The 72,089-nt window shown below is 40.9% G+C and overlaps 3 long non-coding RNA genes across 4 annotated transcripts in view; all 3 read right to left on the bottom strand.

Moving 5' to 3' along the window:
• The window catches only part of LOC121034380 (uncharacterized), a 23,435-nt gene extending 9,315 nt beyond the window's left edge, over positions 1–14,120 (bottom strand). Inside the window, exons 1-2 of one of the 2 annotated variants that reach the window (XR_005792398.1) lie at positions 13,897–14,120; positions 9,229–9,323 (exon numbers count right to left, since the gene is read on the bottom strand). This is a non-coding gene — a long non-coding RNA (uncharacterized LOC121034380). Of the gene's footprint in view, positions 1–9,228; positions 9,971–13,896 lie in introns of those variants that run through there. The other variant, XR_005792397.1, reaches the window with a different exon arrangement.
• Positions 14,121–24,842: 10,722 nt separating this feature from the next.
• On the bottom strand, positions 24,843–30,463 carry LOC121034381 (uncharacterized). The gene is made up of 2 exons (XR_005792399.1): positions 30,091–30,463; positions 24,843–25,371 (listed from the first exon to the last, which is right to left on the bottom strand). It is a non-coding gene; the product is annotated as an uncharacterized LOC121034381 (long non-coding RNA).
• A 5,946-nt stretch (positions 30,464–36,409) lies between these two features.
• LOC121034382 (uncharacterized) lies at positions 36,410–54,558 on the bottom strand. Its single transcript, XR_005792400.1, has 3 exons — positions 54,426–54,558; positions 44,984–45,180; positions 36,410–36,763 (listed from the first exon to the last, which is right to left on the bottom strand). It is a non-coding gene; the product is annotated as an uncharacterized LOC121034382 (long non-coding RNA).
• Between the last annotated feature and the right edge of the window lie 17,531 nt (positions 54,559–72,089).

Here is a 72,089-nt window from a genome sequence, read left to right on the forward strand (position 1 = left end):
GTTTTGTGTAGTGGATTAAACATTCCAATTATTCTAGCAACTTTCTTGGAAGACACTGAGAAGCTGATTCTAAACTATACATGGAAGGACAAAAGACATAGAATGGGCAAAATCATTTTCAAAAGAACAAAACTGTTTTCATTATACTATCTGATTGTAGAACTTACTATAAAGCTACACTAATAAAGGCAGTATGGTATTGGCCTAAGGATAAATCTATAGGTCAGTTGGACAGAATTCAAAAGTAAACTCAGGAACAAAAGGAACAAACTACTGGGATGCCTGGGTGTCTCAGTCAGTTAAGCATCTGACTCTTGATATCGGCTCAGGTCATGATCTCATGGTTCACAGGATTGAGCCACATGTCAGGCTCCACACTAACAGAATGGAGCCCACTTGGGATTCTCTCTCTCTCTCTCTCTCTCTCTGCCTCTCCCCTGCTCTCTCTTTCTATATCTCTCTCTCTCTCTCTTTCTCTCTCAAATCAATAAATATTTTTTTTTAATTTTTTTTCGACATTTATTTATTTTTGGGACACAGAGACAGAGAGCATGAACGGGGGAGGGGCAGAGAGAGGGAGACACAGAATCGGAAACAGGCTCCAGGCTCTGAGCCATCAGCCCAGAGCCTGACGCGGGGCTCGAACTCCCGGACCGCGAGATCGTGACCTGGCTGAAGTCGGACGCTTAACCGACTGCGCCACCCAGGCGCCCCAATAAATATTTTTTAAAGAAAAGAACAAACAACCAATACATGCACCAACATGGATGAATCATGCTACAAATTAATTTTAGCAACTTTAATTATAATTAATTATAGCAAAATTAATAAATTAAAGGCATTAAACTGAGTGAAAGAAGCCAGAGCTGAATGTGGTAAGAGTGGAGATCAGTGTGGCCACCTGACTGAGGTGGTGAGAGAGAATATTTTGAAGTAATGGAAGATACTTGACTATGACATTGGTTGCACTGTGTACAATGGCCAATATCTTCAGACTGTGCACTTAAAGATGGGCAGTTTATTATATACAAATTATACCTCAAAAAAACATACACAGAAAATACATATGGGAAAAATGTGTTAAATAAGACAATATCAACACGAAAATCCTCTAATCCGGAAACTATTTTTGTTCTTGTGTCGGAAGAGAGAAAAAAATCATGAATGCATGAATTAGCACGAGCCCTACCCATTCCTCTTCCACTAGAAATAAATGAATTAGTCTGGATGAGGTGTTCATAAAAAATGATTCCATGCTAAAATGGAGCCTAAGTGGAGAACAAATTAAAGTGATTTATGACTAAAAGTTCCTTTCAAAGTTTCAAACGATTCAGAGCGAAACAGAAAGTTGACATGATCATGTGAAATTCAAGAGGTTTTTCGTCCTCGTCTCTCCACTTTGATTCCTTTTTATTTTGGGACTTTGTGAGGCACTTTGTCATCAACTCAGCCATCTTCTCATGCACCACACAGTCCTCTCCCCATGTGTCACCTTGACCTGTATTTAAAAGGAAAGTCACGGGGCGCCTGGGTGGCTCAGTCGGTTAAGCATCCGACTTTGGCTCCGGTCATGATCTCGCGGTTTGTGAGTTCAAGCACTGAATTGGGCTTTGTGCTGACAGCTCAGAGCCTCGAACCTGCTTCGGATTCTGTGTCTCCCTCTCTCTCTCTGCCCCTCCCCTGCTCATGCTCTGTCTCTCTCTCTCCTTCAAATATAAATAAAAATTTTAAAAAGGAAAGTCATCAATGGCAAATGTCAATATAACTCTTCATGATTATTATGTCTTTGCCTCACTCTTCTGAAAAAAAAAAATTAGTGCTTGAGCATCAGGGACAACATGAGGAAAGATAAGGCTGCTGGGAATTATCCTTGTGAGCAGACAAATGTGAACTTATGTGTGTCCATGGTGGCGGGGGTGTGTGTACATATACTTACTGTATAAAGTATTTCCCATATATGCATGTTTATTGCACACTATCTGTGGGACACCATTATATCTGCTTCATAGGAATTTCACTTAATGCTCTAAACAACCCAAGAAGATAGATTTATATCTTTTTCCCCTTCTTACAGATGAGCATATATGAAGGCTCAAGGAAAGCAAGAAACTTGTTGAAGCCATGCATAAATTCCAAACCTTCTGCTAGGCCACGTGTTACCTACCCTGTGTATTATGGAAATTATAGCAAAATTAATTACAAATTAATTATAGCAATTTTAATTATAATAAATAAATGAAAACAAGAGGTGTTGTTCCTGCCTTTCAGCAGCTCATGCTCTTACGGTCTAGGAACACAAACCAGGCACTGTGAACGGCTTCGAGAATGAGCCCCACACTGAGTATACGTGTATGAGTATATGCACTGGTGTGTAACAAGTAGGTGCACTGACAGCCTTGTCTAAAGAGAGAGGAACAGCACCATTTTAAACACAATGGTCACAATTCAAAACTAGAGGTTTGGGGTCCCTGGGTGGCTCAGTCAGTTGAGCCTCAGACTCTTGATTTTGGCTCAGGTCATGATCTTGTGGTTTGTGGGTTCAAGCCCCGTGTTGGGCTCCATGCTGACAGTGCAGAGCCTGCTTGGGTTTCTCTCACTCTCTCTCTCTCTAAAAATAAATAAACCAAAAATAAAATAAAATAAAATAAAATAAGCAAGAGGTCCAAACTAAATCACTTTCCCCCTCTAAGAATCTTTCTCAGTTGCCAAATATGTAGCAAAATTCTGATTGGAAAGAGCTTTGCCTTATTTACAAATTTTTTTCCTATAACTTCTTCTATTAGAAACTCCTTAAGGATCAGTACCGTGCAATGTAACGACTTTGAAGTCCCCACAATGTCTCATTAAAGCTAATGTGGAAATATTTTTAAATGCTAATTGAGTACACAGGCACATTTTTAAGAAACAAAATGCATGACCATTTGGGTTCTGATTCTTAGTAACCCCTGTTCGTTTTACTCTAATTTCAGTGTCCCCTGTTCCCTAACACCTATATTCTAATTAAATTCATGCTAAAGTTTCAAATTCATAAGACAGAGTATAGAAAACATATGGTGTGCTTGTTACACAAGTGGCTTCAGGGAGAATCACTGCAATCTAAACACCAAGAGATTGGTCTGGGGCCCAGAAGGAAAAAAATAAAATAAAAAAGTATTCCACTTTTCCAGACTCTGCTGTTTTTAGGGCGGTACCTCCAACCAGAGGTTTGTTTCTCCACCATCCATCACGTCTGTACTTTGTCTTGACAGTGAACTCTTAGTCAAGTCATTAACCTGTCCCGGTCAAGTCATTAACCCCTCAATTGCAAATTGTAGATAATTGCAATAATCCTAATTTTTTTCTGGGCTGTTGCACGGCTTATCTGTGACGAATGTGTGAAAGCAATTGAAAACCTCTGAAACATCCTACAAATATTCACCTATTACGAGAACGTGTGTTTAAACAGCGTGGCTACCCTTGAGTTCATGGGGAATGAGAGGGGATTTTGATCTCAGGTGAAACTTACCTTTCCCTAGTCCCCCCTCTAAGAAGACTGAAAGTGGGGTGATCTAGCGGGAAAGGAAAGTGACCCTCAGAATGAGGATCAAGTGAGATGGCAGCGGTAGAAGAAGAGCGGGAACAGGGGGAGCTTGGGAGAGAGACTGTTTAATGTTTGAAACCAGTGCCAAGTTAAATTAGAAACATGAGTCTGCGTACCTGTACCTTACCTCATCGGTATATAATCTGTAACCCGAGATCCCCTTGCAGAGAAGTAAAAATAGCAAGGCTCTCCAGCAGCCTAGGGTTCTGCTGACGGGGGATGGGGGGGGGGGGGGACCAACCTGCCGCAGGAGAAAGGGACCAGGCAAGAATGCCCATCACGCGGTCCTGGTGAGAACTCCTCCTCCCCCAACCCCAGGGAATGTAGCCCAGAGAGGTAGGTAGGTGGCATCGAGGGCATAACAAGAAAACCTTTTCCGGGAGGGAGGAGGACGGGCTGCCTGGTTTTGTCACAGAGGCAGCGACATTTCCTCACAGTGAGACATCAGTGGGGTTCTCAGTCTGCGGGCTCCTGCCACGATCATGGCAGGTAAACTCATCTATGGGAGGCAAGCGCTCATTCCGGTGCGGAGCAGTGAGGCTGCTTTTCCAGGCAGTCAGCTGGCCCCTAGCAAGGGTGCAAACAATGATTTGCTAACTGGTTGCCCCACTCCTGGTGAAAACATTTTCCCCGAGTGAGCTGGTGAGTCCCTAAAACGGTGTGTTCCCTCCTTCAGCTTGGATTCTCGTCCCTCCCTCATAGTTCTGTGCTTGTCATGGATGGGTCCCCAGGTATACAAATGATGGAGGGAGGCTTTGTCCCGGTTGGCTCCTATTATAGGGAGAAAGTGATCAAGGAGAAGGGGGATGAAGTTGATTTTTAACTGATCACATCAAAAATTAGTGCCTGGGAATGCCTTTTCACGTTCTTTGAGGTGATCATATATTGGGTGCCATTAATATAATGAACCCAATTTTGAGAATTCCTAGTGTTGAATCAACACTGTGTTTGATAAATAAGCCTTACTTGCATGAAAAAAAAAATAATAAATTAGTATCAAAGATGATGATTGGTTTTAGGCTGGTCCCTCAAATTTCAAATCCCCTTAAAAAATAAAATAAATGAAATGAAATGAAATGAAATGAAATAGATGAAACAAAATGAAATGAAATAAAATAAAATAAATGAAATAAAATAAATCAAATCAAATCAAATAATCCAGGCCGTTTAGCTAAGCAAATTTCACTCTGATGTTTCAAGTAGGTTTTAAACTTCCTTGGTGAGACTCCATTTATTCATGCAAATGGGCTTTTTTGCTCGTTCACTTTGCAAGAACTCAAATATTCTTCCTGTTGCCACATGAAAAGAAGGTAGAAGTTTTGTTTCCATCTGCCTCTTGTCCACAAATAGGGTTATCAATGTTTTATTTACTATGACTAATCAAGAGAGAAAGCCTGTGAGCTCTTCTGGTTTCCCTAGAAGAAATAACTGGAACAGCTCAAGAGAATGGAAGCAGGAAAAGGGGGAGCCATACAGACCCAAACTGGAATCCTGGCTCTCCCGCGCAAGCTCTGTAACCCCCAGGAGATTTATTTTATTTTATTTTTTTTACATTTATTTATTTTTGAGAGACAGAGAGACAAAGCACAAGTGGGGAGGGGCAGAGAGAGACGGAGACACAGAATCCGAAGCAGGCTCCAGGCTCCGAGCTGTCAGCACAGAGCCTGACGCAGGGCTCGAACTCACAAACTGTGAGATCATGACCTGAGCTGAAGTCGGACGCTCAACAAACTGAGCCACCCAGGCACCCCAACCCCCAGGAGATTTAAGTCATGTCTCAGGTTCATTCAACTGTCTTTTCTCTAAAAGTTGGAAGGGTCCACGCCTACCTCATTGGGTGATTTTAATGATTTAGTAAATGGCATATGAAGAAGCCCCTAGAGTCCTACCATCTAATAGAAATATAACACAAGCCAGCAATGTGATTTTAAATTTTCCAGTAGCCTCATTAGAAAAGTGGAAACTGTTTATTACAATAACTTATTTCATTTTCCAGTATGTTCAAAATATTATCTCAAGACCTAATCAGTGGGAAAAGCTTATGTCAAAATATTTTATTCTTTTTTTTTCTAGTAAGTCTTCAAAAGTCAATTTGTATTTTTCACTTCTGACACACTTCAATGCAGACACTGAATTCTCAGAGAAAATGCTTGATCTATATTTAAATTTCTTAAAATTTATGTTTGAAAAGTAGATTCGTATACCCACATTGCCCCAAAAATACTTAAAAGTTTTCCCAAACTGAATCAAGTATCCATCTTTTAAATTTAAAATAATTAAAATTTGGGGTGCCTCCATGGCTCAGTCCCTTAAACTCCAACTTCAGGTCAGGTTATGATTTCACAGTTCGTGGGTTCAAGCCCCACATCAGGCTCTGTGCTGACAGCTCAGAGCCCGGAGTCAGCTTCAGATTCTGTGTCTCCCTCTCTCTCTATCCCTCCCCAATCATGCTCTCTCTCTCTTAAAAATTAACAGTAAAAAAATTTGAAAAATGTAATTAAAATTAAATTAAATTAAATTACATTAAATTAAATTAAAAAGTCAATTCCTCAGTCATACTAGCCCCCTTCCAGTGCTACACATGGCCAGTAGCTACTGCCTTGGACCGAGTCTTAGAACAATGCTGGGCACGTAGTAGGTACTCACTGAATGAAATAACATTCTTCTGTCACCACTATCTTATCTGAATCTCAAAGTTGTTTTGAACACTGAAACTTTGAGAGCAGTTTAAATAACACCTACAGTATGTCTACCCTCAGTTGAGAAGCAAGGATTGAGACAGCACAGTTTCTCTGTGCTGGTACACATACTACTCAAAATTGTCTTCTGGAACGGTAGCCATCAGGCTGCTCTAGGTTTTGAGTGCCTTTCAGTTAACCTAACTGCTCACATGACACCCTCCTGGCTTCCCCTGTCTCAAGTGGTAAATAATAACACAATGTCTCCATTGGATGGAAAATACGAACTTACGAGAGAGAGACTCCACTTCCCCAGTCAAAACCCACTGCTTTGGAAATTCATGAACTCAGGATAAACAAAAATGTCCATGTGCCACTGAAATCCATAACTCATCTTTTTAAAAAATCCCATAGTTCTTTACAAAGAACTTTTGAATGCCACAGCTGCTAGTCTGAAGCTATCGATCCTGTGAATAATATGACCTACTTTTAAGAATACATGGTGCAGAGGCGCCTGGATGGCTCAGTCGATTAAGCATCAGACTCTTGATTTCAGCTCAGATCATGATCTCATGGTTCTTGAGATCAAGCCCTGCATCAGGCTCTGTGTTTACAGCATGGAGCTTGCTTGGGATTCTCTCCCTGTTCCTCTGCCCCTCCCCTGCTTGTGCGTGTGCACACACACACACATGTTCTCTCTCTCTCTCTCTTTCTCACTCTCTCTCTCAAAATAAATAAACATTAAAAAAAAAAAGAAGGCAGAGTGCTAACAGGACTTAAGTCCATCTGCTTTTTTATTCCTCAAGGATGTAGAAATATGAGAAACAGAAGAAACAGAAGATTCAACAATTTGGCCAGGTCACTGTAATCAGTTTGTGGTCTTGGCAAGGGCTTTGTTCTTCAAGCCTTGAGGACCATGGCACTTTTCCCAGATCTCATGAAGAGACACAGAACTATCAGATGTTCCCAAATGCATGGTACCATGGTTAAAATGTTCTTAGGTATTATGAATAACTATTGATGTTTGCCCAGCCTCTTTTCCCCATACCTCTGGTAACCTCCCTGACAGCCCTTTGGAAGAATGAACTTCCCATTGGATGTAGCCTTGTGGGACTCTCAAATTGTTCTGTCCTACCTGCCAACATTATATCTTTGATCCAAACTAAACCAATCAGGTTCTTTCTCCTCGAAATTTGAATCTTGAGCACAGTGTTACAAGGATTCAAAATGTCGAGAGGTCTTTCATTCCCACAACTGGACATCCTGACATTTTGAAGAGACTGTCTATGAGTTCTGCCACCAGATCCCAAGAGCGTCTCTGCTTCTCTTTTCCAAGGACTGGTCTTAGCGTAGGCCTTTTTCTTTAATCTCACAGTTCTATAGCCTTCATAAATTTCTTTCTTTTCTTTCTTTCTTTCTTTCTTTCTTTTGTTCTTTCTTTCTTTCTCTTTCTTTCTTTCTTTTGTTCTTTCTTTCTCTTTCTTTCTTTCTTTCTTTCTTTCTTTCTTTCTTTCTTCTTTCTTTCTTCTTTCTTTCTTTCTTGTGTCTCTGAAATGGCCCACAGTCTGTTGCTTGAACCCAATCATTCCTAACTGCAATAATAGGTAATGTTCTGTTATCAAATATTAAGTCTCTCAGGCCCGGGCCTGTTTGGCCAAAATGAACTTGCTGCTGTTTCTCCAATCATGCAGACAAAGATGTCCATTAATGAGCTCACGAAGTTGAGTAACAGGCTCAGACAATTGCTTTTCAGTCTCCCTAGAGCCCTAATTAGAATCCTTTATTTGTCTCCAACTCAGGCAAACTTTGCTGAGGAGGTGAGGATCCTTGAAGGACATGCAGAGAACCTTCAGATTATTTTGGTCTGAGAAAAACCCTTCAGAGCGATTCTAGCTGACAACATTGTCAAACACAGCCGTGTTGCAAACTCACGTGAAAGCAAGCTAGACCCCCAAGCAAATACATCTTCATTTTCAGGGAAGACAGTCCTTATCTGGAACTGCTCACTCAGGTTTTGCTTTTTTTTGGGGGGGGCCCGGGGGGGAATCTTCATTTTTTCACTGTCTCCAGTGGTGTGGACTCTTGGACCTTAAGGGTCCCTTTGGCAAGTTGTAGAAGGTTTGGGCTGTCTCTGGTACCAGAAACAAAGACAAATGCACAATGAAATCAAAATATTGTTGACGGGCAAAATATTGACAAGTACTGGCTCCTCCACATAGAAGTCGGTGTGACTGTTAATGATGGAAAGACATTTGTGTACTTAGAGAGATACAGGCCTAATTGTTCCGCACGGCATGAAAGATAAACTACTGCCAAAAGTCACACATGGTGCAGGGCGCAAGCTGAGTTTTTGGCAGTCCGTGTTACCAAAGATCATTTTTTAAATTAAGCCTCCTAATCCTATAGCTATCTCCTGCTTCCATTCCCATTCCTTGAGGAATGTTTTCTTTTCCTCTGCGGCATCATTACCAACTCCCGTATTTCAAGTACCTATGTTGATCTTGAGACAGAGCCACAGATCCACCTCCTTCCTCATTAGCAAAACAGTTGCTTGGGATAAACTACGTGGCGCCACATTCCCCCCGTATGTCATCTATGCCTTGATGGTAAGAAATACACACTTGCAAGTTCCATCATTTCTTTCAGGTTGTTCAAGTCCCATTTGAAATCCTCATGCAACAGTTTGCCGAGCTGCAGCCCAGGAACCTGCCAAAGTGAGTAGAGCCTTACAGAGTCTTCCCTGGGGATTAACAGCTGTACAGAGCCGGTTGAGGCAAGAAGACAATCGTGCCTGTTAGGTGTCCCATTACCTTTGTGCATTAGTCCCTTCGTGGGGATTAACGTGGAATGACATTTTTATATTGGAAAAAAAAAAAAAAAACATTGTGGAATAGTCTATCTAAAGCACTTTGTATAAAGAACACGATACTTAGGTGCTCACCTTGAGAAAAGAGGTTGCTTGATTCTTACCTGTCAAAAATGGAAGAGTCTGAGATTTTACTCTTCTTGCAAACTAACAAATCAGCCTGCCGCAGTTATGGATGCTGGCAGAAGGCACAAGACTCCTGAGTCAGAGACAAAGGGTTTTATCACGAGTAGCAGAGATCAAGAAGCAAGAATAATATATTTGCTATAGTTCTCCTTGCCTCCAAGTATCACCGAAGAGACACAGATAGGCTCAGTGGGCCGCTGTTAGAGCAGGAGGACCCTGGGCTTAGGGTAGCCACACCTTTTACAATGGGCAATAAGCCTGCCTGCCCTCCAGGGTCTGGAGGGAACACCGTCTTTATTATACCCAACTGTAAGGAAACACACCCTTCACTCAGCAGGGAGATACCCTATCTTCCAAGGCTCTTCACTATCCAACCATCTTTAAAGAGACAATTCAGAAGAAAAGCAATCAGTGCTTCTGCATGGAAGACAGGCAGAAACACCAGGTTACACAGAAGAGGACAGTCTCCTCACATCACTGACCTATGCCCAATCTCGTGTGAAACTGTACAGACTGTTTTTACATAAACTGTGACTAAAAGTAGGCAATAACTACTTAAGCTTAGTTCTTAAAGAGAGACCCATTACTTAGCCTTCCCGCTCGGACCATCACGATATGAGATGTAAGCGTCAGGATCAACCTAGGTCACAAATCTCTCTTTCAGGATAATGGCATAGACTTTGTTTGTTTTAAGTCAAGACTTAAATATATTCTTATGAATGACTGAGCCTACCCTAGGGAATGGAAAAAAATATATATATATATATACACACACGATTTACTAAAAATGTAGGTGTATTTGCCATTTATTGTGGGCATAGCATGGCATTCATTGTGATGAGTACTTTTTATACCTTATTTCATTAAATCTTCATGAAAATGTCTTAGTATAAATTATCTCCATTGTTGATATATATAAAAAAAAGGCTCAAGGAATAAATTAGCCAATATTACTAACTAGTAAAAGGCAATATTGGGATTAAACAGAGGTCTAGCCAACCCAAATTCAGGTGCTTTTCTGCTACACTGCCTCTCCAGATAGCTACTTCATGATTAAATGTATGTGGGCACATAAGAATAAGAAATCATAAAGGCATCAATACAATGACAGTCTACTATTAACTATCAACCCCATCTTTCTAAGGCACCAGTAAAACCCTTAATTGGAACCAGTCAGTGTCCTATTTTAGTTCTTCAACTCAGGGCTAAGCTTTAATTAAAGATCCTCACCTTAACCCTATTTCTATACCCTTAGGGGTGCAATGAGATAACGATTTGCCCAAACAGAAGTGCTACATCATATATTATACTCCAGAGAGTAAAAATTAGGTTCCCATGGATGTTAGCCAAAAATCAACTTACTGATTTTTCTTGGTAGTGCAGATATAATAATCCAATGGTAGAAGTAAATTACCTGGGTTCTATGTCATATGTTAATCACCTTTGACCTACAAATCTACATCCCTTTCTGACCTACACTGGCCCCTTGGAACTAACCAACCTTTGTCTAAGAGGTTATATATCCAATGCGAAAGTCAACATTGTATTGGAAATTGAGAGTGGGGTGGGATCAAACGTCACAGGACAATTTTCATCAAAAGAACTTAATAGAAACTGGGGCCATGTCTTGGTTAACAGGGAGAGTGGCCATTAAGCTATATTATTATAAAACTAGACCACTCAAGGTCAACAGGGACAAACACCCCTTCAGGCAAAAAAATATTGAGGAATGCTGTTTCAAATAGGACCCATACTTGCGTAAGATAAGAAATATTCTGGGGCTCCTGGGTGGCGCAGTCGGTTAAGCGTCCGACTTCAGCCAGGTCACGATCTCGCGGTCCGTGAGTTCGAGCCCCGCTTCAGGCTCTGGCCTGATGGCTCAGAGCCTGGAGCCTGTTTCCGATTCTGTGTCTCCCTCTCTCTCTGCCCCTCCCCCATTCATGCTCTGTCTCTCTCTGTCCCCAAAATAAATAAAAAACGTTGAAAAAAAATTAAAAAAAAAAAAGAAATATTCTTTCACCAACATGGTTCAATGGTCTTGTCTTCAAGCAAAATGTTTCATAATGTTTACCTTTGAGAAAATATCTAATATCTAACTAGTAAAGAAACTAGCACGTCACTGTTGGAAAGGTTGAAAAGAAACTTCAATTTGTATCCAGGTTTACCCTCACTCATGGGACTCTATCCTTCTTCTCTGACTTGCTCCCACCTTGGGGGCAGCAAAATGTAATGCCTTCCTGGCTAAATTTGAAGGTATTCAGAAAGGAGCAAGACTCTGGGCAGTGGAAGAGGTGGTGATATATCCTGGGAATTGTTAGAGTTGTCAGAGAGAAAGAAGGACTTGAAAAAGGAGACCCATGGGGTTTGAGTGCCTCAAGTCTGGAGGGCCTGGTTGGGAATGTAGGGGACCCTACAGAGGGTCATCTTCTTGCAAAGAGCTAAGGCAGAGGGAGTCTTTCCTTTGAGATGGAAGAGACAATGGAGTTAGCTAGAGTTATAGTCTTTGTTTCTCCTATATTAGAATACTTCTCTGAAATTATCCTATCCCTTTGGTAAATGTCTTTGCATATGCCTGTGAATTCTGACAGGTAAGATTTTTGAAGATTGAAATAACAGGGCTCTACCCCCATTTCCTCCCTGATAGAAGTAGAAAGAGATTGTACCCCTCAGATGGTTCAGAGTGCCAGTCATCAGTGATAACCCTGACTCCTACAGTTGTATACTGCAGGGAACATGCTGGGACCCTTCCCAAGCCTGGCAAAGGCAGCTTTTGCTGCCTGACCTCTAGATTGCATTTCCAAACACCCCAAATCCAACTTTGAAACTACACAGTGTATTCTTCTTGCTGTAAATCTCTCTGTTTGCCATTGCGTTCATTTGTGCCAATGATGGACCTTCAAAGTGGAGAAAACCAGAAATGATGGGGAAAGAATGCCCCTTTTTCCAATAGAAGATATTCTATAGACCCAGTTGCCCTTTGCCAGGAAGAAAACGGCTTCCCAAAAGAGGTCTTGGTTCCCTGAAGTATTTTATTTAATTGCCTCGTGTTAACTTGTGTGTGTATGCGTGTGTGTGTGTGTGTGTGTGCATGAATGCACATTTTCCAAAACTAGTATGAATGGAGGAAGAAAGGAAATCACTAGGGAAAAGATGACAAGGAGCTAATATTTAATATTTCTTGTTGGATGCCTTCTTTATATTAAATAATTTAATAGTTCAACCACACATTAGCACATCAGTTGGAAACAAGACAACTGAGGCTCAGAAATATTTGATAATGTACTCAAGTTCATATAACTACTTAGGGCAGACCTAGGATTTAAACTGAGGCCTGAATCCAAAGCCCCATGGTATTTCCACAACTGCATAAGTGCATTTTGTAGACCATAGACATAAAATGTCCCATGAAGGTGGGGTCTCATGAGTATGTCTCTGGAGAGTTTTCCAGGAAACAGAGAAGAGAGATTTGGAACTGGCTGGGGGAATAAAATGATTTCTGGCAGATAAATAGCTATCCCAGCCTTCCCACAGATGAGGGTATTCACTACAGAGTTCAAGTATGCCCTTAACAAAAACATTCCACACGATGGCCAGCTTTTCCCTCAAGCAAACGACCCCTAACTGAAAGAACTGAAAGAAATGTCCAATGACCTGACATTTCTAACGCAGGATGGTATAAAGTCAGCAAAATCTAGGGCCAGAGACAGGTGCGAGTGTCTGGAACAGTGCTGTTTCCAGAAATCTCCATCAGACACCTAAGGTGTTGCAGAGCCCTACAGTTAACAGTATTTAATTACTATCTACCAGAATTCTGGGGATCATTAACATATGAATAATTGTTCAGATTCTGGAGTCCAGACCAAAGTGGTGAAAACCAGAAATGATGGGAAACAAGAAAACAATGAAGGAGGTTTCTAAATAAAAGCATTGCAGGGAGAGTGGGATGGAGTGGGCGGCCGGCAGTTGAAGGGAGAAGATGCACCACTATTTTCTCTTTTTCCCAGTGTGCAACTTAAGATGTCAGTGGAACACCACCCATTATCCCCAGGACCTCTGCTCTATTCACTGCGGACTTGCCACAGGCTAAGCCTGAGATCGAGGAGGTTAATTAAGGAAAGCAATGGTTATGAGCCATGGCTCCATGCCAATCTGGAAAACAATTCAGGAGATTTTGTTTATTGTCTCCAATGGTTCCACCAAAAATCTTAACTTTCTCAAAAAAAAAAAAAAATGGTGAGGGGATCATGAAATGATTCACCTGATCTCAAGGCTCTAATTAATTATGCTATTTATTGATCACTTACCACATGTCAGGCATTCTGCTGGGTGATCCTTGTGCTGCATAAAACTAGCTTCTCCTCGCCAAAAACGAGCAAGCAAAAAACTCAAGAAGGTATGACTATTGTTATTTTCTACATAAGGAAACGGAGTCCGCGAGAGATTAAACGAGAAAAAGAACCAGTCAGTAGCGTGACTACGTTTCAAATCCAAGTTCGTTTCGTCCCAAAGCCAGTACACTTCCCATTAAACCAACCATTTCTTGCTAGTTGAGGGTGGGGTGTGGGGTGCAAGGTGTTGGGATTATCTTTAATTTTAGTTTTAAAACTCTTTAAACCAAAGAGATTAATAACTGCATCTGTACTTACGCAATTTCAAGCATCAGTGGGCAGATCAGAAAGTATTTTCTAAGAACAGCAAGCAATCTTCTTAATAACTCTGGGTGCGAAGCCAGCCAGGTCTGAGGGCTGAATCTCTGGTATGTATCTGCCGCACCCAAAAGGCAAAGCGCTATGGGCCAAGCATTTGCACACAGAGCGAGGTATAGCTTTTCCTTTAAAAGTCTCTGTCCAGACACCAATCAGGAAATGGACACCAGCCCTCTCCTCGAGGAGGGCAGCAAGGACTCACTCCAAGGATCTTTAAGCCTCCTCAACCCAGCTGCTTGGAGCCTCCCTTGTTGGGGCAGTCCTCCTGCCCAACCTGTTTCCTCTCAAGAGCCAGTGGAGTTCATGGTCATGGTTGGGCTCAGGGGATCCAGCCACTGGGCTTCTTATTCTGAATGTAACTGCATTCCAAGCACATCCCAGAAGAAGTGCCCTGAGGAGCGTTCGTTTTTGTCTCCTTTGTGTTGCCAATGTCACAAGTTGTCAGAAGTCCCTTCAGAAGTGACCTTGGCCTTATCGTCCATTTGTTCCAGTCACACCAGACTTATTTCCCAGTCCCAAAGGTACCTTAGTTTTAAAATTCCTCAGCCTTTGTACACTGTTTCTTTCCACCCAGTGCCCAGAGTCTCTGTCTCTACTGAATGAAAGGCAAACACGCACTTTTTCTTTTCTTTTTCTTTTAAAGTTTATTTATTTTGATAAAGAGTGAGCAAGATTGGGGGAAGGGAAGAGAGAGAGAGAGAGAGAGAGAGAGAGAGAGAGAGAGAATCTCAAGTAGGCCCTGTGCTGTCAGTGCAGAATCCTGTGTGGGACTCAAACTCACAAAGCTGTGAGGTCATGACCTGAATTGAAATCGAGAGTCAGACACTTAACTGACTGAGCTACCCAGGCGCCCTAACACATGCATTTTCCTTTTAAGCATCAAGCCATCAGTCTTATTACTGCAAACACGCTCGATTGGAAAACTTGGTCTGGAAACCGTGATTCAAGCCTATCCCTTGGGATCCACCCAAGGGGAGAGTCAGATAAGACTGCCATCAAACTGGATGAAAAATGCAAAACATGACTATTTATCATTATACTCTGTGGTGGGGAGAAATAAGATGATTTAATTTTGGAATTGAATTTTCTCTGATAACCAGGGACTGGGAATCATTTCCAAGCTGGCCTCGTGAATGTGTCACGAACTTAGAAATATGGCAGTTTTAAGTCTGCTCATTAATTTATATTTAAGTTTTTACTAGGAAATTTATGACTTTAACCTATTGCTTTATAGCCTTACATTTTTTAAGCATAATATCTGGAAAAATGTATAAGTGTTATGGGTAAATATTAACACAGAATGCCATACTCAAAAGTTTAAAATAACAATAACTAGCATTTATTTAGCATTTACTACAAGCCAGACACTGTTTTATGCACTTCAAAGTGAGTAATTCATGTATTCCTCCCAACAACCTGTGAGGTTAGTACTGTAGTTAGCCCCACGTTATAGCTTAGGAAACTGAGGCACCGAGAGGTCAAATGATTTGCCCAAAGACATGCACAGCGGGGATTCAGAGTCTGACATCCAAGCCTCAGGAGTTCTTATTCTCAACAATACATCACACAATACATCTGCATTTGTCACATCTTCCAGCACTGAACTATGGTAAATTTTATTTATTTATTTTTTTAAGTAGGCTTCGTGCCCAGCAGAGTCCTACGGGAGGCTTGAACTCACGACCCTGAGATGACCTGAGTTACCCAGGTGCTCCTAATTTTACTTCTGGTCACATGACATGAAATCCGAATGGACCCAAGTATCAGTCACAAGAAGTACGTATGAAGCGAGGTTTACTTGTTTGCCCATTCTGTAAATCAGTTAACATTGACCTACTAAACTGCTAAGGCTGGGCAGTTCTGTGTCAGCTACACAACAAACAAAAAATGAGTAAGCCACAACTCTGGCTTCAAGTGATGAAGGTATAAGAAGTAGGGAGGGTTTTTTTTATTCTTTTATTTGAGAGAGAGAGAGAGCGTGAGTGGAGGAGGGGCAAAGAGAGGGGGATTGAGGATCTGTGCTGACCCCAGAGGCCGATGTGGGGCTCGAACTCATGGACCACGAGATCATGACCTGAGCCGAAGTCAGCCACTCACCTAACCGAGCCACCCAGGCGCCCCAGGAAGTCAGAAGTTTTAAAACCAATTGCTTCCCTCCGCTGGCTCACTTCTTAAATCTTCCGGCCCCTCACCTTCACGTTAACAGTTTTCCAGTAATTTAATATTGCCGGCAATGCTGGAAAAAACATAATAGAAAAGGGACCCAGTTGCTCTTACACTATCAACTTTAATGCGCGCTGTCGTCCAAGCACACAGTCAGTCACATGCCACGCTCCTCAGTCCTGGATTTGCGATGATTATTCCACCCAGGATACCTTGTAAGAGAGGGATCCTTAGCTACCACTTTTCCGAGGCGGAAACCCAGTGAAGCTCAGCGAAGTTATGTGGCTTACCCGAGGCCACAGTAATCTGCAGGGCAGGAGTAATCTGTAAACCCCAAACTCTTTCCACTAGGGGGTCATGCATCTTCATTGCATCATCTGTGTGTGACTAGTCTTTGCTCCCAAATATGGCTTTGAATTTCTGCTTCCTTTTCTCCCTTGGTAAGACTGCACCCCCCCCCCCCCCCCCGCCCCCGATACAGTATATATCACACTAGACTCAATTGACCTGGAAGGAAACTGGAAAGTTTCTTCGGCCGGCCTTCCCGTGGGGACCGGAGCCAACCTGAAGCAGCCCGCATCCCTGCTTCTCTCGTCTGAGGCCCACCCTGGCCCCCTTGGAGATATCTAGAGCCAAACGCACCTCCCAAGCAGCAGGCAGCCTCAGCCAAAACCCGAGTCTGTGCGTGTGAGGAGGGGGGAAGGGTCCTCTGCCCCCCGGCACAGGGTTTGGTCCCACATCCTCTCAAGCCTTGAGTTCGGGACCATTTACACAGCACGGGCTGGCTCTCTGAGCATCCTGTCCTCCCTCCTCACAGGATGGACTTGTGGCCACCAGATCCCTCCTTGAGGGGGCTGGGGCCCAGGAAAATGGTGTGGGGCCAACCCACCACACCCACTTCCTCTCTCAGGTACAGTAATACAGTCTGGTTTTCCTTTTCTGGCTGCTCCCTGCAAATTTCCATGTCATTTCCTATTTCAACAGCTTTTATCCGACCCTGGAATGCAGTCAGAAAATGTTATCCTTGTTCAAACTTCCCACTTCAATATGAAAGGATTGGGCTGTAACCTTCTTTGGCCTGAAATTCTGTCTTTCAGTGACGTTCTTAACAGCATTTAGCCTAATAACAAAGATGAAATCATCAGTCTAGCTCTGGGTATTCCAAATGAATGACTGCCTCTATGAAGGGAAAAGGGAGAGGCCACTCATTGCAAAGTGAGGAATGACCCTTTTATGCCGTATCTTGGACTTGGATCCCGAAGACTGAGTTCTGCTTTTCACCATTCAGAGACGTACTGAAGTACCGTTTGTCTTTGTGAGTTTGTGCTTTTCCACACACACACACACACACACACACGCACACACCCCACAAATTCGCACCCTGATTTCTTCTCCCTGAGTTAACGAATACATGTAATAATGAGTCCTGACATTTCTTAAGTGCATGCGATTTTGTTAGGTTCTTTAAATACATGATGTCAAGTCCTCAGAGTGACTCTAATTATCCCCATATTAAAAGTGAGGAATCTGCACCTCAGCGAGGTCATATAACCTGCCAGTGTAGCAAACACACGTGCCCAAAACAAGTCAGGACTGGGGGCTCAAATAATAGCCGGTGGTTCTGACCACCGCAGTGTACTGCCAGCCAAGCTACAAAGAGAATTACTTGCTCGAAGTGGAAAGTGGAGTGGAAAATTACAAGGGAGTTGACCTTGTTGGAGACTTACCCTGCACCTGGCGCTCTCTCCCACATTTTATATGCTTCAAATCATTTAAGCTCGCAGGATAAGGTGTTACTGTAGCCAGGTGGCTGATGCCTGTGAGGTTTTGTGGGATGCCAGCAAGGGGAAGATGGAGGTTCAAACCAGGTCTGACTCCCAGGTCCGTGCCTCATGATGAACAACGCTGTGACTAATTTTGGAGCAGACTCGGGGCTGAGCTGAGACAGTTGATCAAGTGAACAACCCTACCCGTTCCTATATGTCTTCCGAAGTGACCTCTGGGATCCAGTCAGGGGAGATAGGCCTCGCCTTATTATTTCCATGACTGGTAACTCAATCGTGAATTTCCTAGAGTATGCACATCTCATCAACAATTCCCAGTCTAGTCTGACACTAAAATGAGCTCAAGCAAGCATGGGAATGGATGAATGAATGACTGAATGTGTTTCTGGAGGTACTGACATTTTTAATTCCCATACCTTTATGGGAGTTTTCATTAAATGACTCTCTTGATTACCTCTATCAAGTTCATCTCACATATTTGTTAAAATCAGTTCATCGGCACATCCCAGTCCTCGTGGATCAGAATCTCTGAAGTGAATCTGCTGGAGGTCTGCATTTTAAGAAGACGGGGATTCTAAAGTATATAAAGTTTGTGACCTCTGCTGGGGCCTCCACACCTTGAATGGATCTACGGCAACATCTAACCTGTGCCAAACCGATCAATAGGCTGGAAATCAGTGAATCGCCTTCAGCTCTTCTCAAATCTGTTTCAACCCTAATTGATATTTGGTTTTTAAGTCGTGATTTTCTTTTTTTATTTAAAAAAAATTTTTAACATTTATTCATTTTTGAAAGTGAGAGAGACAGAGCATGAGCGGGGGAGGGGCAGAGAGAGAGGGAGACACAGGATCTGAAGCAGGTTTCAGGCTCTGAGCGGTCAGCACAGAGCCCGACGCGGGACTCGAACTCACGGACTACAAGATCATGACCTGAGCCGAGGTCGGACGCTCAACCGACTGAGCCACCCAGGGGCCCCTAAATTGTGATTTTCTTAATGATAAGAATATATATAATTTTAAAGGTCAGATTATGCTAGTAGGCTTGTAAAAAAAAAAAAAAAAGTCCCCTCTACTTCCTTTCTCCCATTTGCTCCTCACCAGAGGTAACCATTTTTAACTTTTAAAAATTCTTTAAAAATTATCTCAATTTTCCTGGAACCACATGCATTTACTCACATATCTTGGATCATCACATTTAGACTTTATTAGCCATATTTTAATAAATGAGAATTTTAGCTTTCTTATACTGTCCCCTCCCCACCCCATATAGCTGACCACAGTTTTTTTTTTTTCTTTTCATTATTAGATATTGAGATTATTGTTCAGTGCTCAGTCAAGTAGTAGACTATGACTACACATCTTTTCTTGTACTAGCTCCTTGTTTCCCCTGGGGTTAACAAGTGCCTCATTTTAAAAAAAATTCTATTTATTTATCCCTCGTTAAGTCTCCCCTTAGCTACCACAATCTGTAGAATACCTAAATTTTGCACATGATCAAGTCCATTAGATAATTTATAGTTTTTACCTTTTTTTTTTTTTTTAAATATACGTAATCCTACTTGGATTCTCCATCTCTCTGCTCCGATCTCTTTAGATTTCCACTTCATTTATTTTGAAACTCTCCTTTGCCAGTTTCCTTTCCTTATACTCTGTACTAGATCCTAGTTAGCTTTTTCTTTCTTTACTTCTTTTGTTTTAGTGGAAAATACCCTCGGGTAACTTACCGAGAAAGAGCAGGTTAAAGTGAAAATTCTGAGGCTTTCTGGGCTTGAAAATATCATTCATCTTCCATTACCTTTGATTTGTAGTTTTTAAGGATAGAAAATTATAGATTGAAGATCACTTCCTTTAAAGTTTTGAAGGCACCATTTTCTTTCTATCTGCCAAAAGAGATGTTGGGAAGGCTACCGGTAGTCTGATATCTGACCCATTTTATGTGTGAATCTGTTTTAATTCTCTATTTGGAAATTTTTAGGTGTTTTTTTGTTTCAAATATATATTGGCATGGGTACTCCAGGGACCCTTGCAATCTGAAGATATTTGCCCTTTGGTTTTGTTTGTGTTCCTTGATCACTTTTCTCTTTCATATTTTTTTGCTCTTTCTTCATATTTTCTATTAGATTTATTCTATAATTATTTTACTCTTTTTTTCTTGTAGTCCATCTCTTTGTTTTCTTTTATTTATGGATAACATTATACAAATATTTTAGTGGGTTTATTAATTGAAGCTATTATATTTTAATTCCCACATAGTTATTAAGGTACTCTTTTATTTTTAATTCCCAAGAGCTCCATATCATTCTCAGGTTATCTTTTTTCAAAACCCCTTGTTCCATATTGCAGATATTGCCTGTCTAGTTTTCTCTAAAATAGACTATGTATTTCTTTTTCTTCTTCTTCTTCTTCTTCTTCTTCTTCTTCTTCTTCTTCTTCCTATTATTTTGGTGTGTTGGGAGATTTTTAAGAGACGGAGCAGATAGAAACATCTTCAAAGTTTGGAAACTAATCTCTTAATTCTATAGGTAGAAGAGGAGTTAAAAAGTTACACTTTCACGTGACCAATTTTTCACATCTATGATACTTGGAGCTTTACAAAATGCCCTAAAAGGAAAAGAACCCCATTACCATGGAAAGCTGAATTGTTTCTAATTGGGCAAATCTGGCAGGAGATACCAGGTATCCTGACTCCTAGTTTTAGAGACTTCACCTTAATTAGAAAATCGGTTCTCAAAGTTTATTTATTATTACAGTCAAACAGCTTAATGAAATCATGGGCCCCCCATCCGATCTATCAAATCACGAATCCCTTAGTGTGAGACCAAGAAATTATATACGTATATGTATAATTTTTTTTTTCAAGAAGTTTCCCCGGATGGCTACAAGACTAAGCTGGGAAATTATTGCATGGATGCATGCTTGTGCCTTTAACTCTTCTCAGGTGATGGTGACTAAACCTTTTTGTTTCTCACACTAATATTCCCTCAAGACTAACTCATTTGCAATTTGGAACAGAAGGGAAAGATTGCAGCTATGTCAAAAGACGGTTGCATCATTTTGTTATTGGATGTGCCCATGAAAGTACACCAGTCTCCTTTGCCTTATATTGTGCTTGTCACGGGCCAAGAGTAAAGGTCTTCATCTGCCACGGCTCTATTTTATTTTTCCTTGCCCAGCCTCATCTGATGCCACTGGTTTCCATTTTTTTTTCCCCATAAGGCCCTTCCTGATACAAATGAAGACTATAATATGTATTCTATACTCTGGCACAGTGGTCTTATCGCCTCCACCTTCTTGCCTTGCTATCACATCTCCGTGTCTCACCACACTTTGCAATGATAAATGGCCTTATTGCTTGTGCTCTCACTTTCTGAAAGAATTCAGAATAGGGGCGCCTGGGTGGCTCAGTCGGTTGAGAGACCGCCTTCGGCTCAGGTCATGATCTCACGGTTTGTGAGTTCGAGCCCTGCGTCGGGCGGGGGGGGGGGGTGCTCTGCGCTGACAGCTCAGAGCCTGGAGCCTGCTTCTGATTCTGTGTCTCCCTCTCTCTCTGCCCCTCCCTCACTCATGCTCTGTCTCTCTCTGTCTCAGAAATAAATAAACATTAAATAAATAAAATGAAATAAGATCTTTAAAAAAAAAGAATTCAGAATAATAGGGGGGGGTTAGATCCATATAAGGAGATCCAACGCAACACACAATTTGATCTCAAGCACCCATTTTCTGCTTGTTGTATCCCCTCACCTCACACACAAAGATCCCCAGCCATTTGTACAGAGTTCTAGCCTAACCCTCACCAAGAATGTCCCTGCCTCCTTTATTATACCCGTTCCATTCCCTCAGCCTTGCGGATGCCAAAAGAAATTAAGACCTTACGGTTACTAGCCTAATCTTGAACTTCCATTATAAATAAAACGTGACAGCAGATTTAATTGTTGAGAATCAGATCCTTAGTTACTTAGAACAATACTCGACTGGGGAATTTGCTGGGAAAAAAAGGGGGGGCTTTTATCGAACAGATCTATCCTGCCTCTCTTCCCATCACGGAGTCCAATGTACATGTAACCTAATGTCAGCCCCTCACCAGGCAACATTCCAAGGTTAGGGAGTCAAAGTTGTCATCATATGATACACAACAGAAGTACACTTTCCTTTGCCACCCATAAAAGGGGGCAAAGGTGGAAAATAGGCTGGGCTTCGGAATAAAAAGGGACACGGTCACACTGTAGGGAGTTTGAATTAGAATAGGGTCATCATAAAATGGCATTTTGAATGACTAATTTAGAGTCAGTAAAAAAGCAGATAGTATTTGTACCACGTCCTCTCAAAAGGCATTCTAAAAAAAATTACCTAGTCTAAAGAAATTGTCTATCTGTGTGCATAATTGCTTATTCTCAGAAATGCAGGCCAATCCTTTCTACACACACCCAGGAATCCCTGTGCACAGGAACACTCAGGCTTGAGGGTAGCTGAAAACAAAACATTCGGTTGTCTTTGCAGGTCAAATTGCAAAGTTAAGAAGCCTCAGGAACATGTCTAAACGTTCTTGCCCCTGAGAATAGAGGCTTTAGGAAGACACGAACTTATTACCTGAAGATCACATACAGAAACACCTTACGAGCCTAGAGGAGTAACAGACGCTTGCCTATAAGTGCCTTTACAGACCAAAGCCCCATGAATGAATGAGTCATTATTTTGGAAGACATCAGAATGCTGAGAGATGAGTCAACCTTCAGGCCACAAGCGTGAGTAAGGGGATGAAGAATTATAAGGAAGTGACCACCAGACTTGGCTCGTCTTCGTGGTGTCCCCACCTCTGGTACACACATAATTACTAAAGCCTAGTTCAGGCATGTGTAAGTGTGAACACCTAGTTCCGTCCAGGACAGCTGTGAATTCCTGATGAGCTAAATTCCCACTGGCCGGGAACCAGAAGTCATATGGGAATGTGAGTGGGAGCTGTCACCGAGAACCGCAGAAAGGGCATATGAGATCCAACCACTATTAGATGTGCATTTGCGTATCTAAACCCCCAAATAACAATAGGTCCTATTTGCACCACAGTTTATAACCACCTGATTGATCCTCACTTCCATGTGGTCTGGGCAGGAGTTGTTCCGTTTCCTGGATAGGCAGACTGAGGCCCGGGAAAGCCAAAGGAATTATCCCAGGTCACACAGCCGCGATCCCAACTTTAGTTTTCTGACCTCAGAATCAAAGTGTTGTTTCTCTCCAATCAATAAAGAAAATTTTGATTTGAACCAATTCTACATTTGTCCGTGCCTTCTCTCACTAACATCTCCACCCCATATCCCTTCTCATAATGCTTCACATAACCGGTTAATAATCTGAATACTTAAGGCTGGAGGAGGCCAGCCACTCACCTGAACGCCAGCACCACTAACACTGCATTAGAGTCCTGTGTAAAAATGGCCAGCCTCGTGGACTGGCTGAGGCCTCCCTTTTTACTGCGTGGATGTTAAACTCCAGGAGAGGGGACCTCTGCAGAACGCAGAGCAGTTGGAAGTTCTGCCCTCATGAGCTCCAAGCCCCACCCTCTGGCTACATTATACAGAAAGCAAACACAGGGCTGACCTCTTTTAATGTGAAATCCCCGGTCCAACCATCTCTGACAGAAAGTGGCCTTTGGGTGCCCTGTCTGAAATAAATGGGGTTGGATCAACGCAATGGCCTTTTCTGGCACCCCAGAAACCAGAGACATTCCTCCCCAGTAATTCGTGTGCAGCACTGAGAGCATGAATCTTGGATGCCGTTGCAGAAGGAACCACGAGCCATTTATTCTTAGTCTAAAATTGGCAGCCTTGACGTTCTGGGGAATTTTTAATAGGACTAGCAGAGGAACCAACATTAGGGATTATTTTCTCAGTGTGGGGTTAGATGTGTAATGCATATGTTTGCCCTGAGGACCCTAAACCACATACTATAAAACTTTGTTAAAATGCCTTTCTCCTCCTCGACTATTAACATTTTCCTGTGCGTATTGTTCATTTCTTACAGTCCCGGCCAAAAGTTTAGAAAGCTACGTTCCCCCACAGACCATTATTTTTGTGCTAATTAATTAGCGAAACCAATATCTCAGATATGAAATTCCAAGCTCCGGTTACTCAGTTTGGCTGAAAATCTGTTTTTCTAATTATTGACTACTTTCTGCTACTTTAAGTCCACCACCTAAGTTCTTGGACAGAGCCAGCTCCTGGGAGCTGGGGAGGTCTCCAACGGCCACACAGTTCCACATCCAACGGGGGAGTGGAAGGAAGAGATTGCAGCTGTCCGAGTCACTGAGGATTTGGGAGGAAGTAAGAGGAACAGAAAGAGGAGATTTGCAGGAGAAACGTACAAAGGAAAAAGAACTTTTGACAAAATTTCAGTGAGGGGTAATCCTCTAAAATTGCTAATGCCCTGACACTCTTAGAGACAACACAGTCCCGGAAAGGTACAGGTCAAGGGAATAATGATTGAGACTTGTCTGGAATGAAATCTGCGTACATACTGTTGTGTTCTTATGCCCTGGTTTTATTTCTGAAATCCTGGAGCGGACGAACTTTTTGTTTCTCATCTGATAGGAATTTAGGCCAACTGTTTTCTCACTACTCTCGGTGTTTACACCTGGCGTACCTGGTGGGTGCATCTGGGGATACCTACACGCACACATATACATATAGACACATGTGTGCACACACACATACACACACACGTACACAAGAGATTTTGAAATCTGCCTAAAATGTGATCCGGTAATCTGCAGGATTGGGAGATTGGACAGAACACAAGGAGCAGTGATTCGTGAAAAATAAAATACTGTGGCACATATTCACCCCGCCGAGCTGAAACAATGCAATAAACCACTTAGCCATCACCTAAAAATCAGACAAAAGCAAATGGATAGATCAGGAAAAGAATAGGAGTCAATACGAAAAGCAAACATGGGAGAGAAACATATACGTTTATTGTAAGTATACAGTTACGGTGATAGCTATAGTGGTGATGTCAGGTATACAGATTGTTTTTCTCTCCTGTATTTCTTTTCTAATTATAATGGTTTTTACAAAGGTAACAGGGAAGGTGACAATGTTCCTGGAGCGGAAACGTGTTGCAAGCACCGGGAAGGCTGTTCTGTGCACCCTGTCGCGCTGTAACTCGTGACTCCCAAAGGGGCAGCAATCTAACCAGGTGAGTACGCTGCAGCTCGGAGGTTACATACTGTGAGGTCGACCTTCTAGCGTGTGAGACACGGAAGACTTGAACTCAGCTCTGTCTGGAAGAAAACCCAGGCTCTCTCTCCAAACGTATTTCTTGGGAAAACAGTTGCACGGCACACCTCAGCATGCAGAGGTGGGTTTTTTTTTGTTTGTTTGCTTGTTTCGGGGGGCTTTTTTTTTTTTTGTCTTCAAATTAAAATTGTACTCTTGAACTCTTGTGTCTTTTGCCTTCCAACTCCCAAAGACCGGGCCCTGAGCGTATACAAAAGCATCACTGCCGCAGGCATTTTTACACCGGTCGGAGGGGGGAGGCCCTTCCTGACCTGCAGCCAGCTCGAAGTCGGGGCTTTAAAAGGAGACGAGAAGGACTTTCTAGCGGTGTGAGGGGCTATAAAGAAGGGGAAGGAGAGACAGAAATGACAGCCTGAGCAAGAACAGTCAGAGACAAAAGGCTTGCAAGTGTTTTGGTAAGGACATTTTTTTCTCCACAGTCCCCCTCACCCGTCAATGTCTGGGGCCCTCCCTGGCACACATCGTTAACTCCCCACTTGCCGGGCAGGGCCTCCAGCTCCAGAGATTTCCTGAACTCACACCACAACTCCACAACAACCCATTCTCCGATGCTCTGATGCACGGATCCGTTAGTGAGAATAACTAGCAACGAGCTAAAGGCAAACTCCCCGTCTCCCTCAGTCCCAGACGATCTCTCTCCTTTCAGCAGAACTTTGAAAGTGTTCACTCACAGAAAATAACTCAGGTGGCATGTTAGGCATCATGGGAGAAATGCGCTCGTTAGTTGAATTTTAAGCGTTTCCCACATTTTAATTATCCTTGTACCGCCAGTATGATTTTGTCATATTCCACCCCAGGCTCAGTGTTTTTCTTTGACTTCTTTAGACGGGCCCCCATTTTTTTTCCCCGATGTGTATTTCATCGTGTTTGTTTCTAGGTGCTAGCTAATTGGTTTATTAAATGGCCTCAGCCCGGGTGGGGTAAACACATGCTCCGGTTTCATTTTTCCCCACTTTCTCCCCAACCGGTAGCGATGAGAAGGACACATCACAGAATTTTATCTGCATCCTGGGTATCTGCTCAGAGAAAGAGGTGTGAGGAAGAGAAGTCGGACGGCAATGTTCTATGTCGTCAAGACTAACGGACAAGTTAGGTGTTACACAAATTAAGCGATACTGTCCTTCATCTTTCATGACGCCTATTACTTCTCCGATGGATCCATACAGGAAGCACAACTGCACACATTAACCCTCACCACAACCAGAGTATCATCTTCGTTTCACAGATGAGGAAACTGAAGCTCCGAGAGGGTAAGTAAACCTGCATGAACCTTCCCCCCAAGCCGATAAAGAGAAGAGCCAGCCTGCGTACCCAGCCATTCTGATTCCAGAGTCCGTGCCCTTGGGCTTCAGCGTACAGCGTCCCCGCGTAAAACAGAAGAGTGAATGCGTAAGCACCTAAGAGATACAGGATAAAATGTGATTTTGTGAAGGAAGTGAATTCACATTTTCTAAGTTACTTCCTTCAGATGAGTCTAGCTCTCTCCCATGGTGTTCTGACAGTTTGGTGGCCGTAGCAAAATCGAAGATTATTGGGCAGGTGTCAGTTCTGAGATGCTTGACACTCTACCAGGAAGTGGGCAGCAGTTTACTTTTAATGATATACTTATTATTAGCTCCGTGTTACACCGCTTAGAAGGCATGTTATTCATAAGAGGCCACGGGGGCGGCAAATGGAACTCTCCAGGGGCCGGTTCTCTGCCTGACACTTTTCATCATTTTTTAAGAAGTAGTAATGTAAATGATAGAACATTTTCCTTGTATTGCCGGTGATACTAACCGGGAAACAGGAAATGTATTTGACTCTCAAAATGACAAATACAGAAGAATGGACAGTCATAAGGCAAAGGCTTGGGAACTGAGCTGTTGAAGTAAATGCATTTGCTCAGCCATAGCCCGCTGCAGAGGAAAGGGATATGGCTACAATCGCTGAGACAATGTTTCCTAGTAATTCAGGGGAAGAAACACAGCCTTAGTGTCTTTTCCCATTAGGGAGAAGGAGTTCACCTTGAAGTATACCTTACTCTTCCCATCAAAGGAGCCAAGTACACATCTCCTTTCATTGCTAGAGCATGGGGCAGGACTCTCTCCTTTGGCCAGAACCAAAAAAGGAGAGCAGAGCACTTGCATTAGGAAGAGACAAATAACTTCAGGCTTTGCAGATAGAAAAGGTAGCCACACATTTTACAGACTGATACAGTTGACTATTCATAGCCAATATCATTACAGAGAGCCACGTAGGTCCATGCACAGTTCTGAGTGCTTGAAACTTACTAACCCATTCAACCTTCTCAACAATAGGAGGTGTTAAGGAGAATTTCTATCCCCATTTTGCAGAAAAGCTAAGTAAGTTGCCCAAAATCACAGAACCAAGATTTGGATCTAGACAAGCTGTGCTCATCACCACAATATTATGCTGCTTGTCAGGATAAAAGAAAAAAAAAAAAAAGGGAGAGAGTTTCTATTTTAAGTGAAATTTGAACTACATATAAAAGCACAGTGGACATAAGCAGAGAACATGAACCAGGTAAAGCACTTGGAAGATCACCATATCCTAAAAGAAGGAGTGAGATCTGGACGAGAGAGAACAAAGCTATCCCCTTACCTTGTGTAAAAGTTTTGAAAAACAAACAAACAAACAAAACTCCTAGTTCCGAGGTGATAAAGCAGAAATGGGCAGAGAGCGGGGGATGTTTACAGGGGAAAACATTAAAAATAAAAATCAAAAGTTCACAGAATAGAATTTGCAATGCACTCCATAGAATTGTATGTCAGTAAGCCACGTTTTGTGCCACCCATAATTCTATTCTTCGGGATAAATCCTTTTGTTTTCCGAATGCAATGTTGAGCTATATGATTCCATTATTTCAGGAGATAGATATTTAGGCTGGGCAGACCCACTTGACTATTGGCAGTGGTAACTGGAGAGCTTATGCAGCACCCATTAGGCAACGTGGCCTTAACAGGGCCATTTCTCTCTGGTTGTGCTCTGTACTTGAGAAAGTGACTCAAAGATCTCATGTCATAATAGCTAAAGCTTATTACAAGCCAACAACCAAAGCCTGGGGGTTGGGGCAGGATAATCATTTTATTCACTGTAAAGCTAGATATGATAATTAAGTTACAAGGAACTCGGGGGTGCCAGGACAGAACTATCAAAACCATAAACAATGATTAAAACAGAGCCTAAAAAGAAGCAAAAACAATCAGGCTTTCTAAACAGAACAGTAGGCCTCAGAGAAACAGTCTTCAAACGCGAGAGCAAACATCAGGCGTTGACTGGGGACATTCAACTTCAGGGTGAATTCCTGCGTCCAGATTTTGTAAAACACTCAAACGCGTTCCAGAAATAGGTAACCGAATCTCCAAGTCCGTGACTTTTTATTTGTAATCTTTTGAAGGAAAGAATACACTGGCCTGGGGTGATTTCAACACAGCCTAAATTTGCAGCCGGGACTTGCTTGGCTGGCGTTGCAGGGTCCAGTGAAGGTGGACCACGGGGCTGGGGGGAGGGGGAGGGGAGGGGGGACCAACTCCCACAAGAGCCCCTCAAGTGTCAGGGCGCCCCTGACCCCGGCCCTGCTGCCCCACACGTCCTTGGGCGTCATTGGAACCCCGGAACCCCGAGGGGTGCCGAGAGCAGGTTTTTATTTTCTGTTGTCGTCGGTGGAGCGGAGTCCCGCATTCCATAAATGTAAACTAGGTTTAATTAGAACTTTTATTTAGAAAAGAAAAAAAAAAAAATGGATTGTTCCGGGGAAAGACGTCTAAGGACCTCCTTCAATACTGTATAGCAAAAACACAGAACATGCCATATGAACCCCGCTTGGGAAATTCAAATAAGAAGCTTTGGAAACATAACGTGATTTGGCAGGAGCGTGATTTGAATGTGGTTGCGAGGTCCCACCAGCCACATATGCTTTTGCTAAGCGGCGCTGGTCCTTTCTTTCACAGCCGGAGCTTTTAAAACGTTACTTTATATATTTTTCTCCGAGTATCATTCTGAACCCAAAGTAGTTAACTCTGAATGAAACTCTCCTATTATGAAACGAGAACCCGTCCTGGAAAGGAGGAGGGGGGAGGAAGATGTTTGACTGTGACCCCTCTCTCTTCTCTCCACCCCCTCCGAGCACACGCACAAAAACTGCAGAGGGAGGGGAGGGGAGCAGAAGGAGAAGTCTGCTTATGATTATGAGTTGAACTTTGAACTGTTCCTATTGTTCCTGCCAAGGAGTTTTGAATGCTAATGTGAAAAGATATATATAAAGTTAGAGCTAAGGTATTTTAAGAGTCTACTGTAATGCACCGACCTTTTTTTTTTTTTTCCCTTCCCTTGCTTCATTGTTAAAGATAATATGCCTATCTAACAAAAATGCTTTCAAGATGTAACCATATTTTGAAATGAGTATCATAATACATCCTTTGCAAGCCTGGAATTTGGAAACAAAGAACTTGCTTTAATCTGTTTTTCTTTCCTACCTGATGAGCAAGGAGACAATGCTGCTGGAGAAGGTTGAGACATGTCCCCAGCCTCGTTTGCTTCTTTCCCTCTTTCTTCATCATGTGGAACCTGACAACCTTTCTTTCTGAAGCTACATAAATTAGACAGGGTGAAGACTATCCCTAGCTCCCAAACAAGCCAAGACAAGAAAGGATGCCCCGGTTGACAGACAGACTTCCAGTGTTTTTGCTAAACCGGTAGGGCGGTAAACTCCCCCATGCTCTCCTCTCCACTGAAAGAACAGCAGAGGCTAGATCCCTAGGCTTTCTTTCATTTCCCTCCCTTTTAGAGTTGAAAGGACATTTCACATCATGTAAAAAAGGCCAAACAGGCCACATGTACAGTCTTGGTTATGAATCCCCCACCCTGGGTCACAAATGCCTCCTGTGTTAGTCTTACCTGAGAAATCTCAGTACGATCCACCCGACTCAAGCGGCTTCACTGGTTGAAATGGCTGTCCAACAGGAAGGGGTTGATCTTTCCCTGCTGAGGTCTGGGGCAGCAAAAGTCCTCTGTGATTTTTCAGAAAGGTAGAGAGAGCGCGACAACCGTAGCCGATGGGTGATACGTCTCAGTGTGCGACAGGGGAAGGGCATGTCAACATAACCATCTGATTGGGGGAGATCATGGCAGTGATGTCTCTGTGACAGGAGGGACGGGAAAGCCTCTAGGAAGGGACGCGGCAAGTAGAAGTTTCCCAATATATTTTAACGGAATCTGGATCTCAGATCTGTCTTTAAGAACGTGTCCACGTGGGCCTTAAGAAAACCTTAATTTTCCTAAAAGAGGTTTGGGTTAAGATTTCAGGCCTTCAGAGGACAACTTAAGGATCTAGTTTATTCATAGAAAGCATTAGTCACCCTGAAAAACTTTCCATTGTCAACACCCTCAGGCTTCTAGAAAGATGAACACTGTTATGAATTGCAAAACCTACCAATCTTCTCCAACAGTGTACCATGCTGCATTAGGGGAAACCTGATCTCAAACAATAAATCTCTATTATTTTCAACAGACATAGAGACTTACAGATGGGAAATTTCTAAACAATTATATTGGGGTCTCTGTGTTTTTCTCCTGTATTCTGCACAATTAATGATGGTATCTAGATTCCAACAGAAGTCCCCTCCATGTGAAGTCTATGGTCCCTCTCCTAGCCAGAATCAAAACACTGGCAAATTTATTCCAACGTTGTGGAATTTAGCAAGGCCACTGCATTACTAAACAGTTCTGTATGCAAACGGGTCTAACGGGCTAACTGCAGGAATAATAGGTTGACCATTGTTACAGTTACATTCTGATGAAATTTGGGTAGATATGGCTTAAGCCAAGCAATATGGTGACCCGAAAGTTAATGTTTTAAAAGAAACAAGCAAAAGGGGCACCTGGGTGCCTCAGTCGGTTGAGTGTCTGACTCTTGACTTCAGCTCAGGTCTTGATCTCATGGTTTGTGGGTTCGAGCCCCACATCGGGCTCTGCACTGATAGTGGTAGAACCTGCTCGGGAATCTCTCTCTCCTCTCTCTGCCACTCCCCTTGCCAGCTCATGTGCACTCTCGTGGTGGAAAGAACCCACCTCCTGATGGGGCAGCACACCCAACAGAGCCACCTGACCAAGAGGGTTGGTACTGGATGATGCCTAATGGATAAATTATCTTCACAGTGTGGTCAGTCACTGAGACTTGGTGCGCTTATGGCCATCAGCCTACCGTGGCCAGTACAATGATGTCAACAAGTGACCAGAAAAAAGAAGAAAATCCTTTGCACTTAGGAACAATGAGAGGTTTCTTCAGGAGTATTTGAACTCATGTAGTTAAACAGAAATGAGGGAGGAGAATGGATAGTTCCTCGGTTCAGACTTTATTGTGGCAACTTTCCCAACTTCTTCAGACCAACTGCTTCTTGGGTAAAGTACTTCCCTTTGAGTCTCAGATGTTTTTAAGCCAAGAAATCCTTTTTTTGTTGTTGTTGTGGTTGTTTTTTGTTTTTGTTTGTTTCTTTCCAAATGAAATCTGATATTTAAACAGATAGTGGTGGAGTTACCCTTACTGAAATAAGGACAGGACTCTTGATAGCTGTGCTTTCTTGGACACCTTCCTGGAAGCTTTCCTAGTGCTCGCAAACCTCCGATCACTCCTGTGGACCCCTCAAATGCTGAAGAACAGAGTCTGAACACCACTCTCTCAGACCACACTCACATGTCATCTAATAGCCTTGTTTTAACTCTTCCTGGGGGATCACAGTGGGCAATGGATTACAAAGGGTGCAGTGCCAAACTCTGGCATTGATCCAGTTGCCCAGAAGATACCACCCCAAAACAGTCTCATCAACAGACATAATCTCTTGGGGTTACCTAACCTTTCTATTTGGTCTGTCTATGCTTTTTGTTTTCTAAGGATAAAATTCTGCATGGTTCTTTTCTGTGAGAAAGATCGCTTCAAAAGCAAACTGAAGTCCTCTCAAAATCAGCTGGTCCGTTATCAGATACAGCACTCATGGGAATGTAATGTACAGCACTGTGACCATAGTTAATAATACCGCATTGAATACTTGAAAGTTGCTAAGAGAGCCAATCCTGGGGCACCTGGGTGGCTCAATTGGGTAAGCATCCAAGTCCGGCTCAGGGCATGATCTCATGGTTTGTGGGTTCAAGCCCCACATTGGGCTCTGTGCTGGCAGCATGGAGCTTGCTTGGGATTCTCTCTCTCCCTCTCTCTGCCCCTCCTCTCCTCATGCTCGCTCTCTTTCTCTCTCTCTCTCTCTCTCAAAATAAATAAACAAAAAAAGAGAATCAATCTTAAAATTTCTCATCACAAAAAATTCTGTAACTATGTATGGTGAAGGATGTTAACTAGACTTATGGTGATCATTTTGCAACATATACAAATATTGAATCATGTGTACACCTGAAACCAATATAACGTTGGCTATATGTATATATGTGCTATATATAATGTTGGTTATAATGTCTGGAATCGAGTATATATGAACAAAGTAAGGAGAAGAATTGCCTTATTTATGCTTGCTTCTTGTCCCCATCCTGAATTTTCTGAAAACTCGATTACTATATTATATCTCCTACATTTGTACAGACTATTTCATTTAATCAAGTGAATTTTCATTTACTGGTTAAACTGAAGCCATGAGGTATGTGAAACAGAGGAAGAAACCAAGTGAAGTCAGTAAATGCTGCAGGTAGAACTTGAACCCAGGGCTCTCTGGGTTTATTCAACTCAATGGTCCTGCTTCCCCTCAGCCCCCACCCCACCCCCGGACCCCACTGTAAAAAAGTCTCTTTCTATTGGCATTTTCCCATCTCCATGATGATGTTCCTCTTGCTCATCTCACTTTTCTGGGAACCAACAGATCTGAAAGCAAGTATTCTTATTTATAGTAGAATATAGTAATACATCACTGATGATCTCAAAAATGATGTTGAATCCTGAGAAAAGATAAAATATATTATTCCTGTATCCTCAAGGAAGGGAAAGTTATATGATGTATATTTTAGAAAGCAGCTAAAAATATAGCATTTCAGAAGAAGAGCTGTTCTTGAAATTCACTTATATGAACCTCTTTTTTTTTTTTTTGCCTAATGGCACATAAATGACTTATATCCTTTTTCATATTAACAATAATAGTTGCCATTTATTACTTGCCTACTATTCATGAAGCTAGACATTAACCACCAAGCCTGACAACAACTCTAGAATTAAGTATTAATATCCCTGATTTACAGGGGGATCAATTGAGGTTCGGCAAGAATTCCTCTTTTCCAACTCCACCCAGCTGCTAAGCAGTGAAGTTAGTATTCAGACCTAACCCTTTCTTATTCCAAAAGTTATACACCTTCCAACAAACCACAGTTGCCACATTTTTTTTTTTCCACTCAGGGACAAATAGGTTTTACAGGTGCTCGTGCAGCTCATTTGCAAAACGCACAGTGATCTTTAAAACAAGCCTGATGCAGACCTGTACCATATCTGTAAAAATTGTCTGAGTGAATTGTCTGAGTGTCTCATCTGTCAATGTCAGAGTGGTGACCAGAAGCCCAAGTGTGCAAGCTGAAAAACACAAAAGTTACTCCTGTCATAGCTGATGTGCTATTGCCATAAGTCTCCCATCCCGCCTCTAATAGTTTTTAATATCCTGAAGGTATTCAAGAGTGTATTGCATTTTTAAAGAGTTCTTGGCTACGCCTCCAGAAGGGACTCCACAGAGTGAGTGACCCACAGGTGTCCTCAGGTGGATACCGACTATTTGTCTCATCATTCCATAAGACACATTGGGTGTGTACTAATTCCAACATTTTCTTTTCACCACAATTTGCTTCCTTTCTCCCAGAGACCGTACTCAAAACCCTGCCTCGTCTTATATCTAATTTACACCAAACCCTCCCAGTGGATTCTAGGATTTCAAATTTACCTATAGGCCATATTTCCAAAAACACGTATGTTGATAGGATAATTCGGTAGTATCCCACCCCTGAAATCTAAAACGGAACAGTTGAGATGGACTCTCATTGAGAGTGGGCCTTTGTATGGCACTGGAATCCAAAGCTCTATGTGCCATTGCCCTCAAGAGAATGGCTTGTAAATTTCAAAGGTGACCTTTGAAGTTAGGCCCACTGAGAATCATAAAAACTATGAATCCTTTCCCCAGAAAAAACTGCACAGACACCCAAATTTTGGGCAACACTTTCAGGGGATTCTTAGAACCATGGAAGTATCTGGTCCCAGGTTAAGATTTCTTGCTTTGAAAGGGAAGCTGAGACAAAACAACTCCCATTATCCCTATTATGTGGCTATCAAGCCAGGGAATTTAATTTTTTTTAAAGGAGTGACCTATAAATGAGAAGTTTATGTGGTATGATGCTACACAGAGCAGCTGTCACAAGAGCCACAATGAGGACTGGGTATGTACCCTTCTATGCTGGAAGACTTACACACCAATTCAGAGGGCAATGGCCTCTGACCCTTGGGAGGCTACTTGGCATGCTTGGAAGAGGATTCATTCATTCATTCATTCATTCCAGAGATCAAATAATGTTTACTAAACACGAGCACACCAGGCTTAGGCAATGTATTGAAGATTAAAAGACGAGTAAGACAGCCCCTGGATAAACTCTGTTGTTAGCTTTATTCTGCTCCACCTTTTTGCCCAGCCTTCCACCCCCTCTCCTACGACTTTCAACCCAAGAGATGAGCCAAATTGTAGTCACATGAAACAAAGGCAATCCTAAAGGTTAAGATTTTTTTCACATATGGAAAAAGTCCAAGAAAGTCAAAGAGGAGTTATTCATTTCCCCATAACCCATTGCACCTAGAAAGGTGCCATGAAGAGAGCTGGGAAAATTGATTACACTGAACCTGTGAGGTCAGAGGTGGCTATGGAAGTCAGGGAGAACAATAGCTCCTATAAGCCTTGATGCTTTGATGAGATAGAGGCAATTGACCTAACTATTCACATCTAGATATAGATCTGATTACATTAGGCAATTATATAGGGTAGCTGCTTTTTCTTCAATAACAGCAGCAATAACTGTTCTACAATTTATGGGACACTTCCTATATGGATGGCACTGTGCTAAGTAAGTGCTGTGCATGAATCATCTAATTTATTGTCTACAACAACCCTAAGTAGACACAATTTTTTTTTTAATTTTCCTGAATCTGCAGACAAAGAAACCATGGCTTAGAGAATGGAAACAGGTCTGCCAAGGTAGTCAAGATGCAAATATTAGAATAGACTCCAACTCAGAGCAGTCTGACCCAAAGTCAGTGCTCAACCACACCACTACAACATTTTGCGACCCTCAGCAGAACCCAGAGGGAATACAACAGCAAGTGGATAATTTTTTTAAATTATGAATTGAGCATGGAGGAAGGAAATCTAGACATAACTTAGAGTTATCTACTCAGTGTGTGACTACGTGAAGGTACTCATGCATGGGTGCAAGCAGGATGGAGAGAGGGGAAGATTGTGGTGATCTGAATGTCAATACCACAAAAGCTGTTAACATCTGGGGGTGAATAGAGCTACAGAGATGAAGTGACAGAAAGGAACACAAGGATACTACACACACACACACACACACACACACACACACACACATCATCCATCTCACAGTTGTGCCAAATGACACGCCCTTCAAAGGATAAAAGTTATGGGCATCTTAACATCCATGAAAAAGGCCATTTTGAGATGCCTCTGCAGTATTTGTCAAACTGTAAGATCAAGGGTCCTGTCCCAATCCATACTGTCAAACTATAGCAGAGATAACATGACCATCTACATCTTAAAAGACACAATTCTGAATGAAAGCCTTTTCCAAATGTCATCTAAAAACACAAATATACAGTGTCCCATCACCATTGGCTAGAAGCCGATCCCTTCTGTATATCCTTTAGGAAAAAGGATCAGTAAATAACATTTCAGAAATGATAACAGAGAGCCCTGTAAAGGAATCATCCGGAAACCCCAAAATGTTGGAGAACAGCATTCGTAACTAGATTTGAGAGAACAAAGAAGGCATTTTGCTGCAGGAACCAAATTGCAGTGTGACCTACACAGCATTGATATTGGGTTCTGATGCACCACATGGAAAGCTGTCGTGAACACACTTGCTCTTTCTCCCAGCTCCCATCTCTGGGTTCCTGTAAACTCTCGGAAAAGGCTTAATTCCATTCACACTATTTTAACTTCATACCATACCCCTTATGTCCATGACCTAAAACTGAGGTCATAAATAACGATTGTGTCTCTTCACATCTCTCCCCTTCTCAGTACCACTGTGCAGATCACGTTACCGTAAAGAAGTTAGAGGAAATACTCATTTTAATGCCAGAATCAAACCAAAGCTACTAATCTCTGGTAAACCACCCCCAGGAATGATGATGGTAATGAAGTTGATTTCTTAGGGGATTCCTTCGGAAAGATCAAGTCACAAACATTCAAATGGTAGCCTTAGATCCTCTCCGCAAACTGAGGTACCTCTGACAAGTGTAGGGCTTCTCATTTGTCACAGAGTTGGCCAAAGGTTCCAGTCAAAGACCTCAGTTTTTTCTTTCCATTTCCTAAAATAAAATACAATATGTAACACTTAATTAACATTCTTTGTCAATGTCTTCCCTCAATCCTAAGGGTAAAGCTATAATCTTTGCACCTCCCATAAGCGCTGTGAAAGCTACATGTACCAAGTTGGAAAGTGACTCTGTGCTTGGATGTAAAAAGTGAGTTATTGCATGTTAAATAATGATCAAAATGCTTATTAAAACCTGCTTAAAGAATACTAGTCATATCAATTGCATAGCTCTTAACCCTCAGTAATTATGTCATTTGTAATCAATTGCCTTTTTCATTAGTCATATTATTATATTCTGTAGTTGGTTTCTATTACATAATTGTTTATCCTCAATAAATATGTTTTAATAAGCAGTTGTATTTATACTCCATGAAATAACAGTCTTAATTAATCTAAGTTGAATACTCATTTGGGAACCTAAATTGTGAGTCTTGCCAAAATTCTGTAAGCATGATTCATGTCAAGTTGAATAACAAAAGGTGTGCAATGTGCTTAAAAAAAAAAAAAGTACATATTCCAGTGCCTGCATTTCACAGGAAGTTTGTGGAGTAGCTATTCTTTATTTTTAAAGCTTCTAACTTTTCAAGAAGGAAGATTCATTTTTTTAAGACTTCCTGAGAATATCCTTATATTCTACTTAGATGGGATGGATCACTAAAACAAGAACGCTTTGGCTTAGTTTTGATTTTTCTACGACCAAACTAGACAAAGCTATTTTATAGTGGATAAAAAAAGAATGACTTTCACCACATGATAGTTTTGGACAGCATCATTTTAATAGAGTTAGAGGTAAAATATCAAATTTCATTTAACAGAGAAATGTTAACCAAAGGCAAAAGTACATGGTTCATTTTTCATTTCTCAAAACTGTTAGAGTTGTCTGGCTAGCAAAAGAGATTAATCGGAAAGCAGTCTTTCTGGTAACTTCACTGACTTTTCTCAGACAGCCCTAGGAAATTAAAAGCTAACTCCAAAAGAGTAAAAGACGTTTAAAGAAGAAAAAAAAAAAGAAACAAGACACAATATCTAATTTTCATTTTTCATCAGATAATCAACCCCCTTTTTGCTGCACTATGAAGAAGGTCAGGGCATTATAAGACGAGGAACGTTCTAGAATTACTAAACAAAACAAAACAAAAGGCAGAGATATTCTCATGGGGAGCACACTTTAAGTTCATTTGCTACATATCATACATACGTTGACTTAGACCAGTTACATGCAGCTGATAGCAAACTCAGCCCATGAAAGATCTTGAACTAATAGACCAAATGACCAAGGAACATGATCGGACTACAGAAAGTTTTGCCCAGGTGTGCAAACAGGCGAGGCTGTGGGGACACTAAGGTCTGGGCAGAGCAGAAGGTCTTGGGTGTATCCTTTAGCTCTTGGAAACTCACTTTTAATAGATGGCATTTCTCAAATCCCTTAGCGCACGTGACTATTGCTTTTCAACACATATTTTCAAAATCTCTAGAACCACCAAATAAATTTCAGTAAATTTTGTGAGGTCACATTAAGGTTAGCATAGAAAGAGGACCACCCACATAGCCAAACTGGCATGTCTCTTTTCAGTTTTCATTGTCAAAAGGACAAAGGAACTGTTTTTAATGAAGTGTTTTCCAGTTGTCTTTTGTTTCATATTTTACACAGGAAAAAGGAAAATGTTTCCTCAGTTCAGGGCATCTGAATCATATTTCCAAGGGGACAGGCATTTTCAGGACAGTAAGTACTAAATTATAAATAACTTTCAATAAATTAAACTGTAGTCTGGCTTTTTTTCTTCCTTGGAAACATTTACCCTTCAGAAGACTTAATTGTTCTTCAAGATAAAACGACAGTTGCTTCTAAAGTGTATAAGGCAATTGGGCATATGTCAGTTACAAAGTAGTGACGAGATAATGTGGTACAACACACTTCCTCGAGAAACTCCACTAAACCAATGAATGCAAATGTATTCTAGCTTTCTGCCTCTTGTCAACTAATCCAACTTGCAAAACTGGACGAGCTCTCTATTAATGGTTTGAAGACCATAACAGTCCTTGTTATAATCCATTGCCATCTCCCCACAAGTAGCATGAAGGAGACACACAAGGCGGTTATCCTGATAATCAGAGGCCAGAAAATCAACTAGTCCACAAAGGTCTAGAGAATTCAGGTGAAGATATTGAGTCTCTGTATCCTTCAGTTAAGTGTTCTTTTATGTATTTACTTTTCGTCACAGACATGAGCCCAAGTTCTACAAAAAGAAGCAAAAATGAATCCAACAGTCTGTACTTTGCTAGTTATATATAGTCAAATGAATGGAGTTAGATTCTACTTACAAAAAAGAAGAAGAAGAAGAAGAAGAAGAAGAAGAAGAAGAAGAAGAAGAAAGAAGGAAGAAGGAAGATGAAGAAGAAGAAACCAGAACTCTGATTTGCCCATCTTTCTCAATTCTGGAAAAAAGTGATTTTAAGAGCGTTTCCCAACAGTTGGAGATTTCTCTTATAATCCTGCCCAGAGCAAGAACATTTTCCAAAACATAGGTCCGATGACGGCAGTAATTAAGACAGAATTAAACTGCTTATCTTGAAATTTCAGGAATCAAAGGGAGAAATATTTTTAGACTGCAGACTTTGTCTTACTCTTCAAATCCTCTCAAACGTAAAATAAAGGTAAATAGGGGTCCACCTACAAATTAGTCGTGATTAGAAGCCTCTAGAAGTAGAGAACGGCTGGGAAAACTAAACTTAGTCTTCCCTCCTAACAACCCAACCAAATTGTACTTATATGCTATTGTTTCAGAATATGTTTACAACCAGGTTTTCCCCAACTGTGCCCTCTTTTCCCCTTCATGCCTGTAAGTCAACCCAATCATTTTTTATACTGAAATTTTAAAATGCTTCCAGATACAGGCAAAGCTCTTACTCAAGAGGGAGAGCTAAAGCACAAAGAAGCAGTGCCTAACATCAAAGGGTGGGGCAAATTTAGCTCCTAACAGTATGCAGAAACACACACACACAGATAGAAATAGAAGGAATATAGGAAAAGTCTGCATCTCCGGCATTTCATATAGGGACCCCACTCCCTACATCCTTCCCGTATGTTCTTACCAGGGTGATTAGGACGAGGGGTCTTGCTTTATTCATCCTCTTGCCTCCACCAGCACCTAAGTTTTTCAGCCTAGAAACTTAGTGAATGTATGGTGAATAAATGGACACAGGGGTGAATAGAATGGAAAATAACCTACATGAAGATGAAAGAGAATTAGAACAGGACAGGAGAAGGAGAAGACGAGTGTCCACCTTGCTCCCACCCAAAGCAGATTTCCTGAGAACAGATTTTCCTCTTGGCACTGGGCCATAATGCAGAGTTTCCACAGCTTAAAGATCAGCCCTGCTCCTTCTGGTTTCTTCTCCCACTGCCCTTCCCTTATTTCCAAACTAAGGAAGTTTGTAAAAGTACATTACTGCACAGACCACTGGGCAAATGGCCAAGTGTCCTTTGGGAAAGCTAAGCCTGAATCTCATTTTAAAAGGATACTGATTTTATTATGGCACTAGGTTACTGTAATCAGAGAATACACATTGAACTTGCACGTTCTCAAGCATGTGCAAAATTTGTATACTATAGAATACGGATCTTTTCCACCAAGTCATTACAATTCTGGGAGTCCTGTTGTCAAAATATGGAGATCACAGAGATATGTACCATAGGGCCCTTATCTGCAAAGTCTTCTCTGACTTTCTTCAACTAGGTTACTCTCTCTCTATCCTCTGGATTCTGGTCACACTCCATCTGCATTCTCTTATAGCCTTGCCACTTTCTGCTTGACATTATTGTTTTTAGGCTCACATCTAATCTCAACTAGAATCAAGCTACTTGAGGACATTGTGCCCCACAAAAATCTTTATAGTGCCTTATTCAGCCCTCGTTCCTTGCCATTAGAAGACTCCCATAACTTTGTTCATTTATATCAAGCGAGTAAATCTATTTTGATTGTAGTTTAGTTAAACTATTGGTCAAAAGAACCCCCACAAAGTGGTTTACACCCCAAGATGGTTAGGATTAACCGTGACAGTTACCTCCCTTCAAGCACTCATTTTATGCTCTGCATTAAGCCATACACTTGTGTGTCCTCCATTCTAACCCCTGCTAGAACCCTATCACAGATAATATCATCCTTTTTACACCTGAGGAAGCTGAAGCATAGAGAATGAATTAATTTTACCCCCATTTACCTTGCTAGGGAATTGACAAAACTGGGTTTAAACTCAGGACATCGGATCCCAAAATCCATGCTCAGGGCCATTGTGGAATCTTACATCCCAGTCCGCCAGTAAGGCCTTCCAGATCTTCATTTCAAGAATCATTTTTTAGAAAGAAAGAACCCAGGCATACTTTGTACACAAACTGGCCAGCTGCTATGATCTGAAAAAGCAAGGTTCTTCCTCAAAAAAAGAAACAAGTTCCTTAAAACCCCGAAAGGTCTACCTCAAAAGAAGTGCCAGGACCTTTGAAGCAAGAGTGACAGTAAGTCCCGTTTAAACCCAGAATGACCTGGAAGCCCAGATTGACAACAGCCTCCTGTGATACCCAAAGCCTATTGTGCTGTAAATTTATCGTCAGGGAAGTTGGGTTTTTGTTCTCGAACAGGAAAACGACTTCAAAGTTTCTGCTCCTACTGGAATAGATCTTTCATAAGTCACTTTACCCAGATTTATTTTTCACGAGGTGTGAACTTTTCTTCCCGGGAGGTTCTTTTTCAACATTTCCTCGTAAGTGATTGTCTTAAAGGAAAAATGCAATTAAATATTCAAGACCTTGGAGCTGTTGTATAAGAAGAATGCATACGCTTGAGTGAGGGCAGTCTACATTTAGGCTCACAAGGAACGCTGAAACACAACAGGTATGAATTATTACCCAATCTTTCATGCTCTAACGTGTCTCCCTGCCTAATTGGAGGAGTAAGTTCTAGGATTCACTGGGGGTTTTTTCCTGACTGACATCACCCTTCATTCTTGAAGCTAGATACTTACAAAGAAATCCTCAAAACTACAATGGAATATTCATTCATGTGCACCAATTGATCCCCAGGTGTTACTTAGGAAATTTGCAGCCCTAGGAATCTTCTTTGTCCTGAAAATGCCCTGTGGGCTGCCATGACTTCCTAGTCCTTTATTCAAGGCTTTGGGGACTTAAAGAATAGAGGGGCAGGGATGTTAGTGGAAATTCAAAAGGGTTCCTGTTTATTTCCATGGGATGTGGTGTGGGGTTTTTTGGCCTTCTCTCCTTCTGCCTTTGCTCTCACTCCCCGGAAACACCTAGATCTTCTGAATTTTTCCATCAAAAGTAACTTTTTTTAAGTCCTTTCTGGACTCAGACCAGAGTTTGAAGGTTGCCTCTTTGGCATTTGAGGAGTGACAGACCATGTTTCCTATGAAAGGCCCTTAGCGGGGGCACTGGTGAACATAGGAAGTATTTGGGGTTTGGGGTTGCTTGGGAAAATCTCTGAAAGGACATCCCCCAGGTCTCAGCCTGGAAGTAAGATGGGACTCTCAAGCATGGCATGAACACCATCGAAGGAAAAATGATGTCATAACAAATAATATAATTTTTGAATGTTTACTATGGGCCAGTCACTGGCCCAGGGGTCTTTTTTGTATTGCTTCATTTAATCCCAGTAATTACACCTTGAAGGGATGAACAAGTATCCTCCCTTCATCTTGCAAATGGGTTGTCATCTGCCAAGGTCACACAAGTAGGAAGTGGATTCACATACCGCAGTAAAGTAGGTGCTGTGTTAGAAGTATTATCTTCTCATTTGCTGTCTCACTGATTCACGGAAGGAGGGAAGAAATAGATGAAGTATGATCTGAAACCATCTCAGTTACTTATTTCTCAATTTTTCTTTCTTTAAACTTACAAACAGCCCCCCCTCCCCATCCCTTGCCATGGCCTATAACATCTAGAATAACTCTTATTGAAGTGGCTAACATTTTGCTTTCATGAAGACTAGAAATTGTCTGATAGCCAAAAAATAATAGGTTCTATGTTCCTCGTAATCCCTAGGATTCCTCCCTTGATGAGGTGCAAAGTCATTGTCAGACAACTCTTAATGGCTCCCTTTAATATCAGCATGTGACCAAAAGTGCTCAACAATGTTCTGCCCATCTTGCTAGGAAGGATGATAAAAATCTGAGGGCTAGAAAGGCTCATTTTGAAAGGTCAGCCAACCAGTCAATTACTTAAAAAAAAAATCAATCAAATAATAAATACTATTAGAATCCTAGTAGGTACAAAGGACAATTCCAGGCTTTAGGGGAGATAGAGAAAAAAAGATCAATAAAGAAAAGAAAGAAGGCAGGGAGAGGGGAAGGAGAGAAGGAACAAAGGACTGGGAGAAGAGACAGAGGAAAGGAAAACTCTAGCAGCCTCCATAAGCAACTTAAATCTCTCTTCACTCATCATTCCCTGCTTTGCCGAAAATAATTCTAAAAAAAATCCTGCGTAATGCACACAAATTCTGTTGTGATATTACAGATTTTACACACTTCTTTGGCCTATCATCAACAAAGATAGCTGGAAAACAGAAGACAAGAGATACAATTAGGCTTTGATCTTTAAAGATCTCTGCAGGTTCTCTGGAACCTGTGTATCAGTTAAGCAAGCCTAGGCTGCCTTGCAAATCCAGTTTGCTAAGGTTTTACAAAGTCTTTGAGTATGCTTTTTAGTCAACTCCCTAACATATAAAGATTCTTTCCTTTTGTGGGCATGTTCAGTATTGACCCAAATTAGATCCCAGGGAATCTCACTGGGGAAGAGTAAATGACAAGAGAGCTTCTACACAAAGAGATAGAATGTGATTTGAAATTCAACAATTATTTTGTGTACTACTGCCCTATGCCAAAAAAAGTCAATATTTTTCTATTTATGTTCTCTTCCTGGAAACCTTTTCTCTAAAGTTCAGTTCAAATATCTGTTGAAGGTGGGCTAAAACTGAGACTAAATGGGAGACCTCGCATAGACCATCCAATCTCATGAAACAAATTTTATCAAGAAGGATCCATGTTTCGATTTGCTCAAGACAATCCCAGTTTACCCCAGTGGCCCTGGTGGAATTTTTAATACGACTCCCTTTCACTCCCAAACATGTCCCAATTTGGATGATTACTTTCATGGTCACCTAGAACATATATCTAAATATATGCACAGAAGAAACACATTTTTTATTGTGGCAGAAAACCTGAGTGCCTTAGACTCAGTACTTGTTATATGATCTTACACAATTTATTACCGCTCTGAGCCTCAGTGTCCATGTTATAAACTGGGAAATGTAATTATCCCCTTAAAGTGTTGTGTGAGGCTCCAAAAAGACAAGGTCTATGAAAGTGCCTTATAGATAGTAAAGCTCTCGCAATTGCTGGCAACCATTGTTAATTTAGCTTTCTATAAATTATGTGTAGGATAGAACCGAGAAACTACAAAAATTGAAGACTTGGGAAATATGACTTAAGAAACAGTTGACTCCATCTGACTTCAGTCTGGAACAAGAACAAAAATCTTTATGTTCAACTTCTAGGTCACCAACCTGGCAGTTCAGAGACTAACAAACATTAACACTCAGACACAGACACACACACACACACACACACACACACACACACACCCCAATCTTTTGAATGTTATGCCAACTGTATATTTTATCTTGTATAATTTATAATACACTCAAAGAGAATATAGTTAGCTCCATTTTATAGAGCGGGAAACTAAGTTTAAGTCAAGAGCTTTTCTCAAGATTTACCTGCAAGAAAAGTAGAGTTGTACTTGATCCCTTCAGAACACATATCTGGAAGGAGCCCATTTGTTTAAACCCTGTAGCTGTGATGTGGAAACATTTAATTTCCTGATTGCCCCTGTATTCAGAGATCAAATCATCGGGACGTTGAAATTAATCTAAAAGAATAAAGTGAAGGTGATCCTATTACTACCTTCTACGTATTTGCACTAGGCCGTATTTTGATAATAGATTCAATCAATGGTGCTGTTTACGGTACTTTATAGAAGGATTTAATAACAGATGTTTATGTCTTCTCATCTGCCATGAGGCTTTTAATGATAGGAGATGTTTTTGCCATTGGCCCAAAGAGTTGATTTCACTAAAGCCAATGAAATAAGCCCATCTACTTAATTTAGCATTAGGGAAGCTCAGTGTGTTTTGTGTTTCTTTACCTGTTCAAACAGGTTAGCAGATAGGTGGCTCATCCGTTTTCTGAAGAGTTCGCTTATTTGTTGCAATCTACCAGTGTAAGTCCTAGGGATCCTCGTTTCTTCCATTGGCGCTGTCAGGAACCTCTGACCAATCAGTGAACCAAAACAACAAGGGTCCAACTAGCTTTATTTTGGTCAGCAGGCCAAATGTAAGCCAACTGTTAAATGTGTTTTAAAAATAAAAGGCAAACAAACAAAGCAAAATGAAAAGATTTAAAGATCATGAAAACAGTCTCCTTTCCAAGTTTTTAAAATTATTTATTTTGAACTCTGAGGGTTTTTTTTTATTTTATTTTATTTTGATTATGAATTCTTTCTGCTCAAGAACAGAGCAGTAAATTTGGCTCAATGTCCCAAAAAAGAGCAGAATTTTTGGCACTGAATCATTATAACAACATAATTTTCCAGCTCATGCCTACTCTTTATCTAGATTAGAGAAGCATTTATTTTTACAGCAAATCTAGGTTCTTTATAGTGAGAGGTGGTAATACTGCATGATAAAGAATCAGTTTGAGGATTAACCCACTAAGTGAGCGGCTTATGGTGAGTAAACTGGCAACCTGGGAACATAGGGGAATCTTATGGTTTATACTTAGTGATTTTCTCCTGACGTTGTTGAGTTGACAGGAGTCAAAGAGTGGAAAAGATACACAAATATAGGTTCTGGGGGCTGAAACCAGAAGAGCTACTGAGAATAACTCTAGTCATTCTCCCTTTGCTTCTCCACATTCTACAGCCCTTCCACAAGTTCTGACGATTTTACCCAAGAAGCGGTGTTCAAATCCATCCCTGTCTTGGCCCTCCTTCCCACCAGGTACTCCTCACAGGCACTTAGCAATCCCTGCCACAGCTTCCAAATGGTTTACAAAACACTAATTTCTCCAATCTTTAGCCCCATGTTTTTCAAGCTATTTTTATCTGTAGAAACCATTTGTGAATCTAAAGTTGTATGTGGGTGCTCAACATGGGGAAAATTAAAAAAGCAGATGCTTTGCTTGAAGGAAATCCAGAACCCAAACCCAAGAGTAGTTCGAAAACCAAAGCTCTGCTCCAATTCATTTTCTAAGCGTGGTGTGCATCAGGAATCATCCAAGAGGCATAGGGCATAAAGATACGTCCTCCCTGGCCCACCTCCAATAACTCCATCCAGTAGGAGTGGGATTGGACGCCGGAACCTGCATTTTTAACAAACATCCGCATGGGATTCTTTTGATGTATCTGCTTCCAAGCTCGTTTTTGAGGAATACTGCCTGTTGCTGTCTAATCTCTGCATCTTGATCTCCTTACTTCTGTACTTAAGGAATCCCCCCAGCCTCCCAAATATTCATTTCAGGCATATAGGCTAGACCATTCAAACCCTGACCTCCACCTGCCTCTGAAACTCTCTCTGAATACATCTGCGCTGGGCCAGATTGTCATTCTTCCTTGAGCACAGCTCGCCCTCCCATACCTTGGTTCCTTTGTACGTTGACTTGTCCCTACCTGGAAGCATTTTCTACCCAGTCTATTCCTGCAGTTCCTTTACAGCCCACTGTAAATATTGCCCTCTTTATGAAGACTTCTCTGATCCTGCCATTTCCAAAGTTCATCAATCACTTCCTCTTCTGATATATTCAATTTATCGGTTTATATTCAAAGATTAGAAGTTTATCTCCTTGACTGGACTATGGGATCCTTGAAGCCAGATATGTCGTCTTGATCGTCTGCATTTCCGTGGCACAGCAAACATTTTGGTATACTGTAGGAGCTCAACAAATATTTGCCACGTTAATTAAGTCATCATTTGTGTCCTGTGGGAAGATAGCAGATAAAGAACTGGACAGGAGCTCAGAAGAGTTGGGCTGCTTTTCTCTTCTGCCACGTCCTAGTCTGTGAGTGCAAGAAAATGACTTTATGCCAACACAGTTGACAACTTAGGTGAAATAAAGAAGTGATTTCCTTGAAAAATCACATTTCAAAACTGACAATGGAAAATAGGGAAAAATATGTGTATTTGAATAGCCTTCTATCACCTATCTATCCATCTATCTATTGATCATCTATCTGCCTATCGACACAGTTACAAAGGAAATTGAATTCATAAGAATTTTGAAAAACGTTCCCACACAAAAAAAAAAAACAAAAAACAAAAAACAAAACTCCAAGTCAGGATGGGTTTTCTAGAGAATGGTGTTAAAGATTTGAGGAAGAATTGGTACCAATCTTACACAAATTCTTTCAGAAAATAGAGGTTTGGGGAACACATTCCAATCATCTTATTACCCATAACGTTATCCTGGTACCAAAATCTAAAAAGACAAAACTAAAGACCAAAGGGATAAGATATACACAAAAATGATTTAAAAATATTAGGATATTAAATCCAGCAATTGAAAAAAAAAAGTTAATACATTATGTACATGTAGTTTCATCCCAGGAATGCAAGATTAGTGGACGCTCAAAAAACAAAACAAAAATAAAACAAAACAAAAACTTTAATGTACAATATTTTGTGTCTAAAGAAACTATATGATTGATTACTCAATAGATGTACAAAAGGATCTGACAAAACTCAACACCCATTCAAGATTTATAACTCAGAAAACTAGGGATAGAAAGAATATTTCTCGGGGCACCTGGGTGGCTCAGTCGGTTAAGCATCTGACTTCAGCTCAGGTCATGATCTCGTGGCCTGTGAGTTCAAGCCCCTCATCAGGGTCTGTGTTGACAGCTCAGAGCCTAGAGCCTGTGTCAGATTCTGTGTCTCTGTCTCTCTCTGCTCCTCCCCCCTCATGCTGTCTCTGCCTCTCAAAAATTAATAAACATTAAAAATTTTTTTTAAAAAGAATCTTTCTCTCTCTGATAAAAGACCAACAAAAACCTACAGCTAATATAACTAATGATAAAAATTGAACAAACTCCTTCTAGAATTGAGAAAAAGGCAAGAATGTCTCCTCTGACTGCTTTTATTTAACATTTTAAGGGTACGAGAGAGGAGTGGTAGGGGCAAATAGAGGAATCAAGATAGCATTTATAAATGCTAAAGCTGGATGACAATTGCTGACAGTGAGTTATGTTATTCACCCTACATTTATGTACGTATAGAATTTTCCATGACTGGGTCGGGGCAGGGGTGGGGGTTGGAAAGCGATTCTACAGAAGAATTAGCTTTCTTTGTTCTGCCCACTACTCCAATGCTTTCACAAAGGTTTGGATTGGGTTTTTTAAGTTTTCTTCCTTTCCTTCCTTCCTTCCTTCCTTCCTTCCTTCCTTCCTTCCTTCTTTTCAGAGAGAGTGAGCAAAAGCATGTGTGTGTGGTTGGGGGAGGGACAGAGAGAAGGAGAGAGAGAATCCCAAGCAGCCTCCCCCATGCTGTCAGGGCAGAGCCCAATGTGGGGCTCAATCCCATGAACCATGACATCATGACCTAAGCCAAAAGCAAGAGTTGGGCATTTAACCGACTGAGTCACCCAGGCACCCCTTGAATTGGGTTTTGAATGATGGAGAAGGTGATGCAGAAAAAGGGAGGACAGAAAAGGTTAGGAATCGAATAGAAATAAGAACAGACTTTCTATGCTGGAAAAGTACATGCCTTTTTGAAGAAGAGGATTGGAGCTGTGAAAGAGGGAGAGATGTAGAGTAAGTTTGGAAAAGCTGGGCTGAATTCAATCATTTAGGATCCTGAAAGCCAAACAAAGAACAGTACACCTTCTTTTTCCCATATTCAGACTCCACCTTAATCCATTATTGAAATATTTACTGAAAACCATCCCAGGCTTAAGGAACAATTTAGATCAAATACCATAGTAGCAAATATCATTAGAACAAAAACAACAACCGAACCTCTTCCCCAAAACGAGAGGGCTCAGCGTAGCAAAAGCCAGATGTATATTGCAACTGTTTTCGGTAACACTTACTTCAACAGTATTCCAGTATAACCAAACTTTGAACCCCCTCTGGAGTTCACGGTTTCTATGACTTGTGTGAGATAGAATAACGTCAAATCCTTGTAGGTTGTAAACTGACCGGGACTTAGCAGGATTCAGTTGGTGTATTAGGAAGGAGTTGCAGGCATGACAGCCTAGAAACTGAGTTCCATGACTTTCTTGCTATAAACTTGGGCAGTTACTTAACTTCTCATGTGTAAAATGGAAATGATAGTGCCTCTCTCAAAGATCGGCAATCTTAAATGAAGGAAAATATCATATGGAAAGTGAACATAAGGTACTTAGCAGAGTGCCTGGTCCGTAGACTCTTTCCCTTCACTTTGACCCAGTGTCTAATATTCTGGTTCATCTTCACATCTGAGAACCTGCCTGCCACCCAGCTGTCTCCCACAAGGAATAATGAGACAGTTTGATGCCAATGCCTCCATGGAACCCCACTTGTTTTTTTCATTCCTGGAGTGTCCCCACACTGCTCACTGGCCCCTTGTAGCCAATTGAGAAAGGCCAAATATACCTGAAGGCCAATTACAAAGTCTTCTCCACTTCTAAGACCTCACTTTAACAGAACACCTGCCGATCAAAACCTGTTTCAGTAGTTCTTTTTATTCTATAAAAGGTACCCACCCCCAGCTTGTGCACCTGCTGAAACAACAGTGACCACAGATGAGTTCTTTCCATGCAAGTTCGTGAATAAATAACCTTCATTAATTTTGTCCCAGATGTAGTTTTGCCTTTGACACATTGTTTCTCCCTGGCCCTGAAAACGGGGCTATGACACGGAGCGCTGGATCATGAAGTGAGCTCTCCAGGGCATTATTGTTTCTACTGAAAGAGGTTCTCAAGTCAACCAAGTGTCTGAAGTCTGTTTGACAATGAACGCCACACGTGTACCCACGCCTTATGGTGTCACGGCGGTCATTAGTATATCGAAGGCCTGGAGTGAAAAACCCTTGTGTTTGAGCTGATCTGATCCAAGTTTCTTCCACACCAGGGAATCCTTCCTTGTCCGCCTCATAATGCGACAGTAAACGAGTCACCAACCTCTTCATGGTGGGGTCACTGTTAGGACCCAGAGGCTGCTAACCAGTGAGGTAGGACAACAGGGGTGCGAACAAAGGAGAAAACAATAGAGAAAGGAAGAGAGAAGGAAAGGGAGTGGGGAAAAGACTGGAATGACAAACATCTAAGGCCTATGTGGGAAGAAACAATACGTTGTAGGAAATCAAGTCTTTTCATTCAAAACCCGATTAGATTCAGGGGTGCAGCATTGGAGTCATTGAAATGGCAGTTATTTTAGGCCACAGAAGTTGAGCCCCCTTCTCTAATCTTTCTTTTTGAACTACATTTTGGCCATCCTTTAGACCTACGTGAGGATAAATTTCTAATTAGGGCTTACGCGTTGTCTGGCTTTGAAGAGCACTTAGGCTGACAAAAGAAAGAAATTGGTACGTTGCCGTGTCAAGCTAAATAGATGATTTATTGACATTTCTTCACAACTACTCTCGGTTATTTTTTGTGGCATGTGTCCAAATGGAATAGCACCAAGGTGTTTATATAGGCTCAATTTCTACACTACTCCAATATCTGGCATGAAGTAGTTTTATGGCATATAACCTTTCCCTCTAAATGAGGGTTTGGGCTTACTTTAATTTGTAAGCTGATCAGCGTCTGAATACTTGAGGAATCATAGTCGTACCAAGCAACTTGCATGACCGGAGGCAAACAGGCTGACAATTACTTTGCAATATTCTACTTTGGACCACTTTAGGAGGTCGGATAGCTGCCACGTGTAGAGGTGAGTGTACGCGAGAGTCTCGCTAAGTTGCCTCTGTGTTCAAGGTCTTGCCCAACGGAAGTGTCCATGTTACCCCATTCAGGGTCACCGTGTCCCTCTGTGCAATACTCCCCTGCACAGGGTGCGAGACCAGAGGGCAAGAGGTAGGTAAATCCAGCTCACCTTCTTGCCAAGGCATTTGCACACAGGGCTTGTATATGCCCAAATTCATCAGTTTTGCCAAATTGGTACATAAGTGCCATACACATGAGGAGTAGCCTAGCTTCCTTTCATTCATTCATTAATTCATTCATTCATTCACTAAATCAGTCTTTTCTGAAAATCCATTGAGTATAAGTGACGGTTCTAGATATTGTATACCATAAAAAGTAAAACAATGCAATCTAAAGAGATTAAGCATGTACACAAATATAAATTTAAAAGGGATAAAAGGAGTACCAATGTAAATATTAGCGAGTGGTTTCCAGATTTGGGGTCCTGATTCTGAAATATGCCAGGTAGTCCCCTTCATTTTCATTCTTTCCTAATCTCTTTTACTTTCCTGCTTTGGACATCATGCAAGTCTCTTCTAACTTTGATCATCTTCTCTTTTTTGTCTCTTAATTATTAGTGCCAGGGATCAAGAGTTTAGTCTCAAGTTACCTTTTTTTGTCTACTTTGTACCATATTTACAGCATGCTACAGCTTACTTATCACACCTTTGTCCTCCAACAGAGACTCTCTACTGTCTTGTGACCTGTACCAATGGCCTGAAAACTTCCACCAATGGCCAGGCAGCTAGTATTTTAGGTTTTGTGGTTTACAACTACTTAACTCTGTGGTTATAGGCAGAAGCAGCCATAGACAGTACGTAAACAAAGGAGCACAGCTGTGTTCCAATAAAACTTTATTTACGGACACTAACATTCAAATTTCATGTAACTCGTAACACTTTATGAACTAGTATTCCTGTTTGGGTTTTTTTTCTTCCAACTATTTAAATGGTAAAAACTGTTCTTAGTTCCTGGGCCATACTAACACAGGCAGCAGGCTGGATTTGGCCTAGGGGCCCGCATTTTGCCGACTCCAAGCCTAGAGCTTGTATAGGCTAGGGAGTAGCCCAGAGCCACTGATACGCAAGCAAGGTGGGGAGAGGAAAGAAGAAAGGAAGGGTGATGGATAAGAGGGGCCAGTATATAAATCCACGGAGAAGTTAGAAAATAAAATGCCCTTGCACAGGGCTTATGGGATTTTTATGTATGAAGAACTGGCATGGTAGAACAGGTAAACTTCACATGAACCCGGGCAACTTTTCTTTTTTTTTCTTTTCTTTTTCTTTTTCTTTTATTTTTAATTATTTATTTTTTTAATTTAAATTTTTTTTTTTTAATTTACATCCAAATTAGTTAGCCTATAGTGCAACAATGATTTTAGGAGTAGTTTCCTTAGTGCCCCTGACCCATGTAGCCCATCCCCCCTGCCACAATCCCTCCAGTAACCCCCTCTGTTTGTTTTTATATTACTTTTTTTTTTATATTACTGTTTTATTTTATTTGTTTATATTTGTTTATATTACTTTTTTTATATTACTGTTTTTATATTACTTTTGTTTCCCTTCTCTTATGTTCATCTGTGACTTTTCTTAAGATTAGTTCTAAGTTTGGGGGCACCTGGCTGGCTCAGTTGGTTAAGCGTCCCAACTTTGACTCAGGATCTTACGTTCCTAAGTTCGAGCCTGGCATTGGTCTCTCTGCTGTCAGCACGGAGCCTGTTTTAGATCTTCTGTACCCCCTCTCTCTCTCTGCCCCTCCACCTGCTCTCTCTCTCCTTCTCTCTCAAAATGAATAAACATTAAAAAAAAAGTTTGAAAAATAGTTTAAAAAAAGATTAGTTCTAAGTTTATATAGCAAAGAATGCCAGCTGTTTGCCAGAATGTTTTCCTTTTCTTCATGGTCAGGCAAGTAGGATACATTTCCCAGCCATGCTTGAACTTAGCCATGGCTGTGTAACCAGTTACAGTGGCAGAATGTAAGCTGAGGTGAGGTGAGTCACTTTTGAGAACAGGGAAGAGCTCACTTCCACCTTCTACTGGCCGAAGGTCCTTGAAAATGGGGTCACAGTAGGTGGTAGAGAACAAATTTGGAGGAAACTCGGTCCCTCGGGGACCACATATAGAAAAGCTGCTCACTGACCAGGGGCATCCACCTTGGGCCATTACAAGAAGACGAAATATACTTTTGCAATTTACAGTTACATATATATATGCATGTGTGTATGTACATGTATATGTATGTGCATGTATATGTGTGTGTATGTATATGTGTGCATACGTATATGTATGTGTATATATATACATGAAAGTGTGAATATATGCACATATATATATATACACATACATAACCAATTACAAATTGTAAGTGCAGAAGTATATATAGTTTTGAGTTTACAATTATATATGTATATATTTATATATAAAATGTATAATTACATATATATGTGTATATATATATGTACACACACATATATATAAGGTCTATCAGACTTTAGCTACTATGTTTATAAATATTATATACATATAACCATATATATGTGTATATATATATGGTTATATATATATATATATACACATATATATAAAATAAATTTAGCCTCTCTGTTGCAGCAGTCAGTGCTACCCACTATAACACGGTGGCCAAGGGTAGAGCTGTGTCTTTGTAACCTTTGTGCCTCCAGCATCTGTGTCAGCACTTGGTATGTCGTCGCGGTTGATTAAATAACTGACACCCTGAAAGAACGCATCACCGCCATTTTGTATTCTCCAGTCATCCATTGAGCTACTTCCATCTTCTCTCCTGAGTGGTACCATTGCCCTCATGATGCCGCTTAGCTACCTGAGTTCACTGTGTTGTACTGACCCCTCGAGACTTGCCTTAGTAATATTCTTGGAACAATATATTTATTTACTTTTCTCTAAAATCTCTGCTTATTCAGCTGAATGGAACTTTTTTTTTATTATGAAATTTATTGTCAAACTGGTTTCCATACAGCACCCAGTGCTCATCCCAACAGGTGCCCTCCTCAATACCCATCACCCACCTACCCCTCCCCCGACCCCCCATAAACCCTCAGTTTGTTCTCAGTTTTTAGGAGTCTCTTATGTTTTGGCTCCCTCCCTCTCTAACCATTTTTTTTCTTCCCTTCCCCCATGGTCTTCTGTTAAGTTTCTCAGGATCCACATAGGAGTGAAATCATATGGAATCTGTCCTCTGTACGACTTATTTCACTTAGCATAACACTCTGCAGTTCCATCCATGTTGTTACAAAAGGCCATAGTTCATTCTTTCTCATTGCCACGTAGTATTCCATTGTGTATATAAACCACAATTTCTTTACTGAATGGAACTTTTAAACTAATTGAGGCTAAGGTGGAAATGACTAAGATGGCTTACCATGTGGCCATTATTCACAGAATACAAAATATGTATTCGTATCTTAAAAAGGAAAATTTGGGCCTTCAGATGAAAAGCAATCACAGAATTTGTGTGTGTGTGTTTTTACAGCAACGAAGCATTCAAAAGGCTTTATTTTGGGACACACATAATACATGACTATTCCCCACCTAAATAGACTGGAGGCAATCACAGGAAGAAGGAAAGATCTATAATCCATATACCTAAAGTAGCCAAAGAACAGAAAAACTTACTATCAGGTTTTCACTGTCTTCGAGTCTTTATGGTTTTGAAATTTATACTCTAATCTTAACTGTCCATTCTTCATTTCCATGGACGTGAAAGCTTAGGTTCTCCAAGGACTTGGATGTCATCACGTCCAGCCTCTCACCTTTAGAGAAATACATGCTGCCATTATCGATAATATAATCCTTTACACGAAGAATTCTTTTCCCTAGTCTTCCCTTCACCAGGCTAAGTAGTCCCAATTCCTATAGGAATTTTTTGCGAATATATTTTAATCCATTCATCTTTTTCATTTTTCCTCCAGTTGTTCACTCTTTCTCAGGTTACAGGGTTCAAAAAGGGACATGAGAGTCTATATAAAGACATAACCAACAAGGCCAGCCAGGCCTCTGGATAGACAGGGTTGAAAGCTGCCACCCTTGTGTGATTTGACATGCAGAAAAGCTCCTGGTTCTCCTCTTCCCCAGCCTCACTCACCCAGCCAAAAATAGCTCCCCTATCTTGCCTGCCAAAGCTGATTTTCCCATCGGTGGAGGGCCTTTGGGAAAGGGCAGGGGAAAGGAGCTGATACTTCTTAAGAAAATGTACGTGGCTCTATGCTGGGTACCTTATATACATTATTTCATTTAACTCTTACAAATCTCTTAAGAAGTTATTAGTGTCTATAACATAACGAGGACAATAAGTATTCACTGAAAGAACGCAAGCATCCCGACCGACAGACCTGGGTTTGCGTTCCAGCTCCAGCATTTACTGTCTGTCAGACCTTAGCTCATTTATTTCTCCTTGTAAAGGCTCAGGCCCAACCTGTACAGTATGAGAAACGGCACAGGATGAAAAAAAAAAAAATGAGATAACATAAACACATAGCCCCGTTCCTACCTCCTGACAAACAATTCAGTGTGTTTGAGCCACTATTATTATTATCCCCATTTTACAGATAAGGAAATAGAGCCTCAGAAAAGTGAAAAGATTTGCCTCATGGCACAGAGCTAGAAAGTGGTAAAGACAGAATCTGACCCTAACTCTGCCTCCAAAACTTGTGTTCTTTCCACTACTGTTTCCAACAGACTTCTCATATGTGCGTGCGAGGTGCCTAGGAGAAGTCTGTGTGTTCTGCCCAACTTAGGGACCCAAGTATGTAGCCTTGAAGTGATGTAAGCAAGGAAGTAGGCAGGTAAGCCTTCGGAGCTGGAGAGAATGAGTCAGCAGACAAGATTCCAAGAAAATGTGGTTCAAAAGGGAAGAGGGAATGAAAGGGCGTGGAGGGAGTTAGACCATCCAGGGCCTCTGGTCAGGGACCCCGGGAGCACTTCAGGGTTGAGCACCAAAGGCAGGACAGGGTGGTGCGGAAAGCAGACTCACTCACGGCCTAACAGCTCTGGCAGGGACTTGAGAGTGAGACGGCAGTTCAAGCTCTGACCTGGACCTGCCTGGGAAAGCATCTCAAGTTTTCACATTGATACGGGAGAAAATACTTAAGGAAAGTGTGACAGTTTATCAAAAACAAAAACAAAAAACAAAAAACAAAAACAAGACTAAGGGAAGCCTGAAGCTGAGCTTATTTGTTTCTGTTTCTTAGCGTTGGTAGTCAGGTTAGAGTTCACATTTCGAAGTTGATATTTATTTTATGTGTTGTAGTATACATTCTATATTCATGCAAAAGGTAGCGATGAAATTCCTAACTCCAGAGGTAGACACGCAGGAGTCAAATCCTGGTTCCTTCACTTCTAGGCATGGGATTCTGGGTGAGTTACTTCACTGTCTGTGCCCCACACTTTTCAGCCATCAAATGGCTGGAATCCCATAGGGTTGAGGGAGGATTCAGTGAGTTAAAATATATGAGGGGTGCCTGGGTGGTGCTTAAGTGTCCAACCCTTGATCTTGGCTCAAGGCATGATCTCCCAGTTTGTGAGTCCAAGCCCTGCATCGGGCTCTGCGCTGATGGCACAGAACCTGCTTGGGATTCTGTCTCTCCTTCTCTCTGTCCTTCCCCTGCTTGTGCTCACTCTCTCTCTCTCTCTCTCAAAATAACATTAAAATTTTTTAAAAATAATAAAATATATGAGATTTATCATCTGTTATATATTTATTATATAGTCATTAATTAATATATTTATATATCATGTATATATTCATTATGTATATATAATTCATCATGTATATATTCATTATATATTCATTATGTATTATATATACATACTCAACAGATTTTAGATATTGTTATTATTTTCTCATTTAAGCCTCACAATGAGTCAAGAAACAGAGACTGATGTTGGCTCAGTGGTTTGCCCAGGCTTTCCCCCGCTAGCAATAAGAGAGATCAAAACCCAAGGAGAGAACCTAAAATGCCTTGAGGTCCATGGGTCTTCTACCTTACCATGCTGCTTCTGTTATAGATGAGGTGATATGTAGGGAAAATCTCAGTTGCCCACTAAACGGTGTTTTCCAAATAATCTGAAGTTTTCTGTTATTGCTGAACAGTCAAGGCTGCGACTTAGAGGCTTGCCTTCACCCAATAGTTGAATGGCCATCTGCATGTGTCCAGAAGCTCTCATTAGTGACAGAAAGGCAAAACATCAGCCTGCTGGCTCACAATACAGAAAAGAACAGATGAAATAAATCGGGGGGGGGGGGGGGAGGAGCAAATGTGCTAAGATGCCCTGGACGTGCTATTTGTTGAACTAGAATTGCGAACAATAGTTACTCACATGGAATTGAGAAGGGCACGGCCATGATCTGTATTCCTCCTCACCACCACTCGGGAATGGGAGCGGTAGGTAGGTTTTGTCTAAAATAGAAAACAGTTGCCTTCAGATGCATCAATTTCAAGTGTTTGGCTGGGTCATTCCGTCGCCAAGGGAATGGCTACGAAAGCAAGGGGATGAATAAAAGGAACCAGCATAGCTCTCTACCTACATGTTAGGTACTAACCTCCAGGAAAGCAGCTGCCTTTCAAAGTACGGGGCAGTTTTACTTGCTCCCTATTACTGACTTAACGTTTGCTCTTAAAACGCGCGCACGCGCGTGTGTGTGTGTGTGTGTGTGTGTGTGTGTGTGTGATGCAGCAGCTGTTGGCTGTACACAAATCAGCACGCAAGCATGTGTACAATGGCACTGGTGGGGACACCTTGGAAAGATGCATGCTTGGCGAGGCCACAGGGATCTCAACCTTTCAGGAGGACATTGAGGGCCGGTAGCCACAGTGGACCCTTCTGTGTAACATCTGGAGCACACCTCTGGACAGACCAGACAGGCTACATCAGGGGTCAGGAGGTATTAACTCTACTCACAGGACGTTGCCATAGAGACATCAAAACTTGTTGGATATCGGTCATTTATTATGGTGCAATCACATATATTGCTAGAGTAATCAGCAATGAATCCTGGGGTAAGATCAATCCCATTATAATGGGAAGAGGGATTCCCCAACTAGACGGCAGTAACCAGAAAACAAAACAAAACAAAGTGCTTCGTGTTGCAGAGGAACATGAACTTGTACATGTAAGATCTAGATTAGCTACCAGGGCACACCCATGGTGGACTCTTCACAAAATGATCTGATAACCAAAAGATTCCCTTGAATCATAGAAGATCTCATGCTCGGTATAACTTTGGATGTCTCTTATATAATGACATTTCCTTTTTGCCAGAACAATCCGTAAAGACTCTGTACACCTAAAAATGTGTATCTTTTGAGGTGACATGGAAGGATCTGAGTTGCTCGGTTTCAATACAAGATCCCCGACTCCCCCAAACATTCTAGCTTATAATTCCTAATGGCAAGAAGAGACAAAGTCAGGTGAGTCAAAGCATTTCTCTCCTGACCAAAATAAATGAGCAAATATTCTCTCTCTTCTATTTTTTTTTTTTCTGGAACTTAGGTGTTCCTATGAGATCAGATCATTCACGGGCGATGCTTCCCTCCCCAGCTTCCGGACTTTCTCAATAAGGGAGGAGAGATCACCAATGGGGTTAAAGGTGAGGACAGAATTTTTTTAAGCCATCTTCTCGACACGATTTGAAGATGAGATCAAAGCTGATCATTCTTATCCCTCCGCAGAACGAAGTGAATGTATTTCAGTCACAATTCAGCCTCCTAGACGAAGGAGCCAGCAGTCACAGTTCTACTTGTTTGCTGTTAAGTGGCTCGATTTTTTAAAAATATTTATTTCAGGAGAGTAAAAGCAGGGGAGGGGCAGAGAGAGGGAGACAGAGAATCCGAAGGGGGCTCTGCACAGACAGGCTGATAGCAGCAAGCCCGATGTGGGGCTTGAACTCACGGACCCTGAGATCATGACCTCCGAAGTCAGATGCTCAATCGACTGAGCCACCCAGGTGCCCCAAATGGCTCGATTTTTAAAAAGCCCCGGAGACATTTGTCTTAGAGAAAACTCAGGTTTTCTTTGACGCTGCTTTTCTCCGAAACACACAAGGTTAACCCAACCTGCCGGTCTGAATATCTAGAAAACCTCTCCCACCTCCTTGAAGACCCTCAGGAAGAAGTACTTGCTCAGTGTGAGCCCGTGCGAGAAGAACAGTGATGCCAAGTTCAGGCGCAGCGATTGCCTTAACGAAATGGTGGCAAGAGAAGCGAGCGTTGTAGACAGAGCCATAGGGGAAAGCAGGCATTTCCGGCTGTTTCCACAATGGCTTCTGCAGTGACCGATCATCACCTTTGTGATCATCTCAAACCCTGAAAGTAAGGCTAACCAATTTGGGGTTTGCCTAAGGGCCACAGAGCCAGAATGCCAGCCAATGTCAACATAAGGCTGGTAACTGTGATGGCCACAGGCATGAGTAGAAATAAGGACATCGACTGTCTAACAAGCACCCAGGACCACAGACCTAATGCCCAAACCCCCACATCTGTCTGGCTTCAGCTGAGCTTGGAAATAAATGATTTAAAAGATCATCAATCATCGCCTTCAGACCAGAGATTGCATAGCACTTCACAAAAATATGTGGACAGAAATATGCTCTTGTGACAACTTTTGTACACCATTTTTGGGCACACTGCATTGTATTTTGCATGCCTGTCTTTTCAAGTTGTGAAGAAGAGTTTCAAGGACAAGAATAATGTCTTAAATAACTCTCCATCACCAAACCTGTGACAGAGTCCAATGCATACTGGGAACTCAATACGTGCCGATGGAACGGCTGGATGAACACATGATCGAATTTACAGCGGTGCTAAAAAGATGTCCTATCTTGACGGTAAATACTTACATGCTACTTTTCTTTCACTTTAAAGACGTGGAGAGCTCTGACTCCAAATGAGAGACATGATACGGACTTAGCACATTCCCGCCTAAGATCCACATTTGGGATTAAGTATATTTACAGTGAAGAAAAATACCAAAAGAAAAAAAAGTCCTCCTTGCCAAGGCACACTATCTATGAATTAAGAGCATATTATCCCATCTTGCTACGATAAACATTTCAGCTGCCCCTTGGATCACTCCTAGATGACTTTCCACTTGCGGAAGAGAATAAATGATATGAGGTTGAGCAAGGTCCTCAAGGAATTTAAGACAGCTCTGGGGCACCTCTGCTTAAGCATCCGACTTCAGCTCAGGTCATGATCTTACCTGATTGTCGTGGGTTTGAGCCCCACATCAGGCTTTGTGCTGACCGCTCAGAGCCTGGAGCCTGCTTCAGATTCTGTGTCTCCCTCTCTCTCTGCCCCTCCCCTGCTCATTCTCTGTTGCTCTCTGTCTCTCAAAAGTAAGTAAGCATTCACAAAAATTTTAAAACAGCTCTTAGTGATACACGCCTCTGTAAGGTCTTCAGGGGCTTTGGAAAAGAGAAACAGATTCTCTTTTACTTTCTAAACAGCTCATTTTTAGGGAGCCGGTACTCTCCCTATGCAGTGAGCACAGATATGCTGTCAGAGGAAACACAAAACTCTGACAAAAATGTTAGAGAATAAGGCATACAGTATACTAGAGGTACGGCACCAAATAAAATTATACGATAAGAATGTGTCTCATTTGTTCAGAGCAGGTAAAATAGGTTTATGGTAAAATTAAAATACAATATTAAAAACAAAAATTCCAGGAGAATGAATAAGCAGTTTAGAGATTCAGATTTTGCAGTTAAGAAAGTTCAAGAATTCTAGCCAAGTCCAGATAACAGAGTGCCAAGGAAAAGTAATATGCAGCAAAAAGGAAAAAAAAGGCGGGAGGGGGGTATTTTACTTCACCTCTGCCCATATCAAAGTTTTTGTGGAACTTTTTAAAGCATATTGGAGGAAAATAATTATTTTTTCTTTGTTATATAATTTTAAAAAGCTACAGCCATTTTCAGCAATTGTCTGGAGGCACTGTGTTAGAAGAGCCCATAGTAGAAATTTTGAAAGAAAGTCTTACCATGGTTAGTAAGTTTGACTATGGATACAGAAATGAAAAATCATTTTGCCTTTACAAGCTGAGGTATTTATTGAACTGTAATGGTATCGACTGTGTATATAAGATAATAGGAAGCAAATGCATTGACATGTTCACATTTCTGTGGTTGACCCTTTCTGAGCATTTTTGCAAAAAAAAAAAATCTACATATATAGATACATAGGCATATCTATCTATAGATAGATAGATTGATAGATAGATGTATATATATGGATAATTCTAGATTGTTTTAAGTTCTCCCTTAATATTTAATAGAGTCAGCCAAATAGTCCATGGTTCCCACTTTCACGGGCGTGTAATTATTTACTTCCACATGGAGTTGAGTTAGTAGACAGATGGCTTGTTCCTGTTGACAGTGCTAACCAAAAAAACTACTTTCAGCATAGGCACATGAATCAAGCCTGAATATGTGAATTATATAAAATATAAAACTGACACTGTCATTTACAAGAAGGATAAGGTCTGGAGATCTAATCTACAACATGGTGATTATAGTTCATACTGCGTGGTATACCTGAAATTTGCAAAGAGAGGAAATTGTAAGTGCTCACACGACACACACACATAAAGGTACCTGGGAGGTGATGGGTGGGTTAATTTGAGTGTGAGACTCACTTCATGATGTTTATGTGTGTTAAAACCTCACATTGTACATCTTTAAAGAAAATTCTACCGTACAAATATATAGAATTTTTCTTTGCCAATCATAACTCAATGAAACTGGGGAAAAATATAAAATTGAAACATGCTTTTATATTCAATAACTGAAGTTTGCCCTCTGGCTATTATCAATAATATCACCAGACTAATTCAAAAAATAAGATATTTAGTGACATTTAAATCTCAGGAGAACCAAGAGAAATTTGCAATGTGGCGATCATTACAATAAATGCCAACAGTGTGTGGGCAAATGAGACGAGGCTCAGTGTATCTGTAACCCTCCTTTTGTTATTAGCAAAAATTAATCCAGGCTAAATCTCTCAGATTAATGGTAGTAAAAGCTGGTAAAAACAATCACACAGAAAACAACAAAAGAAAAGAATAAAAATAAGAACCAACAAACAAAAAATGCCCTCAAAGAATGAGATTTAGAAGGTTGATGCTTTCTGGATAGCAAAATAGGTTATAATCTTGACTGTTTTGTTGTGGTTTTAGCATCCTTTATTAGGATTTAAAATTTATCCACTCATACATTATTACCCTTATGAGAAAACCATTTGTTGAATACTGCCAGTCCTCCTTCATAATTGAAAAACCTTACATATGGAGATAGGTCTGAGGCCTAGGTCTGTAACCAAGAAGAAAAAGAAAAGCGTAAAAATAAACCATAAACAGTGGTCTGTCCTGAGACAGTTATTTTTGATTGAATGATTACAGAAATGTATTTGATTTACCTTTTTGTATCAGTAGTATCAGGCAAATGCCCTGCATTTTATTTAAAATATTCCCCATCTAACAACAAATCTGGATAGCATTTGAAGCTAGTGTTGTTAGAGATACCCAGCATTCTTTCCGGGTTTCTGTGATTCCCTTTAGTATTGCTGAACAAACACTAGTAATGTCTATGTCTTGAGCAGACTGAATTTGAATGGAAAATTACTAGCTTTATTATAATCACTTACAGACTTTTAAATTAAGCTGTCAATATTTTCAATAATGTATTTCCCTCTTATTTTAAATTTTCAGTTAGATAAGCACTTCCTTTCTCCACTCGCTCTAGCTATTGCTAATTCAATATAGTCATTGAATAGGGTATCGTGCTTCCCCCAAATAAGCAAGAATGAAAGGCACAACCCATAGGCAAAAGCTCATTATTGCTGGCTTGTTTAACCCTTGAAATCGATCACATTTAAAGAAGCAATTTAACCTGAGAACCCTCATCAACTTAATTATCTCAATCACTCATTCTAAAACTATTCGTATCCTCATCCCACTTCAATTTCCCCCCAAATCTTCTAGATATTTGACCCCATGACCCAGCTTGTGTCCGCAGGCTGGCACCCGCTGCAGTTCCCAGGGAATGGAAAGTCCAGAGTCATCACTACATTTGTACCTCCAGCGTTTCAGCACAAAAGTTCCCCTGATGCAGCTTCATCAACATAAAATAGCCGGTAAAATTAACACTGATATAATTTTCAGGGAAATCACACACATTTTGGCATGTGCTGCTACCAGCTCGTCCTCCACTTTGGTTTCTCCACTCAACACCTTTATAGAAAGAGGACATTGGCGTTTTCACTGAACTGTACATTGTAGATGTCATGAATTGATAGCATTAAGAGAAGGAATATTGATATCAGGATTCGTAGGAATTCAACTTAAAAATTTTTTGGCATTAAAAAACAACTGTGGTCTCAGGGTATAGAGTCTTAAGTTTGAGCTTTTATCACTAGACTCATTCTGGGTCTCAATTTTTACTGTAAAAAATTTTTTTTGTCAACATTTATTCATTTTTTTGAGAGGCAGAGAGAGACAGAGTGTGAGTGAGGAGGGGCAGAGAGAGAGGGAGACACAGAATCCGAAGCAGGCTCCAGGCTCTGAGCTGTCAGCACAGAGCCCGACACAGGGCTCGAACTCACAAACAGTGAGATCGTGACCTGAGCCAAAGTCGGATGCTTAACTGACTGAGCCCCCCAGGTGCCCCTCAGTTTTTACATTTTTTAAATGAGTGGGTTGAACTAGATGTCTCTGAAGTCCCCTCTGAGTCCAACATCCTAAGATCATTTAAGACTTCTGATAAGATGAAATGATTGTTTTTCTGAAACAGATGATAATGAATTGCTCCCTATGGTCCCTGCTTTCAGAGAATTTGCTATGCTTATGAAGTTAAGTGCCGCCATTTGCTGAGAGAACAAGGAGATAGCATATAGAGAATAACTGATATTCCAAAATTTATTAATACCAGATTTCAAAAGGCATTTGGCACATAACTCTCACTTAAAGAGTGGGGTTGTAAAATAAATTATCTAATAGCCTTAATAAAGTGCCTTACAACTTGTTCTTGTCTCTGGGTCTACACTAATGATATAGTCTGAGATTTAGCTAAGTTCCTGGGCACATGAAAACAATAATTGCCACCTGGAATGGGTCCACTGCTCCCTCAAAATCTGGGGTTCACCCTACCTTCCTATCTTCATTAATAATTTATTGTTGAGTTCTGCTAAAAAGCAGTACCTCAGTTTCCTAAAGTCAGTGGTAAGTAGTAAGCTTTGGCGGGGACAGAGGGAGGTAAGGGAGAAAAAGAGAAGAGAAAAGGTAAGAGGAAAGGAAGAAACAATATAACCATGCCCTTGTGCATTGCTGGTGGGAATGCAGTGGTACAGCTTTTGTGGAAAACAATATGGCAGTTCCTCGAAAAATTAAATCAGAATTACCATGTAATCCAGCAATTCCATTTCTGGGTATATACCCAGAAGAATTGAAAGCAGGGACTCAAACAAATGTATGTACACCAATATTCATAACAGAATTATCTACAATAATAAAAGGTAGAAACAACCCCAAAATCCACGAACAAAGAAATGGATAAACAAAATGTGGTATATCCATTCAATGGAATATTATTCAGACTTAAAAAAAAAAATTCTAGGGGCACCTGCGTGGCTCAGTCAGTTAAGCGTCCAACATCCGCTTAGGTCATGATCTTGCTATTTGTGAGTTCGAGCCCGACATCAGGCTCTGTGCTGATAGCTCAGAGCCTAGAGCCTGCTTTGGATTCTGTGTCTCCCTCTCTTTCTCCCCTTCCCCACTCACACTCTTGTCTATCTCTCTCAAAAATAAATAAATAAACATTAAAAAAATAATAAAAATAAAAAATAAAATTCTGACACATGCTAACACATGGATGAACCTAAGAAGACCTTGTATTAAGTGAAATAAGCCACTCCAAAAAGGACAAATGCGATAGGATTTCACTTACATAAGAGACCTAACGTAGTCAAATTCATGGAGACAGAAAATAAAATGGTTTCCAGGGGTTGGGAGAAGGGGGAGATAGGAAGTTACTGTTCAATGGGTACCGAGTTTAGTTTGAGAGGATGAAAAAGTTCGGGAGATATATGGCGATGGTGGTCGCACAACGACGTGAATGTACTTAATGCCACAGAAGAGCACTCCTGAAAATGTTTAAAGTGGTAGATTTTATGGTATATAGAGTTTACCACAATAAAAAAATTATTCACAGCAGTATCAAAGTCTTATTATTCGTTGTTATTCCCTCTCATCTGGGAAAGTTGAATGCATGCTCTATTTCAATGTTATCCCATGCCAGGAATTGCTCCGAAATAAAATTGATATTCCAAGCAATTCTCCAATGGTTTTAAAAAGAGATGGAGAAAAAGAAACAGCTGGTTTAAAAGCAGTCATAGAATCCTCCATGAGTCCCATAAATGGACTGAGTGCTCACATTTAACATGCAGTAAAAACCAAGCCAACTTCACAATGGAATGGGCACATTCATTTTTAAGGTTGTTGCCAATTCTATAGGAGTTCATGGATTCAAAACACTGTCAAATTCAAAAAGAAAGAAGACCTCAGACCAGGATTAGCAGTCAACAGAGTAGGAGGACAATGAGATAATGTGGAAATTGAAATTTGAAATTCTGCTGTGAAATGGTCCTGGCTCGAATTCAAGCAATTATCCAGCTAAACCGAAAGGAAAAGAATTTCCACCATGCTATTAAGAATAAAGACAACATGGAGATAAATTATCCAGATTGCCTTTCATATTGATTCAATTGCCTTATTGAGTATGAAACTCTGCTCAATTTGCCCATGGCCAAAGACTAATAAAATCGTAGGATGTCAGAGGAGGAGCCATACACATCATCTTATTCCATCCACACCATTTTGGAGATAAGAGGGCTGGCAGCAAGAGCTTAATTTATTTGCTTAAAGATATAAGACAGTCCAAATAGAACCCAAGTCCTTGACTTTCTCGGCTAGTTCATTCTACATTACACAACATTAGTTAAGAAATTGTGCAGAAGGAGAAAAGATTAATACTGGGAGAAAAAATCATGGTCAAAAGCAAAAGAAGAAGAATGTGGTTGCTTCATTTATTTAAGTAGTTATTTTGAAATCATAGTGTTAAATACATTTAACAGAATGCAGATAGTTCTAGAAAATAGTATAATGTAGCAAAGCAGAAATGACATAATGCTGAGTGTATACCTATAAATGAGCATCTCTAAGCACGGACAGTTTGAGGACCCCCTGTGATTTAACATTGATATTCTATACCCTTTGTTGAAAAATCAATTGGGAAGGAAGACGCGATGAAATATTTAATGCCTGGAATTCTGATTTTTACATTTAGTAACATTTATTATAAAGACAGAATCAAAACAAAGCAGCTGCTTTAAAATCCTATCTTTGAAACAGCTATAAATTAGTAGACAGACCAATGTGCCCATTTCGAATTCATTCAAATGAAATCCCCCAATTTCCCTAAGGCATTTGAACAGAGTATGGAAAAGGGGTAGGAGCAAACAATTGAGTGTGGTTGTATGTGCCTGTCGCCTCTGACTCTGCACGATGTACTTCAGATATTTGATACTGTCCATTACGGTTATAAATTCACTTAAAAAACAAGACTACCTAGAGAATAATTGTTTTACCCCAAACATTGTTTAAAAAAAAAAAAAAGGCATGTCCTAGATGATCAAGAGATAGCAAAGAGAAAGCAGTCTAGCTGGCTTACTCCCAATGTCAGTATGATTATCACATTTGCCTGTGGGTCCGCAGTGAGGTGGAACACAGACACGAGATCTTCCACTAACAAATCTGAAAAGGTCTTCAACACAGTAGTCATCACCCTTATTTTAAAAGGGAGAGAGCATTCCCAAGTTCACAGCTAATTAATAACAGCCCAGAGACCAAAACCAAATACTTCTGGCTCCCAAGACAGATTTGAGCTTTCCTTAACGTATCTCTTATTCTAATTTAAAAAAAAAGGGGGGGGGGAGGAAGGGGGGGAGGATCAAAAAGACTTACAAACTAGATAATATGTTTTCCGCGTTTGTCTTTTTTTTTGCAAGGGAGAAGGAAAGAGGTGGGGAGAAGGAGAAAGAGAGAGAAGAAGAGAGAGAATCTTAAGCAGGCTCCCTGCTCAGGGCAGAGCCCAAAGCGGGGCTCGATCCCATGAGCCTGGGATGGTGACCTGAACCAAAATCAAGTCAGACGCTCAACTTACTGAGCCACTCAGGTGCCCCTAGGCAAATTCTTTTAAATTTTGATTTCATAGAAAATCTTACCAGAAAATCAGATAAAAATGTGTTTTGTAAAATACATTTCATGCCATAGAAAAGGTTGACGTTAAACAATTTAATCTGACAAGTGAGATTTGGCTCCATTTGTCAAGTTCAGACTAAAGTACTGTGCCTCACATGGAAAAGGATATTTAGCAAATGTGGATATTCAAATAAAGTGCCTTTAACCCTAAAATACCTATTGGTCGCTAGAATGCCACAACGACTAGCTTGAGTAGTTAAAATGGAAAATGTTGACTTTGGGCACTAAAACTGTGTTCTCTGAGAGATTCCCATCTCTGCTCTTCACCCTTGATCACCTTCTTTACTGCCTTGGATCCTGGCCTCCAGCAATTCTGGACATTTCCTGTATCACACAACTCTCCCTACCTTTGCACCTCTTTTTCTTCCCATTCTGCTGTTCCAAAGAAGCCCGCAAAGAATCTTTTAGTCTTCCAAAGATCTTTCCAACAATGGAATTTTCCTCGTTTGTAGAGGGTCGCTGCCAAACCACTACCAAATCTTGCACGCTATCCATCCAGGTTCCCGCCTCGTGCCACCGTTGACCCCTTATAATTTCTTCCCTGGACACAAGCCACTGCTTCCCATACAAAGCGCTTTCAGCCAGGGCAAGCAACAACTGGACCAACAAACAAACCAAAACGTGTCTGTTGGCGGAGCTAAGACATCAGCCGTGGCAGGAAATGCAGTGAGTCAGAAAACCCATCTAGGTTATTCACTTTCCGTGGGTGGCTGAAAGGAATGTTTCTGAGTCCCCTGCTTGATGCGGACCAGGTACCTAGTCTTGACGACAACTCCGTAAACAGTTCTTTTTCTCCAGTTGACAGTTGTGGAAACTGAGGCTCGGGAGCCCTAGAGTATTTAATTTGGGCCAGTCACTTCCAAGGGAGTTAGCGCACAACTGCATATTACAAAAATTGAGTCTCAGTTTGGGTAAGGTTCTCACATGGCACCGTTGGTAAGCATCGCCTCCCACCATCCATGACAATACGCTGCTCCTTCTCTCACCTCTTCAGATTCTTTGACCACCACGCCTCCTGAACCTTTTCCTCCATCCTCCCACTCAACATGTTCACCAAAGCCTCTCGTGTCCGTTAATCCTTTCTGGCTAGACCATTTTAGATACTGTTTCACGAGAGAGCAACACCATGGTTTATGCCCCCTCTTTCAAAGACGTGTTAGCAAAGAAACGGGCCTACTTGTTACCGAACGTGGGTCGAACCAGAATTAAAAGTCTTTGGGATTAATGGGGTAGACAAACTAACACCAGAACTCCACATACTTTCAACGACTCGATGCGATAGTTATTTATATTAGTTCCTTTTTATGTAACTATAAAAATTACCTTTCGGGTTTTTTTTTAAGACATTGAGTGAGAACTGTTGAAATTACTAAGAATGAAAGTAATAGTAAACAGCTAACACGTCATGTGCTGAATGTCAAGCACTGAGCTATATGTTTTACAAATATCTCATTTAATCCTCATAAATTGATAGGCACTATATTACCTTCATATTTTGAATGAGCTTTTTTTTCTGCCTTAACTTTGTTTTCTTACTTTAAATACATGAATCCTGACATCAAAGAAATGTAACTCTGAAGAAATGTCTTTAAACACCACATGTAGGGGTGCCTGGGTGGCTCAGTCGGGTAAGCATCTGACTCTTGATTTCTCAGATCATTATCTCAGGGTTTGTGAGTTCGAGCCCCACACTGGGGTCTTCACTGACACTATGGAACCCACTTGTGATCCTCTCCCTTCCTCTCTCTCCCTGCCCCTCCTTGTTTCTCACTCTCAAGAATAAATAAACTGCAAAAAAAAAATCCCATGTGGAATCTTTTAAAAAGTGTTTTATATGCTTCTAAAGTTTTAAACAACAGATTGAGGACATTAGAACAAAAGGTAAATGGAATTTGAAGCAAATCATTCAATCTGGTGACACTTCTTCTGAACAAATGTGTATAATACTCTATTTTTTCCACTGCTACATGAAAAGTGAAAACTACCATAAAGGTGCAGGTGAGTTGACTAAAAAAGAAGTTTATGTTCTGCATTTATTATCAGATGAGTTCACATTATATCTCTCTCCCCTAAAATCTTGGTAATTGACTTGAAGTCTTAAAAATAGAAGAGCCCTTACAAAAACAAAATATTTGAAGGGGCAGTAAAGATGTTGTTTATATTTATACATCCACAACTCACACTGACTTTAATATAGACTGGATTAAACTGAGGGCCATCGTGCAGCTGTTTCAACATGGGCTGAGTGAAATGTGTTATTGTGGGTAAGACGAATGGGTGGAGATTTCTATATTGATAAGTGAAATGCTGAGTGAGGCTGACATGGTCACCACGTGGGGGAGAAAGTACCATTTTAGCCTTGCCACTGAAGAATGTATGTTTCAGTTGCTGCCGATAACATTGGATGCGAAGGTGCACGTATGTTACGCTCCAATACTAAAAGCATAGCGCATAAGTGATAGCACATTAAGTTGTCACTTGAACGTTCAAAATCTACTGAAGGCCATATTTACCCAACTATGAAATAAAACCTTGGATTGCGGGTAACTTGTTCTGTGCGTGTTCTGCAAGACGAGCAAACGTTTCTAAGTGATTTTAACTTGATAAACGAGCAATGTCTTGTGATGCAAGTAGTCCGTGAAGCTGACGGTCACATGATCACAACTGAGCCAATGATTCTTGAAATTCATTTTGATATCCGAGTGCTTTGGATTACAAGCATGTTTCTGGAATGAATTATGCTCCCAAACCAAGGCTTTACTGTCTTACTAAATAAACATTATGTATTTATTTGGTGGAGGAAAAACCCCTTCCTTACAGTACAATGCCAATCAACAAAGATATGGTGAGTGAGGGGGTTAGAAAATTATCAATAGATCGGTGAAAGTTTGATGAGAACCCAGCTATTTATAGTTTCAAAGTATCTTTCCACAAATTCCTTATTAATTACAAAGGGGAAAATGATAACTTTAGAGAAACTTAGTAGACACCAACTTAATCAACGATGAGAGCCAATATCACCAATACTGGGCAAACTGACATCGTGTGCCTTCTGATAGGATGCACTGAAAAGGACAAAGCATCTCTTCTGTGGTATTTCTTATAAAAAGCCTAACCTGAATTTAATCATAAGGAAACATCAGACATGCCCAAATTGAGACTCATTCTACAAAACAAGAACTGGCCTGAACTCTTAAAAAATGACAAGGTCAAGAGAGACAAAGAAAGGGAGAACAATCATCCCCAATTAAAGTAGACTACAGAGATATAAATGGAGTATGACTCTGGGTTGGATCCCGGGTCAGGAAAAAAAATATTATAAAAGATATCATTGAGACAATTGACAACATATGAATTTGGACTGTGAATTAAATGATAGCATGTATCAATGTTCAATTTTCTGATTTTATAATGGTACGGTGATCATGTAGGGTAATGCCCCTTATTCCTAAGAAATACAAACTATAGTGTTTAGAGGTAAAAGGGCACAACTAGTTCGTAAACAATTCAGAAAATATATAAATATATGTAAATTTAGAGGGAAAATGATAAACCAAATGGGCACAACAAATTCATGATTGTGTGTCAAAATAAACTTGTGAAAACATCTTTGTAACTTAACTACCTACAATACCATATGGCTTAGCTTAATATATATGTGTTTATCCACATAATTAATCAACTAAAAACCACGAGTTGGGAAGTAGAAAAGTGTTAAGGACAATTAAAAATACCAAATCTTGGAGCGCCTGGGTGGCCCAGTCAGTTAAGTGTCCGATTTCTGCTCAGATCATGATCTCGGCACTGATGAGTTTGAGCCCCGCATAGGGCACTGTGCTAACAGCTCAGAGCCTGGAGCCTGCTTCAGATTCTGTATCTCCCCCCCCACCTCTCTCTGCCCCTCCCCTGCTCACTCTCTCTCTCTCTCTCTCTCTCTCTCAAAAATAAACATTAAAAATTTGTTAAAAATATATCAAGATCTCAGTATACCTGGATGAAATTCAAATCCATATATAAGCATGCTGAATATATTGTCAATAGCTGACATTCTCACAGCAGATATTGTGTTCTTGAAATCATATCCTTTCAATAGCTTTTTGGCCCAAGACACAACACAGGAAATTATCCGAGCCGGTCGAGTGGGACATCCCCAAATGAGCAGTCACGTCATTGCCGATATTGCACCTTACTTTTTTACTTGAGTTCATGGCATGGAAAAGTAATTCATCTCCCTGAATAGATCTCATAAGAAAAACAGAACTCTTCAAATTCTTTTTCCAAGTCATCCTGGGGCAATAGTAAATTCTGTATCCAAAATCTGAAAGGAGGTTTTACGACTTGAAATCCCACACTGTCGAAGTGTTCCACCTATGAATGATTTTCTGAAAACTAATAGAATAATGTAAAAACAGAGCAAAAACACAATTCTGGGCACAATCCTACACCACTCAAGCAACACCAGATTACTCAGCAGCGTACCTAGTGGCCTTTTTAATAAACTGAATCCCCATTCCCTGTACCACGTGGCACTGAAGATTCATAATGGGGATACAGCAACATCATAAACGACTTTCTGAAATAATTCGTTTTGAGGATTTAATGCTACATCCATAAAATATAGTATTCGAATCCAACCACAGTAGTAACGCATTATTTTCTGATAAATTTTAAAAATTAAAAAAAAATCAATGCCAACATACAAGTCATCCGTAATCTCATCAGTAACCAAACTGTATATACACTTTGTACAAGGCTGTTTTTCTAACTATGCCCATTTTCTTACGGTTTTTATATATTTCTGTTGTGCCCATTCAAATGAAGATGCTATGGAAAGGTGGAATATTATTCCAAAGACACAGAGAAACCACTAACCAATGGTGGAGACTTAAGGACATTTCTCAAGTTTTGTTCACCTATGGGAAAGTCCTACATTGAATGTCAATGTTAAGACTGCATAGAAGCCATGACGGC

The sequence above is a fragment of the Herpailurus yagouaroundi genome, unplaced genomic scaffold, assembly GCF_014898765.1.
Source record: "Herpailurus yagouaroundi ecotype Mexico unplaced genomic scaffold, PumYag 160, whole genome shotgun sequence".
NCBI lineage: Eukaryota > Metazoa > Chordata > Mammalia > Carnivora > Felidae > Herpailurus > Herpailurus yagouaroundi.